Source organism: Nothobranchius furzeri, chromosome 1 (assembly GCF_043380555.1).
Source record: "Nothobranchius furzeri strain GRZ-AD chromosome 1, NfurGRZ-RIMD1, whole genome shotgun sequence".
Lineage (NCBI taxonomy): Eukaryota > Metazoa > Chordata > Actinopteri > Cyprinodontiformes > Nothobranchiidae > Nothobranchius > Nothobranchius furzeri.
In genome coordinates this window covers 43,597,176-43,666,700 of record NC_091741.1, presented here as the reverse complement: position 1 = coordinate 43,666,700, position 69,525 = coordinate 43,597,176, and the positions used below count along the sequence as shown (strand labels likewise).

Here is a 69,525-nt window from a genome sequence, read left to right as displayed (position 1 = left end):
GCTGTAAAGTCACTGACACTAACTAGTCAGTGACTCGATGCAAATTGCTGGGTTCCTTATATAGGAAACTTTTTTCTGATTGGCTTAATGAACTGACCTGTACTGGAATGTTTATCATGTGAAGTGCCTTGAGACGATGCTTGTTGTGATTTGGCGCTATATAAATAAACTTGAATTGAATTTAACTTTTGGCTGTGACGGTATAAAAAAGAAAACAAATCACATTTAGTAAAACGACAAGTGAATGTTGGAAAAACACAGAAATGTGGTTGTGACTAATTACTAATAAACTAAGATGTCCCACATGGTTAGCCCAAAGACAGTTATTCCTCCCAGAAGAGAAACCTACACTCACTTGCATGTAAAGTACAGGTCACACACCCTCCCCCCCAAAAAAACTGACCCATTAAACAGCAATGAGATCATCCAGTATTGATTTTCCATTCTGCATGTTCATTCCACACCACAGAAGTGCAGCAGAGGATCGTCTTCTCTACATCCTCTACTTAACGTGTTTGAATTCAAACAGAATGGATACTCAGAGGGAATCAGTCGGCCGAAGAGGAGGAAGCTCATGACTCAGGAATGCTCGGCTCAGAAGCCTTAAAATGGGAAACTATGCACTTATTCCCAGAGATCATTCCTACAACAGCACACACTCCTCTGTCGTGACCTCTCTGTTGACCCTTTGAACCGCTAACGTACAAATACCTCTTTATTACAGCTACACAGACACGCCTTTAAGATAGAGTATGTGTGAAAAACCCTTCTAGTGTCATGACTAAGATTTCCAATGAACCAGCTGACTGATCAGATTAAATGTACATTTATGCAGGAAAAAGCCGATTGAAGTCTTCACGCTCACTGAAAGCTTCTGGTGGACACTTGTACCAGAGTCACCGCCAGGCCGTCGCCATGACAACTGAAAAACATTGTTCTGTGATGAAGGCCAGAAGACGTGTCTGAGATCACTGTGTTCTGTCCAGTCACCATACATTGCCAGACTGGCATATCCATATAACGGCGTATGCCTGTCTGACAGCACAAGTCTGTCAGACAGGCATACGCCATCAGATCGTCAGACATTTTTTAAGCTGTATGACATTTTAATGGGCCAGTTTACCCGTCAGATCATCATACACTTTGTTTAGAGCAAACCTATCATACGTTTGTTCTAAACAAAGTGTGTGATGATCCGACGGGTCAAATTGCCCATCAGTAGGGATGTGTATTGGTGAAATTTTGGCGATACGATAAGTATCGCGATTCAGGGGAGACGATAAAACATATCACGATATATTGCGATACATTCAGTCAGATGATATTAGCAATTTTTTTAGACCGAATTTATTGTACGAATATTCAATAAACAGTCCAAACTAGGGATGGGTGATGTGACCTAATATCAGTATCACGATATATTGAGAATTTCACCTCGATAACTACAGGTATGCCCAGAAGCAAAAGTTTTCCACTAGATTTAAAAATGGAATTCACAATATCAACTTGCGTATTATTGAGGTTCTTTTTAAAATGTTTTTTCTAATTTTTTATTCTCCCTGTGTTTTATTGATTTTTAGCTGTTAGTTTTGGGAATTTTGTTGTATTTCCTTTTTATCTTTTATCTGTGTTCGACATGATTGTATAACGCCGGTTTAATTAACTAACATTTTTAGTGTACAGCGCCTTGTTTGGTTGTAATGCCTTGTTGAATGCGCTTTATAAATAAAATTGGATTGGATTGGATTGGATAGATGTGGCTGTCACATGTATTACTTGAGTCACATTTTTAGGTGACTCAAGGTGGTACAGCTTCTTAAAGAGATGTGAATGTTACCAACCTACACATTTTTTCATTTCTTTATTATCAAATGTATTAACATGGGAAAAATGATCACGATAAGAGTCAGAAATTTTGATAACGATAAATTTTCGATTTATTGCCCAGCCCTAGTCCAAACTGATACTTAACATTTTTAACGCAAGGTATCTGAACCATAACAGAGGGATTTACATTTCAATGGTGGAAACAAAACACATTGCTCACTGCTGCCAACTAGCGATCTGCGTTTGAATTGCACCAAAAGAAAAGAAAATACACAAATATTTGCATGTAAATTCTTCCAAAAATTTGATACATGGATTTTGAATATCAATATAAAATCACAGGATAAAATATCACAATATGTTACCATATCAATATTTTCGATATACAGCTTTGAATATCGATACAATATCACAGGATAAAATATCATGATACATTGCCATGTCGATATTTTCTTACATCCCTACCCATCAGGATATCATACGTTTGTTCTAAAAGTGTAAGGACAATTTTACCCGTCAGATCACCACACACTTTGTTTAGAAGGTTAGAACAGATATATGACCCTGAATGGCCATTTTAGCCATCAGATTATCATACACGTTGTTTTGAAAGCCTGTATGACACCCTGACTTGTCACTTTGATATATTTTAATGCCTTATTTTATTTATTTTTTTTTTTAATTAGAAGGTGGTCAACTGAAAAATTGTGACACATTCATCAGTTCATTTTGTGGATGGTTATACGTGAACGCGGCTCCTCTTCTATCAAAGCACCGTACATTGTCAGATTGTCATGCACATTTACAGCGTATGCCAGTCTGACAGACCACGTATGTCAGACTGGCATCGTTGTAACCCTACCCTGCACCCTAACTCTTACCTTGACCCCAGTGACGCCATACTAGTGAGCCCCTCTGACTGGGATAGTGCCTTGAAACAACACCGTCTCCAGGGTTACTGTTGTGCTCCCAAAAAAAGATCATCTCAGTAAACCACGGCAGTAATTTCTGTCAGACGTGATTTGTTTTAGATTATCCAGGGTGTCGGTGTCACATCTGCAATGACCTACATTCCTATTGTGAAATTTTGTCTCCAGCAGGATGTTGATGCGAATTGAAATGTTCTAACATTTTTTGTTTATTTTTATTTATTCATATTTTTATTTAACCAGGATAGAAACCCATTGAGGTTAAGAACCTCTTTTACAAGGGTGTGCTGGCCAAGAGGCAGCAAAAATACAGTTACAACATAATGGCAATGATAAAACACTCAATCATTAAAAGCAGTTACAAGTTACTAATGCAGTCTCTGAAGCTTTCAGTTTGGTTTTGAAGGCATTTAGTGAAACCTGCTCAGTCGTTTTCCAGGTTTTCTGCAGCTGGTTCTGAGCAGAAGAAGCAGAGCAGGCGAAGGCTCTCTTTCCTAACTGTGTGTGAGCAAAAGGAACAGAAAGTAGCAACTGATCGTTAGACCTTAAAGAATAGGAATCAACATTTTCTCGTGTGATTAAAGTGCAAATATAAGGAGGTAACAATCCAAACACTGCCTTGTAAATAAAAACATACCAATGATTTTGTCTTCTTGTTGCCAATGATGGCCATTTCACTGGTGATTATAATTCACAGTGATGTGTTATGGCTCTACAGTTTGTGATGAATCTCAAGAGACGCACGGTAAACCGAGTCCAGTTTTTGTAGCACAGTTAAAGAAGCATTCATATATATAAGATCACCATAATCTAGTACAGATAAAAGGTAGTAGTGACAAGCTGCTTTTTTCCTTCAAAAGAAAAACACAACTTATTACGGAAGTAGAAACCCAGCTTTAGTTTTAATTTTTTCACCAGTTTATCTATATGAGATTTAAAGGTAAGGGAGTTAGTTTTCTTGATAGGATGCCTATTTTTATGCATTGCTTAAAAAAATCATCAGAAGCATAGAAATTCTGTTTACATAAATTCTGTTTTCTCAGAGGGGATGAGGAGAAAATGTCAAATCACAAGATGCAGCAAATCACAAACTTCCTTTAATTACTGAAACAGCATGAAAATCAGACAATCCTAGCTCATAACTCAGCTGTCTTACAAAAGCCCCTCAAGCAGCTTCCTGTGGCGTCTGGGTTCAGAAGACACTAATTAAAGCTTCTAATCAGAGATTACTGTTATTCAATCTTCTCTGGCAAATGTCCCATTGATTAGAAAACAACTAGTTCCGTTTTTGGCTTACAGGGGTTCAAAGAAGCTTGGAAGCGAGGTTAGCATTCTCCCAGTACAGAGAGGTTGGGACCCCGGGGCAGAATTCCTCCCAGACGCCCCTGCTTGGATCTCCCAGTCATCTGGCTCAGCATCATCCTGAGCCGAGACCAGGCTGCAGGGGCAGGAGGAGGACCATCATGCCTGAACTTGTGTGAGGTCCTTCATGGTCACTTCACCTCAGATCAAGAAGAAAAGGAGTTTCACTGATATTTTCAGCTGCTGCAGAGTCTCAGGTGATGTCTTGCTGGCGTAATTAAACATTTCCTTATTTCTACACATGCCTTATTTTTAACAGCAAAAGAGAAGTTGCACGAGGTTCCCGCTTGAGCCAAACCACAAGGTTTTATTTACTATTTGCCCTCAGTCCACCTGCCTGTCACAACTTTACAGGGATCACGTGATCAGACACCCCACAAGAAGCAATGTGACCACACAAATCCCCAAAAACACCAACAGAGTGACGGAGAAATCCTCTTCTCTATGCCTTAGGAGCGTTGCTACGTGCTGCCTGGCAAATCTGGACTATAAATTACAAATATTCCATCATCTGAACATCAGAGTGTCACCACCCTGTGAAAACTGTCACAGCCATGAAGCTCAGCTTTTATTTCCTTTGTCTCCACTGTGCAGTGCAGAAACCACAGCATAAAGAGGTCTGGAGCCTGGCAGGTAGGTGTGAGCTCGTGCCATGCAGCAGCCTCACCATTAAAGCAACCCAAGAGCAGTTCTGCAGACACCCGCTAATCATCCATTGATTCAAATCAGGTGTGATGGAGCATGGTGGACCTTGAGGACATGGACCGGACACTACCGTCTTAATTTGGATGAGAATAGTCAAAATGCAAAAGCACGTGTGAGAAAAATGCTAATTTATGTCAATAACCCTTAATAATATCGCAGATTTCTTTCACTTTGAGCTGCTGTTGAAGCATGCTGCACAGTAGTTCCGTGGCATGTTTGTTTTTGTGCGCAGACACAACATTAAGAGGAATTGAGCAGACAAGGAAAGCCCTCAGGAATGCCCCCACTACAACACTGCTGGGGCTGCATAATGCAGACTGGAGAAGGCTACTTACCTCAGCAGGTTGGGGAGAGGGATGGAGCCAGAGCCTGACCCCAGGATTCCTTTCTTTCCACTCAACAGTTTCTCCACCAAGGCGACATTCCCGGTGCGGGCGGCTTCCAGCAGCTCCTGCTCCTTCCCCATCCCGGACGCAAGTTTCTAACGACGGGGCAAGAAAAAATCCAAGAAACGTATACTCCACTGCTTCCGACCCCCGTTCCTCAGCGTCTGGTGCGGGAACGCATCAAAACGGATTCCTCCAGCCGCAGCAGCTGCTGCACGGTGATGCTGCAGAGCAGCTCTGTCTCTCTCTCTCTCTCTCTTCGGTGCCTCGCAGCCGAAGCTCCGTAATTTACTCAGGTGTGAGTCCGCAGATAAGCACTCCTCTCCGGTGTAAAACCTCAGAGCAGACAGCGGGGAAAGCCGGGGCTCCAAAAACGACTTGTTTAAGTCTAAACTGAAGATTTAACTCGTTTTTTTAGGAAAACAACTCAAAATCGTTCTTGGTGCGAACGGAGGCGCGTGACGCGTCTGAAGCGCGTGCGAGTAAACAAACGGGAGATGGAGCTCCGTCTCTCCCACTACGATCACCTTCCTCTCTCCCGCGAGCCCCCCGCACTGGCCGGTGTCGGCGCTCATCAGGGTCAGCTGAGACACAGCTGTTAGGATGCAACTTTCTGTTTCCGGCCAACACTTTCAAAATAAATGTCCTGTCACAACATTATATATATATGTATATATACACACAGTGGGGCAAAACGTATTTAGTCAGCCACCGATTGTGCAAGTACTCCCACTTAAAATGATGACAGAGGTCAGTAATTTTCATCATAGGTACACTTCAACTGTGAGAGACAGAATGTGAAAAAAAATCCATGAATTCACATGGCAGGATTTTTAAAGAATTTATTTGTAAATCAGGGTGGAAAATAAGCATTTGGTCAATAACAAAAATTCAACTCAATACTTTGTAACATAACCTTTGTTGGGAATAACAGAGGTCAAATGATTACTATAGGTCTTTACCAGGTTTGCACACACAGTAGCTGGTATTTTGGTCCATTCCTCCATGCAGATCTTCTCGAGAGCAGTGATGTTTTGGGGCTGTCGCCGAACAACACAGACTTTCAACTCCCTCCACAGATTTTCTATGGGGTTGAGGTCTGGAGACTGGCTAGGCCACTCCAGGACTTTCAAATGCTTCTTACGGAGCCACTCCTTTGTTGCCCGGGCGGTGTGTTTGGGATCATTGTCGTGTTGGAAGACCCAGCCACGTTTCATCTTCAAAGCTCTCACTGATGGAAGAAGGTTTTGGCTCAGAATCTCACGATACATGACCCCATTCATTTTGTCCTTAACACGGATCAGTCGTCCTGTCCCCTTAGCAGAAAAACAGCCCCATAGCATGATGTTCCTACCCCCATGCTTCACAGTAGGTATGGTGTTCTTGGGATGCAACTCAGTATTCTTCTTCCTCCAAACACGACGAGTTGAGTTTATACCAAAAAGTTCTACTTTGGTTTCATCTGACCACATGATATATATATATATATATATATATATGTGTGTGTGTGTGTGTGTGTGTGTGTGTGTGTGTGTGTGTGTGTTTTATTTGTTGTGCTGATTACATCTATCTTGAGTGGCATCCAGTTACATTGCATTCATATACAGTTATAAAATCTTTCTGATTCCAGGTCATGGTTTGTTGGTTTCAAATCAGTTAGTGTTTCATTAATGTCAAAAATATAAATGTATCGCGAACTGGGTCTAGAAAAAGGCTAAAATTGTAAAATAGGTTATCTTTCAAACATCCGCAATCATCACAGGGCATTTGTTATAGCCATTCAAAAAATTAGCAACCTGTGAACTCTAGATTTATGATTAAAATCAACACAGAAGACCAGAAAGACAAGTTCTCGGCTTTTGGTAAATATAATGGTTTAATTGAGTATTATGCAAATCCTTGCCAAATTAATGTAAAACGTGATATTTTTTCCAGTATGACAACTTGTACATAATAAAATCCGAGAGAGAAAAGTAGAGGTCCAACCTGTTTCTTTAGGGATCGTTGTGAGCTTTAATTTTGAAAGGTTACCAGTCTGACTTCCTTCGTAAGTGTCTGGAGTTAAACAAGTGGACTTGGTGCTAAGCTCAGGGTGCTGATGACGGTGCTACACCATCAGCTGGAGGTTATGTCTCTCTGTCGGTCGGTTTTTATAAACTCAGCCTCCATCTGTGTTTGCTCGTATGCATATTCATATCAGAAACTCACTCAATCGCCTTTGCGCATGCGTACGACTCCTCGGCGCTGGTATTGTATTCCCGCTGCTGCAGCTGGACGGGGTTGGAAACAGGTGAGATCTGAAAATATCCCCCCAGTCATGCCAGAGCTGAGTTTCTGTGAATAATGCAGAATGGAGGCGGAAGCTGGGATTTAATGCGCTCTGACAGGGACAACCCCCCCCCCTCCTCCTCCTCCTCCTCCTCCCACACACACACACACACCGTCCCATTTTACAAGCAAGCAGGAACCTGTATGATTTCCCACACACAGCTACCCAATTGGAATTTAGCAGGTTCCTGTCAGATTTCTTGTTTCAACATAGAGCAAATAATTATTGATCAGAACAGAACAGAATTAAAGGAAAGCTACTAAGAATATTTATATTTTTATGCTCCCACGTAATTCACATAAATAAGTCACAATTGTAGCACATTACCAGAAATATTCCTGTGTTTTGAAGGTTAAACCAATTCATCCTGTGATGGTTTATCAGAATGTCAGTGCAGAACGATGGCAAAACACACTGACACAATATTAAGTGTATAAAAAAATTACTTTTATCATTTTAAAATTATGAACCCCAACCTCTTGTGCTGTGTCCAGCAATATTTTTTTATGATTCTATTTTCCAGGATCAACTCTCCTGTGAACACACATTCTAGTCACATTGTTTTAGCGTTAGCATACCCGCTGACATAAATCAGCACCTGCAGTCTCATTAACATCTGAACTCTAAACCAGGGGTGTCAAACCCTTTCAAGAGGGCGGCCACAACTGTCAAAGTAAAAGGCCTCATGAGCCACAAAAAATGTATTTTCTTTCATAGAAAAAATGCAAAAAACTATTTCATAGCTAATTCACTTCCATTCATTCCACTATCCATGTGCTGGGATTCCATATTCCTCCTTTTACACTCCTCACACAGAGCATGTTTTTACGCATGCATTCTGTCATGTGACAGCTCCAACAAAACCATCAAGCTAGTCTATGTCAACAAGCTTTTGTTTGCAGCTGGAGAGTGTAGGGCTTTCCTCGTCTGCGCGGCGGTTTAATGCCCTTTTATGACTCACAGCACTGCCCCAGCTGTAAAATGTCATGACCATTTATGAGCACAAAGGCCAAACGCCGGATCGCTGCAGCTCGTTGGAGCAGAGTGGACGCTCTTATATTTGCTTCCACTTATGTTGCTGCTCATAAATCGAGAAAGGTGGTGTTCAAACGAGTCAAACACCTGTGGAGTAGATCAGCCATTTTTGATCGATGCATTCCATCTCAGATTAGATGACAAAAAAAAAGTTTTACTTTGGACTCTTATTCTGGCTTAATGTTTCTTTTCAACGCCACATTCTGAACATTACAAATAAATTCTCTCTGAAAACATTTTTTTTAAAAGGGAAATATTTAAAACAGCTTTTATTTTTATCAGGATTTCAGCAGCTTTGACAAACCAAATACAACTTAGCTTCTGTATTTTATTCCTTTTCCCAAAAGCGGCATTTTCTCATGAGAACATCTGCAATAAATGTAAGAAAACAAAGTCTTCATAAACATCTTTACTGGTCGTATTTTCTAGTCTTGATGGGAACCAGAACCTGAAATGAATCGGGCCAAGCTGTTACTACCGTAGGCCATTTTTGTTAGTATTCGTTTGTGAGATCAGAGTTGTGAGACCTAAATCTATCCTTTGTGTTGTGCTGATAGAAAAATACGTTGTTTTAAAACTCAGAGTCCTCCTGGCGCTCTCACAGGGATGAAACAGCAGCAGTTGTGGTCGATGCTCATCCATAAAACAAGATAAAGTTCATTTTGTCTCCGTTTCCATAACGACACACTCCGATAGTGGGGCAGCTTTGATGTGCCCGTATCCTCTTCTTTTTTAAGAACGGAGCATTAACGTTTATGTTCTCAGTCGCTCCCTCTCTTCTCCTTCCGTGTTCTCTCACAGTTGTAATTATCGTATTTAGTGCCTCAGATTTGAAAGTGCAGCACGTGATGAGCGTCTATTTACACATAGAAAAATAAGACAACGGTGGAGGGCACGGGCTACTCCTCGTGAGGCTTTTTTGCTTGAAAAATTGCTTGAAAATAACTAAATGTGTTCACATTCCTTCATGATTCACTCACCGAGGATGTGCTTACATGAACGTGTAAGCACTAAACTGGTTTCAGTGCAAACAAAGTCGTTTTTTAATTATTCTCCTAACGATACAACATTCAGGAGCCGATTTGAGACGAGCTGCCGTGTTTTACTTTATAACTACGACAGCAACATCAGTGAGGGAGGGGTTTTCTGTAGAAACCACCAGGAATAAAAACCTCAGCCCTCCTCCGTTCTCAGGCGTTCTTCTGTACTCTTTTGTGTTCATGATAAAACAGGAGTTAAAAACGTTTTCTAGGTCTTTGCGTTGGTTTGACGTCACACTAGTTTGCTCATGAAAGGTTTTCCTTCGCTGCTGTCCGACAGCGTCGGGTCTAGCTGCTGTTGGTTTTGAGGTTCTTGATGCGGTGAAGCAGCGAGTCCTTCTCCATCTGAGCCTCGGCCAGAGCCATTTTGGTTCGGGACAGCTCCACCTTGAGACATTCGTTCTCCTCCATCAGTATCTGGAGGTGACAGAAGAGCCACGAGGAAAGATTAAACATCAGAAACATTCTGGGTATTTAAAGGGACTTTACGGAGTTTTGAATTTTTATGCTTGTGATTGCCCCCTCAGGCCAAAAGCGTAACGGCAGCTTCAATAGTAGGCTCGTGCACGAGGCGCGCATGCTGTACGTGCACACTCCTTAACGAAAATAACAGTTGAGACAGTCCCTTGTGTGTGTGTGTGTGTGTGTGTGTGTGTGTGGCCCGGAGGACAGGAGAACGCGCAGCTAATTAAATAATTTGGTTCTGTACCTTTCTCTTCAGCACAGCCGACAAAGGTTTATGATGGGTCAGTCCTCCTGCATGCTCAGATCATTCCCTTCCCTTGCTTGAAAAATTGTTCCAAAATGAAAGTTGAACCCACATCTTTTTTATCTGTGAATTCAATGCCGTTCGGCGAGTCTCAAATAAAAAATTGGACATCTTACTGTAAAAAATATACCATTAATGTAAAAAAGAAACTCTAAATGAACTATGTTCACACCCAGAATCAAACCCAGGTCTTCTGCACGAGAGTTCGACGTCTTACTAGGTGAGCTAAAGGTCCAGTGACGTCCTTTGTATCTGTAACATTTATATCCTTGATGACAGCTGAAACAACGTTCAAAGAACGGTTCGGAGCGAAAATGGCTATTTTGTTGCTAATTTGCAGGAAATATCTAGAAGAAAGTTCTACAAAAAGTAGCTAAGGGTCCTCAGAAATGTAACTAGGTTTGTCACTAGGCGGCACTGCCTCGCTCTCTGCTGCTAAAGCTACGGATAGCAAATGATACGGGCTATGCCTGAGCGTGAACGCGCATGAAGCAGCCTGCTCGACCCGAGCAGCTCTCTTTTTCTGTGATTTTACAGAAAAACAGGCAATCACAGTAAAAATGCCAGGGCTCATTCTACAGGACCAGGGCATTGCAGGAGAATGTATGAAGAAGACATTTATTATTTCTATACATGTTTTGGCTGTCAAACTTCCATAATGTCCCTTTAAATTGAGGGAAACAGAAGCTCTTGACCAGATATGATTTGTTCTTCTCACCTTTTCCTTGGCTGACGGACCGGAGCTGGTGGGTGGAGTCTGGGTCTGCGTAGCCTTGGATATCCTGCAGACGCTGCTCACGGTCTCGGGGACTGCACTCAGACTGCTGTCAGTCAGCAGATTTGCTTTCTTGGATTTGGCTTCAGCTGCAGCGTCCGCTGGGAGGACAAAGGAGACAACAGAAGAGTAGGACGTTTGGAGTGTTGTAAGGTAGAAGTATGAGACGGATCAAGAGTTAATCACCTCCTACTGAGTAAGACCCGTCGTCTCTTCTGTGAATGATGAGACTGTCCACGTGGAGGGAGATCGGCGAGCGCTCGCTGTCTGCGGGGTCACACGGGCCGTCGTCCTGTGTTGTTGGGATTTGGTTTAAACGTGAGACACAACTCTCCTGATCAATGAAGAAATCCTTTCTCTGTGTCAGTAAACATTTATTATGAGTCTAAAATCCAACCAAGCTGCTGATCAGTTTGGCAGCGTATCAACAAGTCTGTTAGCGCTGAAGTAAAAACAGAAGAGCTGAAACACCGGAGCTTCCTCACCTTTAAATCGATGTGCGTGTCCCTGACACTGATCTCCATGGGCAGGACTTGTGAAGCAGAGTCATCCTCCAGGAAGAGAGCCAGGTTGCGTAGCGTGGACATCACAAAGCTAGCATGGTATCCATGGAGATGCAGTTGCAGGAAGCCGTTGCGCATGGCTAGAGGGGAATGGGCGGCGACACAGGGCCCGCTCTCCAGGCGTGCCCGCACTTCCGGACTGTTGTTGGTTTGGTTGGAGGCGGAGTTGGTGTCACCTCCAGCTGTGAGTGAACAGGTGATAGTAACAAGTAGGGATGAGCGAGTACACCACTATCTGTATCTGTTCAACCATCTAAATTATCTGTATCTGTACTCGGAGTGGGCGTGGCCTAACCCAGAAGTGGGTGTAGTTTAACCGGAGGTGGGTGTGGTTTACATCAATATGTTATTTTAAGAAGAAGAAAATATAATTTCTATAGCGTCTCTCAAGATAAAAATCACGGGGAGCTTCACAAAATCAAAAATTGTAAAAATATAAAAAAGCATTTAGAAAATGTTTAAAAATATATTAAAATGAGCAAAAATAGGCAATTGTGATTAAAAAATGTAAAGAAAGAGAGTGAAAAGGAAAGAGGGAGTGGATCCTGAGAGAGAGAGAGAGAGAGAGAGAGAGAGAGAGAGAGAGAGAGAGAGGGAAAAAAAACAGATGGAGCGGAGGCAGTGACTGACGCAGCACGAGCAGTTTTCAGCTCTGTCTTGTCAAATGCACCACGTACGTTAAGAAAAAAGTAACTTTAAATATCTTTAAAGTAACTTTAAAAAGAAGCAAACTGAAGAAAACATAGGGAGTACTGAAGAAACATGAAGCACAGAGAGATCCGTTACTGTCTGTGTGTGTGTGGATGGACCGGACACGGACTGAGCTGTGAGGTCCCGGCTGCAGAGTTTTGTGTGTAGGGAGGGGCGGGCGCTCTATGTGACTGGCCAATCACAGACCGTGAAGACAGTCAGTTACCCAATGAGGATTTTCCTTCAGCACGATTACAGATATTTACAAGTTTTACTCGTTTCATGCCCATAGTTGTCCAAAATGCTTTATCCGTACTGGATACTCGTCTGAAACGAGTATCTGGCTCATCCCTAGTAACAAGGTCACGTCTGTGGAGATCATCTAGAAGAGCCTTGTTCATACTTGACATTAAAATACACCCAAAAGCTCCTAAAACTAAAACTTAGCTGATTTTTTATTGTTTCCAGACAGAACAAACCCCAAACTGCAACCTGCAGCATTAAAGCAGGTTGATCCTGTCTTTTTGAACCCTTTGGGTTCCTCCAGGTCTCACCGTTGGGTACCAGAGATACTCTGAGCCGCTGCAGACGGTCCCTGTCACGAGCCAGCCGTCTCCCACATCAGTGTGTAATGTTTTCAGTTGGGAAGCTCCCAATAAAATCTCTAGGATGATGTGCTCATCAAGTGTAGCCGTCGACCGATAAGCCATAAAAAGCGAACGCTGAATCTTGTTTCAACTGGCCAAAACGAGATTAAGAGCAGATCCAGAAAATAAGCAGTTTTACTGAAAGTTGCGCAATTAAATGTTTGTCAGGCCCAGCGGTAGCGTGTCTGCCCTGGGACTGGGAGATGGAGGCTCAAATCCCGGTCGGGTCATTCCAAACACTCTAAGGCCCTGTCCACAGGTAGCCGGGGATCTGCCAAAACGTAGATATTTTTCTACGTTTTGGCCTGTCATCCACACGAAAACGGAGTTTTTTCACACGAAAACGGATCTTTTTTAAAAACTCCGGCCAAAGTGAAGATCTGCGTTTTCTCCGTTTTGGGTGTCTGCGTGTGGACAGACAAAACCGGAGTTTTAAGGTCCGCAACGTCACTTTCCACGACAAAAAATGCTGACATCACATGTGCGACCTGTGTTTACACTAGCCGGCATCATGGAAGCCCTCACAGCTGCGTTCTGTCACTACCCGATCCATCAATTGTCCAAGCGCTTTCTGCTTGTTTGTTTTTGCAAGCGGAATTACTGCTCCTTGCGGAAGACCACAGACGAAGGACGAGGTTAAGAACGGGGGAAGTACTGCCGCCTACAGGTCTGGCATGTCCTTAACAACGTATTTATCCGGGTACGTGTGGACAGAGTTTGTTTTTAAAACACGGTGGTGTGGATGCAAGTTTTTGGAGGGGCGGATATTCGTTTTCAAAAAACCACGGCTACGTGTGGACTAGGCCTAAAAATGGGACTCGGTGCCTCCCTGCTTGGCACTCAGCAGTAAGGGGTTGGATTGGAGGGTTAAACCACCAATAGTTCTTGAGCACACCACTCCCCACAGGGATGGGTCAAATGCGGATAACTTCACTAATGTGTGATGATGACTAATGGGACTTTAACTTTAAAACAAAGGGCGTTCAAATGAAAGCAACTGGACTTGTTTGGCTTCTTGATGTGAGGAGCTTTGTCGAGCTTTAAACTGTTTTTAAATGAGCAGAAACTACCTATGAATACCCCTCCTCCCTACCGCCGATGAGTCGTTGATGTTGTTAGGCCCTATTGTGTTTTGTAATGGTTGCTTTTATTCGATGCAGCGGTCTGTTGTCCGTCAGAAGACAATTCTTTTGTGGCCAAAACGGGTCAACACACAGAAATCCTGCAGGTGGGTTGAAATAAAAAGGGTGCGTTTTGACGTCGGGTTTAAAAGAGCTTCGAGTGAGATGTGAACAGAAAAGTGAAGCAAGTTAAAGAGAACTGGGAAAACGAGGAAGGTTTTCCTAAAGAGAGACACGTGACAGAGTAAAGACATTACATTTCCAATTTAACTCGTCATTTTATTTTAACTCTGAGATGCTAAAACCTGACACGTTTGCTAAGAACAGAACAAAAAGAAGAAATGTGGCGATAGAACAACAAATGATGGTTAAAAGTTGAGATTTAGACATTTTAAATCCTCGTTCACACAACATTTAAACCGGCACATCCACTGTACAAGCACAGGCCCATCAAAGACGACATGACAGGTGGTAACCTATCCTTCAGCAAGCCATGAAGAACACAACATTATTATTAGTAGAGTGAGAAGTGCATCACTTCCCCTTGATATGCTCTCTAAAAGATGGCAGGAATGGGTTAAACACCAGCGAGCAGTCTCAGGAGCAGAGGAAACACTGAAAGACGCAGAAACGCGCAACGCTGTCAGCTTTTCTTAGATAAAATAACAGACTCGCTCAGCTCTGCACGGAGTAGACACAGACAAAGAGAAGGGAGGTGAGGGGGAAAGAAAGGAGGACACGAAAGAGGAGAGGACGCCAGAAGCAAAGGACTGAACGGTTGTGATAAGACGTGGAGGAGCGAGGGAAGATGGCCTGAAGACGGAGGAGAGATGAAGGAAAAGGGGATTAGTGGGAAGATGAAGTTGGAGCTGGAGGGAAGTGAAGAGGAAAGGAGAGAAGGAAGAGAGGAGGGATGAGGAGAGATACAAGTAGGAAGCGGGGAGCTGGCGTTTCTCTCATTGCCTGAATCACTGGACTGAAACTGCAGTCTGCTGCAGTGGGTGGGGGGTCGGGGTGAGGGGTGAGGGGTGAGGGGTGGGGGGTGAGGGGTGAGGGGTGAGGGGTGGGGGGGAGATTAAGGGTTAAATCTGTAAAGTTAATTTCAATCCAGCACACACATATTTAAAGGTTTGGGACTTAATGTGGCAAATAATGAGACCACTCACTCAATTACGGTCAGATTTATCCTTCTGTAACTGACTCACACACACGCGCACACATGTGCACACACACACACACACACACCCCCCTCCATACGCTTGCTGCTGGAACAAACGGGCAAACACACTCATGTCATGCTATCAACACACTGCATCTGCAGAGCATGCTGACAAGCAAAATCCCAAGTGTGGGGATGAGACCTGACAGAACACACACACACACACACACACACAGTTGGGAAGAGAAGACATGCATGTTAGGCTACACGTGATGGATTTACACCCAGCGGTTACCTTGGCTGCTCTGAGCAGGTATTGGTACTGAACACACCATACCTGTGGGAGGTGATGGGATTGCTTTGTTAGTGTGTAAATGTGTGCAGACGTACACAGCCCTGCTTTACTGCTCTACCGTGTATGTCCTCTCGCCTCTCGCTTTAAAGCCCGACATTTCATGCAGGATCAAATTTAACTGCAGGATTTCTTTTAGAAATTTTTGGGTTGTTTAAGTCGTTAAAATGCTCCGATCCCGCCGTAGTTTAAAAATGTCCAATTCAACTAAGATTAGTAAACAATGTTAATGAACACATAAAATAAGTAAAACATGCAAAAACTAACAAATCATATTTCACACACACACACACACACACGGAGGATGTTTCGGCAGCGGTTCTCACCGAGGCTGCGGTTGCTCAGGTACTGTCGCAGGCTGACGTTGCCCAGCTGGCTGGGGGTGATCTTACCCACCTCCAGAGCCACGGCCGAGCTCTCACCCACAGACTCCATGCTCACACACACCGAGTGCACCTTTAATACGAGCACAGACACCTGGAGGCAAAGACAATCATCAGCTTCGAGTGGAGGATTTACTATTGGGAAAAAAAAATTCATATTTTTGCTATTTATCATATTTATTTGGACAAATTTCCTTTCAACAAAAACAAAGTTATTCTGCTGCTGATAACTGCTTTTTGCAGTTATCTCACCGTATCTTTGGTGGGCTCGTCAATGCTCTGGGATGCAGCGCTGACGCTGTCGGGGGACACGCCTCCTTCCTGCTCTGGACCAGTAGCAGCCTCCGTGGCGCTCTGCTCACTGACGGTGTCCTTAAACCCCGAGATGGAAACGTCATCTGCAAATAAAACACAAGATACACACATTCAACCCTGTGCTTCTTTGTGGAAATCCAGATTTAATGTCACCCCATCCTTCTTGCGTCGGCAGCAACAGGACGATGCTGCCACCTTCTGGGCAACAGAGAACATTCAGCAGAACATGTGGGGGTGTTAGAGGTTTGTCTTCTCCTTGAGGCTGCGCACATTAGCCCCACCTCTGTCCAAGCTGTAGGTGTCTCCGTCCTCCAGCAGGCTGCTGTCGATGGAGATGTTATCCAGGGACTGCAGGGACGGGCTCTTCTTCATGTTTTTATAGGACACCGAGAAACTGGACTGGGAGCGGTCTCGCATCAAACGACCACTACATCAAAACACACAAGAGTGGGAAAGAAGTGAGGTAGAAAAGAAAAGTAACATGGGACTGAAACTAATCCTTGACCTACTCATTTATAATCATTTACTGATGTACTTTATTTAAAAATAAACAGTTTTGTTAGAGAATAATCTGCCCTCGCAGCTCAGAAAGTCATGAACAAATATCCCGCGACAGTTTAAGGTCAGACTAATCTCCCAACCGTCTCAGAAAAGCTAAGCAAACCATAAATCTACGTGATTTGTACGTAAACAGAAAACACAAGGCTGACAACAGGAAAGCTCCTTGTTAACATTTTAAATCACAAGTAAAAAATAATAAAAGACAAAAAGAACTAAAGGTTAATCTAAAAGACAGAGACCGGGGAGTCATGCACGCATGCAAACGCATGCCTTCGGGAGACTTACAGCCACGAAACTGCAGATTCGTACTTATCCAAACAATCACAAGAACAAGGACGCGATCACCTGTCAACACACTCTTTATGCCGGCTTCACAACAGCAGTGCGGTGTGTGTGTGTGTTTTGCATTAATAACCTGCTGCATCAAGCCTGTGTGTTTGTATTCACAGCTGTTTTAATTCTCTATAAACCCACAGAGTTGGCTAGATCCATAGAAAGACAGAAAGTTTCAGCTGTGCTGATGTTAAACGTGAGACACAGCCGGAGAAAAGCAGGGAAAACACACGTGGCTCTGCGGGTGTGAAGCCAGCCGGAGGACATCTAGTCACAGATCCAGAGTCTTACATGTTAGACATGGAATAAAGGGAGGTGGATCTGCTGGAGTTTGAGCAGCTGAGGAGGTCAGAAACCACAGATAAACTTCCTTTCCTTGTAAAGAGAAAACACACACACACACACCCCTCACATGGGTCAAAGTGGGAGTGAAGAGGCAGAAAAAGGGTTGAGGAGATCAGACGGGACACGGCTTTAGACAGATGGTGAGTGAGAGGGACTGAAGGTTCACCCCGACAAACACGAAGCTCTTGTGTTAAACAGTCAGGTTAGAGTGGTGAGGGACAACAAAACATGTACTTTAATGGTTGTGGAGTCAGAAAAAACATCATTTGGGTTAAAATCATCAAAAGCTGATTATGTTTTTATTGGTACATTAAAACTGCTACTAGCAAAAAAACAAACAAACAAACAAAAAAAGGTAGTCCCAAAGCAGCCATTAGTTTGTTACTCTGAACGAGATGAAACAGATCTGAGACCATGGTTCTCGACCGGAAAGGGTGGCTTGCCAACTCCGGGTCGGGGGAGAGGTCCTACCTCAAGTGGAGGAGTTTAAGTATCTCGGGGTCTTGTTCACGAGTGAGGGTAGGAGGATCGGGAGATCGACAGGCGGATTGGTTCGGCGTCTGCAGTGATGCGGACGCTGAGCCGATCTGTTGCGGTAAAGAGGGAGCTGAGCCAGAAAGCCAGGCTCTCGATTTACCGGTCGATCTACGTCCCAATCCTCACCTATGGTCATGAGCTTTGGGTAATGACCGAAAGAACGAGATCGCGGACACAAGCGGCCAAAATTAGTTTCCTCCGTAGGGTGGCCGGGCTCAGCCTTAGAGATAGGGTGAGGAGCTCGGACATTCGGGAGGGTCTCGGAGTAGAACCGCTGCTCCTCGGATCAAAAGGAGCCAGTTGAGGTGGTTTGGGCATCTGGTCAGGATGCCTCCCTGAGGAGGTGTTTCAGGCATGTCCTGCCGGCAGAAGGCCCCCGGGTCGACCCAGGACACGTTGGAGAGGTTACATCTCCAATCTGGTCCGGGAACACCTTGGGATCCTGCCGGAGGAGCTGGTGGAGGTGACCAGGGAGAGGATGGTCTGGAGCTCCCTAGTTGGGATGCTGCCCCCGCGACCCGGATAAGCGGAGGAAGACGACGACAAGGACGAGATGAAACAGAAACATCCCCTAAAGTTGACGTTTCTCAGCGGCATCTTTAATTAAGTCCGGTTCCACTGGGTGATTTCCTTCTGTAAATATAAATAATGTGTTTTTATTCTTCAGCCACTGAGTTGCAGCTCTGGAACGGAAACCCCAGAAGGATGCCTCCCCACCACACACACACACACACACACACACACACACTCACTTCAACTCCCACAAGCCTCTGATTTCTAATATTTAGCAAATAAATAAAATAATTTCAAATGCAGCCCAGATGAAAGACAGATTCTGCGTGCATCATTAGTCTGCACGAGTACGCCCAGATAAATGTGTCAAAATAAAAGCTTCCTGATGCAAAACCCATCAAACTGAAACAGAGTACGTTAAAGGTTGGTTTATGCTTGACGCGTCCGCGAGGTCCGCACGGCTCCGCGCGGGAAAGTTGCGTCATTTTGCATCATTTTAACAACCACGCCCCTCCACCGCGTCTCCGCACGGCCCAAGATTTCCGCAACACGCACCTCGGAAAATTTCTAACCACGCGGACGGTCGGACGCGGAAAAACATGGCGGACCGGCACGGCAGAGGTTCGTAAATACAGACATTTGTATGATTCGGCTCTCAGAGATCACCGTGATCAACATGTTGTTAATAATTCTTGGAGAGAAATAGCTCGCACTGTCGGAAAAGACGAGGATGCTGTTAAAAATGCTGAAATGTCATGTTGTAAACAGTAATTTCTACTTCTACTGTGGTGTAGTGTTGGATGCATGCCGTAGAGCTCCATGCTGCCCCCTACAGTTTGGGAGAATATTGGCTCACCGCAGAGACGAGCCGCACAAACCATAAACACTGCGAGTTGTGAAGCGCGTTCCATCCGCGAGCTGCATCACCGCGCGGAAAGTGAATGCGTCAAGCATAAGCCAAGCTTAAGACTGAAAGAAAATCATTGTCATCGGTAAAAATGTACCACGATGTTTAAAATACGTTGAATGAAAATCATAATGAAGTTAATTCTAGTTTAGCGTTTGGATAAAAAAGGAGGGATACCTGGAGACGGACTGAGGCATCTTCACTGCTGTGTTCTTGTCATTTAGGTCTTTGCTGCCGAGTGGATCAGAAAGAGGATCACTCACACTGGATTTGGAGTCTAGCCCACCTCCGTCACCTGCTGTCAGGCTTTCCTCGCCCCGCTCATCTGAGCTCGCCCTCACAGAGTTCCTAGCTGGAGTCCTCTCCTCCTCTGTGGCGTCGTGATTAGAGTCAGGGCGTGTGGCAGGGCTGGAGGAGGGGACAAGAGGAGCAGGACCCTGTGTGGCTCCATTCTCTGGACCTTCACAACACAGCAGCTGGTCCACAGTGCTGGGTGGCTTAGCTGCTCTTCCTTCAGAGCCAGAACCGTCATTGCCCTTCTCTGACCCGTCTCCTGCGTCACTCACAGGCTCCAGAGTTCCTCGGCTCTCTGAGGGGGACAGCTCTGATCCTGCAGGAGACCCTGTGCCCTCAGGCTGGGGTACAGGCTTCAGGAGGAGGGACACCTCTGCACTTTTGAGCAGGAGCCCTAAGCAGAAAGTGAAGGGTTGGTGCTCAGCAGGATGCTGGGAGGTGTCCTTGCGTTCCCTCTTGGAGATCATGTCCTCCAGATCCTGCTGTAGGGTTTGCTGCAGAGCTTTGAGGCTGCGCTGGAGGAGCATCAGGAACACAAACTGCCGATGGCTCACCTTAACATGAGTAGACACACGTGAACTATTAAAGCTTTTTGAGCAAAGTATTAAAAAAAAACATCAAAACATACCTGAGCACTTATGTGCTTCTGCACGTGCACCAGCATGTGCACATCTGCATCTTTACTGGATGATGAAGAGGATGAAGAAGACAGGCTGTCCAGTGATGGAGGTTTATAGAGTCCGTTACTGGGTGGTACCGCTGACGACGGCGCGCTGTCCGTGCTGTAATACTCCTTTAATAACCGTTTCCTCTGCAAACGAGCGACTGCCTCCATCGAGGTGCTTCTGGAGAGCCCGGCTCCAGCAGATCCTCTCAGGTTCTCCTGGTGCTGGACAAGTTTCACGGGCTGACAGGCCCACACAGTGAGGGGAAAGGAGTCCACAAAGGGCTGTGGGCGTCCCTTACCCCCACAGGTGCCTTCATAGTCCACCCAAAACTGGGCAAAGTGCAGTGCCCAGAAGTCTGAGGCGGCAGGCATCTTGAGGGCATCTGCGCCCATCGTCGGCACCACCAGTCCCCGGTAGACGTCGTGCATTTTAGTGTCTTGTTCATGAGCGTGCTGCTGGAAGACAGAATGAAGGATGGGCACAGAGGAGGAGGAGCGAGGAAACGAGGAAAAAGATGAAGAGAAGAACGGTTCTGCTTCAAAAGCTTGCAGCAAGGCCTCGAGGTGGGAGCGGGTGCAGTTGGCCGGGTGCCGGGTGTTGGTGGCCGTCATTTCTGAAGTCTGTACGGAGACGGAGCGAGGCAGGTCTGCAGGGCAGCAGGCGTCCTGATCGGTGGGAACCACCAGCTGCAGAGGAACAGAAACCAAACAACGAGCTTGAGGAGAACGTCGACTTTAACATAAAAACCTTTAGAACAGCACCGTGTTTTCTCTAGACGTCCTACTTTCAGCATCAGGCCATCGACCTTGATGTCAACGTGCTCGTCAGGTTTCTGGGAGTCGTTGAGCTTGTAGATCTCCATGAACTGCTCCAGACTCTGACGCAGGTCCAGAGCAAAGAGGTTGATCCAAACCAGGCTGCGAGGGTCCAGAACCAGCTGCAGGGCGTTGAGCTGAGCGTACAGGTTGGGACAAGGAACTGCAGCAGCAGCAGGAGCAGCAGGAGGAGGATTACATTTAAACACAAAGAGTCAGACAACAGATGAACAACGATAAGAGCTTGTGGAGTTTTTCATTTAACAGCTTTTTGTCATGGCTGCCTCATGAACGAGACACAGGTGTAGGTAGAAGCTGCCGTACTGGGGTAGTCTTTTCCATCAGGGAAGTAATATTCTGTGAACTCGACATGGACAGCCGGCATCTCTGCAGGCAGGTACAAGGACTTCTTATTACAGGAGATCATGGTCTTTGGGGTGGAGCGGCGCTGATCAGCTGTTGACACCTGAAATACAAAATAGGCAGAAAGTTACCGGCCCATAAATAAAACAACACAGCCTCAATCGCTAGGGGTTACTGTAGTGACCTGGTAGATACTGAAGTCTGCCATCCTGACAACAACAGAGCTGGACATGAGTTGGGTCTTTGGACTCTGAGGAGGAGGAGGAGGACTGAAGGAAGTGCTGGAGGAGGAGGTGTTTATCTTACCTGAGGAGGAAAAGAAAAAAATGAGAGAGACCAAGTGAAGAAAACACACTTTTCAGCTACCAAAAACAAACCCCTGATCCTAACAGAAGGTGCGCATCACCGCACCCAGCTGTGCGCACACACACACGTGGGGGTACCTGGTTCTAGGCACCAGCAGCACTGAGGTGGAGGCCGTGTGTGTGGGCTCCACTCTAGGAGACCTCCATCTGCCTCCCTAAGCCCTACTTCTCCTCCTGCTCTCTCCTGACCCCCTAGAGGCTCACACACATCGTCCTTAAAGGACACTAGAGGACAGAAAACCCACAGGGGATGACACGCCGTGGGTGCCAGGAGGACAAACAGGCTAAAACCAGGTTAGAATGACTCGGCGTGTGTTTTCCGTGTGTGATCGTTTACCGTGATGTGGGGAGCTGCGTGCAGCTCTCGGGCTGCGCTTGTCTCGAACTGCACTCTTCAGCATCTCCACGTTGGATTTGAACTCATCCAGCAGACTCGTGGCCCAGCTCTCTCTGGCTTTAGTGGCTTCGCTGTAGTGCATCCAGTGGACACAGCTTTCACCTGGAAACATGGGTGCAGATGTGTCCAAATAGCCTTCCGTTGAATCAAAAACAGATTTAGGGAGAAGGAAGCCTTGAACAGAAACCCGTACCTGCTCTGTGGAAAGGGTAGTAGTCCAGAGTGATGGAGCTGAAGGAAAGCTGCATGGCTCCACCAGTTATCCTCTTATTTATAACTGTGCAGACAATGCCCCACTTTAGTAAAAAAATAATAATAAAAGCCTCAAACGAAACAGATTTGTGTATTTATCCTTGTAGTCTGGATCAAAACTGGCATAAAGACAATAAAACATGCAGGTGACGTACAGTGGGGCAAAAAAGTATTTAGTCAGCCACCGATTGTGCAAGTTCTCCCACTTAAAATGATGACAGAGGTCAGTAATTTTCATCATAGGTACACTTCAACTGTGAGAGCCAGAATGTGAAAAAAAAAATCCATGAATTCACATGGCAGGATTTTTAAAGAATTTATTTGTAAATCAGGCTGGAAAATAACTATTTGGTCACTTCAAACAAGGAAAATCTCTGGCTCTCACAGACCTGTAACGTCTTCTTTAAGAAGCTTTTCTGTCCTCCACTCGTTACCTGTATTAATGGAACCTGTTTGAACTCATTATCTGTATAAAAGACACCTGTCCACAGCCTCAAACAGTCAGACTCCAAACTCCACTATGGCCAAGACCAAAGAGCTTTCGAAGGACACCAGGAAAAGAATTGTAGACCTGCACCAGACTGGGAAGAGTGAATCTACAATAGGCAAGCAGCTTGGTGTGAAAAAATCAACTGTGGAAGCAATTATCAGAAAATGGAAGACATACAAGACCACTGATAATCTCCCTCGATCTGGGGCTCCACGCAAGATCTCATCCCGTGGGGTCAAAATGTTCATGAGAACGGTGAGCAAGAATCCCAGAACCACACGGGGGGACCTGGTGAATGACCTGCAGAGCTGGGACCACAGTAACAAAGGTCACCCTCAGTAACACACTACAACGGCAGGGAATCAAATCCTGCAGTGCCAGACGTGTTCCGCTGCTGAAGCCAGTGCATGTCCATGCCCATCTGAAGTTTGCCAGAGAGCACATGGATGATACAGCAGAGGATTGGGAGAATGTCTTGTGGTCAGATGAAACCAAAGTAGAACTTTTTGGTATAAACTCAACTCGTCGTGTTTGGAGGAAGAAGAATACTGAGTTGCATCCCAAGAACACCATACCTACTGTGAAGCATGGGGGTGGGAACATCATGCTTTGGGGCTGTTTTTCTGCTAAGGGGACAGGACGACTGATCCGTGTTAAGGACAGAATGAATGGAGCCATGTATTGTGAGATTCTGAGCCAAAACCTCCTTCCATCGGTGAGAGCTTTGAAGATGAAACGTGGTTGGGTCTTCCAACACGACAATGATTCCAAACACACCGCCCGGGCAACAAAGGAGTGGCTCCGTAAGAAGCATTTGAAAGTCCTGGAGTGGCCTAGCCAGTCTCCAGACCTCAACCCCATAGAAAATCTGTGGAGGGAGTTGAAAGTCTGTGTTGCTCGGCGACAGCCCCAAAACATCACTGCTCTCAAGAAGATCTGCATGGAGGAATGGGCCAAAATACCAGCTACTGTGTGTGCAAACCTGGTAAAGACCTATAGTAATCGTTTGACCTCTGTTATTGCCAACAAAGGTTATGTTACAAAGTATTGAGTTGAATTTTTGTCATTGACCAAATATTTATTTTCCACCCTGATTTACAAATAAATTCTTTAAAAATCCTGCCATGTGAATTCATGGATTTTTTTTCACATTCTGTCTCTCACAGTTGAAGTGTACCTATGATGAAAATTACTGACCTCTGTCATCGTTTTAAGTGGGAGTACTTGCACAATCGGTGGCTGACTAAATACTTTTTGCCCCACTGTACATATGTGTGTGTGTGTGTGTGTGTGTGTGTGCTCTGGTCTGAATTTATACCTTTGTCCTTGGCGTGGATGTCATCACAGATGTGCAGGTCGAGGTGCGTGATCTGGAGGTGGTGGGAAGTCTCGCACACGTCGTAGGCGGCGAACAGTTTGGCTATGGTGGCGCTCTGGTCGGCGGCCGGGGACGCCTGATGGGTTCGAACCTGCTGGGCTGATGGAGGCTGCGATGAGACCTGCAAATACACACAGAGTTGTTCTGACTGATGCTTCAAATGTCTTTATTGGGTTCTTTGGATTTTGACAAATGGATCATGTCAACGTTCAAACAGCTGGCGCTCAAAGCTTCCACCACATGGTGTTCTGGACCAAACTGCAGGAGGAACACCGGCTGACATGTGTGATTTAGTGTAGATGCTGAGTGTCTGTACTGCTTATGTGCCCCAGTGGAGAGAAAATACCAACTATGAGACGGGTAGACTCAGTGTGGTGCCATGAGAGGGACACAGAACAGCAGAAATGTGTCCTTCACCTGATCATCTGTCGCCATGCTCTTCCTCTGCTGTGCAGACTTCTCCATGGCCTCGCTGAGGGACTTTGCGTACTGGACCATAGCTTTCAGTTGGGAGTCGGTCAGCACCCACAGCAGGTCGTCCAGGATCAGAATCAGCTTGGAGGTCACCACGTTACAGTCTTTTATCTGCATCAGGAATCTCATATCAGCATGAAACATGTAGGTGGAGGACGCCTTCATTCTGCATAAGCTGTGTTGAACTATTTTGTACAGATCGACTTTACAGACGTAATAAATAACAGATGCTGCTCAGAGCTGCTGGGCCTGCAGCCTGGGAAGGAACATGTTTTAGTCAGCAGAGGGACCGAGTGACGCTAACCCGTCTCTTAAGAGTGACTCGTATCTTTGACTGGTTGGTGATGAGGCGGATTGGAGCGCTCAGCATCTCATGCTCGGCGCTCTGGATAGCGTCGGCCTCGATGCGGATCATCTGCCAGCTGATTTCTTTAAACATCAAGATCTAGGGCAAACAGAGGAATGAATTCAAACGAGAGTGGGATTGGTAATGCAGATTTAGCTGTAAAACAACAAATACTCACCTCCCCTCTCTGAGGATCCTGGATGCGAGTGAACCGCAGGTCGCTGATGCTCCAGCTGGTGTTGACGCTGTGCACCTGCAGCTGGGAGAGCTCGAAGGACGCGTTGAAGGCTTTGGCGCTGATCTTGATGACGATGGAGTTGATGGATAGCGAGATCCCCTCCACCACTTTCTCAGCAAAGCCATATTCACTGTACACAAGGTACATGATCAAGACAGGTGTGGTGTCAAGTCCAGTCCATCAAATATAAACACCCAGACGCCCACCTTTGTCCTGATGCGGTTGCTATGGGAGACGGACCATTGGGTGGACGAGGCTCATCACACGTGCTCATCTCCATCATCACTTTATCCAGAGACTGAAAGAGGAATCATGCTGAGGAATTAGTTTTATAGATTTCTCTAATCTGCAATCAGACTAAAAGCTTGAGATTCATATCACACAAAAACAAGAAACAAGGATGAAGACCTGAGATTTCCTGTGTGTTTCTACAGATGAGGCGATTAATGACCCAGGTCAATGGAACAATCAGAACCTGCTAGTTCCATCTCAGGAGAATAGCTAGGATTAAGCCGCTGCTATCACGTAAACATCTGGAAACTGTCATCCACGCCTTCATTACCACCAGACTGGACTACTGTAACTCGCTTTATGCAGGCATCAAGCAGGCCTCCATAGCGAAACTACAGAAGGTCCAAAACGCGGCAGCCAGGTTACCGACTGGGACCAGGAGATCTGAACACATCACGCCCGTCTTGGCATCCCTACACTGGCTTCCAGTCTCTTTTAGAATTTTGTTTAAAGTTCTGGTGTTTGTTTTTAAATGTTTAAACGAGTTGGCTCCACGTTATCTGGCGGATCTGATCCATCCTTATGTTCCCGCAAGAAACCTTCGGTCAGCACAACAAGGACTGTTGGTCGTTCCTAAACACGGACTACAATCCCGAGGGGGTCGGGCTTTCTCGGTACTGGGGCAGAGGCTCTGGAATGAGCTACCTACGTGTGTTAAACAGGACACCACGCTCGGCAAGTTCAAGAGCCAGCTGAAAACACACTTTTATTCTTTAGCTTTTATTCAGGAAGAGTCCCGTTAACTGATAGCTTTGCACTTTTTGCTGCTCCGCCTAGATTTTATCTGCATGTTTTTGTTGGTTTTTAAATGGTTTTATATGTTTTTATTCTTTTTTATGCTTATTTCTGCTGTGCAGCGCTTTGTTTGGTCCTTGGGCCGTGTGAAGGTGCTATGTAAATAAAGTTTTAGTTAGTTAGTAATAGTTTCAGGTTTGTACCTCTCTGCTGTGCTGCTGTACGACGCCTCTCCAGAGACGGGCTGTTTAACTCGTGGTTTTGTGCTCCACACACATTTTAATGAACCTACAACCAAGCTCTGAGGATTCTCCAAAACATCCGGGGTTTAGAGACGGAGCATATATGATTGCTGATTCCCAGCAGCTTGAGTGCTGCAGGGAACAGCAGCTATCTGGGGAGCAGCCTGGCAGGCTGCTGTTAACCCAACACCTGCGTCCTGCTCACTGGTACGGCAGCCGTGGCAAAGATTCAGAAACGCTCAAGCAAGATATCAGAGCTATTAAAACATTAGTCTATTACAAATCTGTTTAAGAAGGCATGGGAGATACAGCCTCAGATCAAAATACTGAATCCACTAGAACAGTTAGTGTCCCTGCTCTGCAAAGCTGCATCGTGTGTACGACAAGACGTCCGCTCATGATGGTTAATAGGCTGATGGGTGAGATGATGCTGAAGAAAGATGATGGGTTACAGCAGAACAACGAGGCAGCCATGAAGCTGCAGACTGGAGACAATGTGATGGTAAAGCTGCGTGTAGACAGGAGAATGGTGATGATATCGGAGAGGAATTTATACAAATGTATAAAAGATTTACTTGACAGTAAAGTTGTAAAACTTACAGAAACAGTCTTAGTTCAAGCTGAAATTGTTCCTGATACTTTGGATTTGTCCGTCTCCCACTCACCTGATTCAAGATTAAAAGTGTTTTATGTCTTTGTGTTTTTAGCAACAGCTCTCTTTTCATTTGAAAGTTAGATTTTTAAAGTCAAAATTCGAATCATTTAAAAGATTCACACACTTTTAGATAATCATGCAGCCTTCTCCAGCACATCCCAAAGATTCTCCCTGGGGTTAAGGTCTAGACTCTGAACCACTCTTTCACTATCAGAGCCCGATGAATCCTGGCTTTGTCATCTTGGAATATGCCCGTGCCGTCAGGGAAGATGGAATAACCTGGTCATTCAGGATATTCAGGTAGTCAGCTGACATCATTCTTGGAGCACATCTTGTTGCTGAACCTAGACCTGATCAACAGCAGCAAGCCCAGATCATAACACTGCCCCCACAGGCTTGTACAATAGGCACTAGGCATGATGGGTGCATCACTTCATCTGCCTCTCTTCTCACCCTGATGCACCATCGCTCTGGAACAGGGTCCATCTGGACTCAGACCAGTTTTTAATAATGCGTTGGACAGTTCTTAACCCAGTTTTAGTCACTTCTGCATCTCCTTAGATGTTTTCTCTGCTTGATGCCAACAATCTGACCCTTTTCACACTGACTAACATCTTTTCCACAGTCACCAGATGTGTCTTTCCACATGGTTGTAGGAGGCTATAGGAGGCTCGTACCTATTTGCTTAGTTAAATCCAGGTGTTACATTTTTGGGCCGGACAGTTTATTCATTTTTTTCTTATAATATTAAAAAAAATAAAACTGCAAAAGTATAAACTTACCAAAGAGATTGGGTGAGTCTTCAGTTTTGTCCAGGGTATCTGTTGGTGAACACAGCACATTTTCAGCTTCCTAATGTGTACAAGTACTTATTTGTGTTGTTAATACTAAACTAGCGATCACTGAACTGCACAGTATTAAACCAATGCAGCTAGAAACTAGCTTAAAGGAAAGCTGATGATTTAGATGTATCAAGGCGGGTCGTTCCCTCCATTAATCCTAAACATGAATAGTTTTTATTTTAAGTCAAATAACAAAATAAATGTGTTCAACATAGAGCAACGTGTCATTTGCTATGCAATAGGGCTGCACGATATTAGGAAAACCTGCGATATTCGATAGCAATGATTAATATTGCGATGGCGATATTACTTGCGATAAATAAAAACTTAACTCAGGAACAAAAATAATCAAAAACAAAAATATTTAAAAATCATAAAAATGAGAAAAGCAAAAGATGTGAGGAAAGGGAAAATTAAAATGAACAAGAAAAGGCAATCCGTGGATGCCGGGAAAAGCAGAATCAGCAAAAAGAGCTAACGAAGCTAACTCAGGTGTTCACTAACCATCTAAATGAAGTGCCGTCCGCCTCGGGGGCGGGCATCTAACCTATGAGAACCCACCCGATTGGCCAAATGGGTGAAGAGCTCTTTTTGATTTGTTAAAAACATCATGCTTCCGTTTGATGGACAGAATGCGTTATGTGTAGCAAACATTTGAGCTGACCATTCATTGCGATATTTATCTGTTCTTTGCGATTTGCATGTTGTGCATGCTGATATCGCGATAACAATATATTTGCGATATGTTGTGCAGCCCTACTATGCAACAAATCAAATAAGGCTTACAGTCTGAAGCTTTAATTCAAACACATTTCATTTTCTAATTACTGCAGGAGCCAGCAGGGGGCGCTACAGCCTGTCTTGCACTTGAAGCCATATATTTAATTGTGCTAATTTATCCATCCAGTCACAAATCTTTATTCCAGTGGAACAATCAACAGCTTATAACAGTATTTTAGAATGACGAAGTCACCGTGTTGAGTTTTGCAACAGGAAGAAAGCAAGCGAGAGAGACGGGGATCGAATGTGTGAGGAAGTAAGATTATGATCAGAGTTCTCTTCTTTAAAAAAAAACTGTTTGAAACTGAAAACCAGAAAGCTAAAGAAATCCCGTCTAGCTTTGCTGAGGTGCAGCACAAGAACGGACTGTAAAGGATCAGAAATGCAGCCTGAGGAACAGGAAAGAGAAGAAGGTGCTTTTTCAAGCCTGTAAAATACAACCAGGAATAAAGAGGTTGGCTCAGTTGCTCTTTGGCCAAATTATTAGTTTCAATAATTAAAATACTGAGAATTTTATTTAAAGCTGGAACTAAAGAGGAGAAAGTGAAGCAATGGAAACGGGGAAAGGAGGAGGTGGAAAACGGACTTTGGTCGGAATGAAAGTCCAGTCATGAAGAAGTTAATTATATAGCTCCCTTTGATATTTCCAGGGTGTGTCCGTGAGCTGAGACGGAGCTTTGGGCAACTCTCCGAGGATCTTGTCTGGCTGTAACATTTACAGTTAACTAAAGCCCCATTAAAGAAGGCCACCAGCTAGTAAAGACAAAAATGCCCATAACTAGTGGAGTTGACTGATATTGAGCTAAAGATGATGTGATTGTAGCTGAGAGTTACTTGTGACACATATTCTGGCCCAGATTTACCAAAAAGCTGCGCTTCTCTTGAAAGAGCAATTCAGAGTTTAGCGTCTCCGTCTATTCTCAAAGCCCCAGGGGGAAAAAAAAGGGAAGGAACATTTGAATCCGATTCTGAGGTCCCGGCCTATACGCTCCGCTGCACTGTGCCCATTTATTTGTGACATTATGCTGAATTTAAACATAAAACAACCCAATGTTATTTCATTTCCTGTTGCAGAACAGAGCTGCACTCTTTAGTGTGAACATTTTACTATCAGGTGGTTTTTCCGTCTCGGGGGAGAAAAGGAATGACGAAAAGAGGCTTCTGCTGGAAGTTTACTGCACCTAAGAGTTTACAGGAAAACTATAATTCATCATCTCACCCGGCGACGAGTCAGACTGCTTCGTAAATAAACTGTTAAACCAGGAAGCGTCCCGTTGCTGCCACTAAGAAGTGTCTAAGTTCTAAACTATGATCTAGAACATTTAATCACATAGAGCCCGACTCCGGCGCTGCTCCACTGTGGAGCCTTGACAATGAGAGGAGTCTTCATGTGAGAGAAAGAGTACAGCTGCGTACAAAAAGTTGAAATAAAAATAATCACTTCTGTTTTATTTTGAAGTGAAAATGAGAAGGTGCAGGTCTGGGAATCATTCAACGTCTTATCCCGAATGGAGGAGAGACTTTGTCCTTCATCCGTTAAAACCTTCGGTTAAAGAACGTCTGACCTTTGTCTCTGACCCCTCTATCCTTCAGTCTGTGCTGGACAATCAGGTGCTAAACAAGTGCACATTACTCTGGTCTTTTGCACACCGTGGACATCTTTGCACCAGCATCAGCTCTGTTAGCTTTGTGAAACTGAAGCAGCAGCAAGCAGGAGGAAAAAAGATGCTGGTAGAACTTAAGTTACACAATGTTAGTGAACTTCAACCGTCTGACCGCTTAAAATCCTGCGATATCCACACGAGATCACTCTTATCGTTATAAATTTCACGACAACAGTTGTAACCGGTATTGTTCCAATCGATCAGCCACCGACCACCACCGATGATTTCTGTAAAAGCATGTGACCGGCGTATTCTGATCGCTGCCTCTCAGCGCCGTTCACACCAGGTGATCACCTGGAGCTCAGACGGCAGCCTGCGGAGATCCTGTGTGCAGTGCAGCGTTTCCCTCTCTTCTTTCATACTGAGCAGGCGCACAACGACAAACGTGTCTGCAGACGTGCACATTTTAACGCCTCTCATCCGAGAGGCTCCTTCAGTTCTAACACTTGAGTTGTGAGGAGGAAGATTAGAAGATGTGAGTAGAAAACAAAGCCAGGAGCACTCAAATTTACAGTAAATCCGTGATCTGTATTGGTGATGGGCAACCAAAGACATGATTGCAGCATCCCTATAACCAATATCAACTTGAGATCATCTGAGTTTACACTGAACGATGGCAGAATGGGTCAAACGAAAGACAACAATGGTCCCTGTCTTTATAAAGCACATCGTTTTAATCCCCTCTCCTAAAGTTAAACTAATCTCCACTGATTCTCTTATGAAGCAATGGTGACCCTCACCCTGATGGTAGCCTTGTTGCAGAACACACGGTTGATGGCCAGCCAGGTGGGCAGGTCCAGCACACTCTGGAGAACCTCCTCGTCCAGCTCCAGGTTGGTGAGCTGGCCCTCCCCCTTCAGCGTGCTCAGGTTGATCTTGTCTGGCGACAGGTTCTTAGCAAACCTACAGAACAAGGAGGCGGAGTTAAGCTTCGACCCAGAAGATATTTATGGAGAAGCAACAGTCCTCGCCCGACATTCTTCTGGTGTTTGACACCAATTGCAACACACACACACACACACTTTAGAAGACAAAAACTAGAATTTCTAAAATGTATCCTCCTTGCCAATCTGCTTCTGTTGGACCAAACACAAATAACTGACATCAAGTCACGAATGGAGTGATGGAGAGAATCACAAAAACACTTCCTCAGCTCACAAACGAATGATTTTAACACGAAGAAAAGGGAAGGAAGGAGCAGGCGCAGGTGTCGCTCTTGACAGAGCTGCTGTTTATGAAAACATTTAAGTACGGAAACTTTTACTTTAGTACAGCCAGGATTAATACATAACCGTACAACCGTATTTGCATTTTGACCCAAATGAAGCGACCTAAACACAAACGTAAAGTCCACGACCTCACCATGAAAAAATCAGCAGTCTGACCATTAGTTAATGGTTAGCAGAGTGACCAGACACTACACGGTTTACTGACCCATGTCCAAGGGTACAAATCACATTTCACCGTCTTCACAAGCACAACTGCAAATGCTCCTGATCTTGGTCTGAATTGTATTTAAACCTTGGGCTTGGTGGCTGCGCAGTGGTGCAGTGGTTAGAGCTGTTGCCTTGCAGCAAGAAGGTCCTGGGTTCGCTTCCCGGCCTGGAATCTTTCTGCATGGAGTTTGCGTGTTCTCCCTGTGCATGCGTGGGTTCTCTCCGGGTGCTCCGGCTTCCTCCCACAGTCCAAAAACATGACTGTCAGGTTGATTGGTCTGTCTACATTGTCCTTGGGGGTGTGTGTGTGTGTGAGTGTGTGTGTGTGTGCGATTGTTTGTCCTGTGTGTCTCTGTGTTGCCCTGCGATGGACTGGCTCTCTGTCCAGGGTGTACCCCGCCTGATTCCCCGTTGACCGCTGGAGATACCCCCGCGACCCTGCGTGGACAAAGTGGGTTCAGAAAATGGATGGACGGACCTTGGGCTTGGTCATTAGAACAATAAATAATGGTGTTTACCACTCTGGAGCTATCTGAGCACCTAGGAGTGATTCAATTAGCTGTATCAAAACAATTCATGTAGCTTCAGTGGAACTGTGATGAAACTGGTCATGAAACAGAAACTAACTTTAACTGCAAGTCACTTTATTATCATTTAGAAGCAATGTGAGTTCAAGCATTCAAACTAATGAGAAAAAGTCCCTGAGCAGCACAATTAAATGTATCTTTTTCAAATAAAGACAAAAATGGAAGAGTTTAGGTATCTCAGGGTCTTGTGAAGGATGGAGGGAGCGGGAGATCGACGTGTGGATCAGGGCAGCGTCCGTAGTGATGCCGATGCTGGACTGGTTGGTTTTGGTGAAGAGGAGCAAAGCTCGATCTTCATCCCAACCCTCTCCTGAGGTCATGAGCTTTGGGTCGAGACAGGAAGAAGATTAGCCCGCCAACACAACAGACCAAAATAAGTTTCCTCTTTGGGTGGTGTGGCTCAGCTGAGATAAAGTGAGAAAGGTCGCCTCAGGACACGCTGGAGGAGATTTGATCTCCGGGCTGGCCGTGTTGGGGTCCCACTGGTGGAGCGGAGGACGGTTCGGGCCTCTGCTGCAGCTGCTACCCACACATAAACAAACAAATGGACAAACTTTCATCATCAGCTTCTGCTACTGAAGAAGCGTGAAGGCTGTCCATCGAGCACCACTTAGCGATATAAAAAAAAAACATTTTAAATTATTCAGTCAGTCAAATTTGTGTTTCCACCTTTCAGCACCATCTCCTTGCTGTGTTGGATTCTTCTCCAATTCAGCATCAGAGTAAATTATTCAGCAGCAGAGGCGTAAACAGATCCTCGACACAGAAAAGCAAGACGAAACGCACTCACTAATAAACAAAGCACACATAATAAATGTAGATCAGCGAACACGCGGGCATAAATGATGTCAGAAACACACGGTCGGTCCGTGCAGCAGCGTCTCGACCTGGGAAACATCCAGTCCTGCAGCTGATCCGGTATCATCTAGGCTGCTAGGTTAGCTCACGCTCTTGCTCCTCAGCTTCTTCACTGCGTAAATAAGAATGCCACGAAACGGCAGCTCTACTAAACTCGATGCTAAATTACACAGGTCGATCTTCATCATGGCTGCTGGAGCAACTGCGGGTAAAGGGTATCGGGTTCACACATTGTCATATTTCCCCTTTCTTCTCTTTGGTGGGGTCCAGTCATTGTTCTGGGCTGAACTCCACCAGACCAAATCCAGATTCATGATGAGGTCACAGATCTCTTCCTGCCTCTCATATTAAATATTAACACTTCAACAGCAGCATCCATGCCTGTGCTCCCAGAGCTGAAGGGCTTATACACAGAATAGCCTTATGATTTTACATCAGGACTGACACAACTGATGTCTCCAGGGAGATTTCTGGAATTCCTGGAATGACAGCTCGATAATTGTGGGCAGCAGAAGCAGAGCTGTGGGTGCAGAAGAACGCTGGTTTGCAAAACTGCAGGATTTTGCAAACATAAACAAACGGCGACATTAGATTTCATCACCGTTAAAAGAAAAAAGGTCAAATATAAACGTGAGTCCTGGCTGTCAATAAAGCATTATTCTTATATTCTTTAGTACTTTTGCTGAAGAAATTGGAAGAATTTCCAGAATTTTTACAAGCCTAGCAAATTACCAGCAAACTATTCAGAGCAGAAAAAGGCTCATCACGTGTGTCGGTGAGTTTCCTGAATGGAAACAGTTACCCGGTGCTCCCTGATGATGCATTTAAGGTGCCATAAGTTTAGCCAGAGTGACGAAGGCGACAGCTGCGTTGTTTTACAGGCGAAGGCAACGTAAAGCAAGAAATAAAAGTAGGCACAAAGAAATGAATCATTTCACAAGGGAATCGTTTTTAATGTACCAATACATGAGGAATCCCACGACTGCGTGATGTTTTCACTTCAGGGAAAAACGGGCAACGTGGCTCTGAATCCTGCACAGATGCATTTTGCATCGACAGAAGCAGCTGAACAAAGAGCCTCGCACGATCCCTCGCTGGGGCCGTTGTTCCTCTACGGGAAGAAGATTCTTCTGGCCAGAGCGCATCGCCACGATCTTTTTCATTAAAGTGTGTAAAATCACAGAATTCCCACGTTAAAATGAATCAAACGCAGAATGAAATCGATCGACTAAAGTTTGTTTTGGGAGGCAGAAAGCCCAAATCGTAGATCAGCTGCATCGTTTGAAAGCAGCTAAAGCCTGAATATGAGATTCAGGTTTCAATGAAGCATGAGATGATTAAGTCTGGAGGAACCTGGGCCAAATGTGACACACACACACACACACACACACAGGCTCCAAAAGCGTCGCCTACACACAAGTGCTTCACAGCTCTGTACTGATTAAACACCCACAGCAGGCTCTCTCGGTCATGACTCATGGCGTAATGGCTTTCCCACCAGCAGAGTGAACAGAGGAGTCCATCACTGCTTTTGCATCATCACACAACCATTACAGGACCACTGGAGTCATGATGACAAACGCTGACCAGATCCATTTGTCATAGTTGGAAAAGAACCAAACCTCCAGTCAGAAAACCAGAAACACATCTGGCTTACTGCTGAACTTGAAGAGAGAGAGAAGAGTCCTCTGGGGAAAAAACCCATAGAGCTTCTTGTCACGATGTTTTGGGTTTCGTATCAATTCTACAAGCTCTGAGTCACAAACTCTTTCCGTAGAAAGATCAATGATACGAGTTCAGCCTCAACATCGTGTTTTGTTAGTCTTTAAACGTCTCTGCATTTCTAAAGCCATGCTACTTCCTGCTCACGCCCTTAGACTGCTGCACACTCCCGTAAATGTGGGGCTTAGAATCGCTGATGAACTGAATTATAACTCTGGAATAAAAATGTATCATTCACTCATTTTAAATGCATCTGCTGTGGTCTCTAGTATGAACGAATGCCTTGTGAGTAGTTTTCTGTGAGAATAAAAGCTCTGGCGCACCTGTTTCTTAGCCTGGCCTGCCAGACTCGTCCTCACACGCAGAGAGGTACATGGGGGCGGGACTAGGCAGCTGAAAAATAGCCAATCAGAAAAAAGACGGAAATGCCGACTGTACCGCCTGACGCTGTAGTTTTTTATATGTACTAAAAAAAAGGCGTTTGGCAACATCTTTTTTTTTAAGAAGAAGAAATGCTTTTAGCGCTTCTACTTGTTGTGGTTTTAAAGACATTCAAGTCATTTAGAACAGAGGTGTAGCATCATGAAATGTCCTGTTTTTGACCTAAAGGTCATGATCTGCTGCGTCTGCTCGAGCAGAGACATAAAGTCTCTGACAGCCTAATCTACATGAGATAGTGGCCAAGGTCTTTCATGCACTCTGCTCATCTAAACTGCTTCACCTGTGGACAGCTCAAGACGAAGACGAAGAACTCTCTTTTGATTAATACATAATCAACAACTTTGTTATTACCAATAATAATGTGAGCCCAATGTTCAACCAGTCTATGAAATAACAATGTTATTACTTGATATTATAATCCTGTGATCAGTAGTATTTTACAAGTAATTATAATCCTGGACATTTGCACTAGACACTGATGTCACAGAGTAATGCTAAAGTCACACGACACATTTCCTTTTGTCTGACCCAATCAGAACCTTCGTTTCTGGCGCGAGGCGTGGTTTTCTGTGGTGTCTGTATAAACCCCCTTTTGCATGTCAAATTCTGATTCGCCAGTAAACCAAAATATGACAATTATAAAAAATATTCAACGCCTACTTTTCTTTAGTTCAAGCATTCTAGAGAAGTCTCAGACAGGCCATCCGGACTTCCTCTTCAGCCATAAAGAACCTCGACAAGCTGGATAAAATCTGTTGCAAGTTACACCTGACCGCAACGGTTCCTTCAGAATAAAAGCTGAACCTCACGACCCCTTCAGGGTCTCGCTGAACGCCAATGATAACCTGTCGTGACCTGGAAGCATTCCAAGGCTAGTTTGGTCGGCACCGCTGCTTTTCTACCGGCTTCGGTTCCAAGGAGGGTCCAAGAGGACCTCGACATTCTGGATCTAATCGGAGGCTTCCCCTGGGGTACGTAGACCGACAGATGGCGTCTCATGTGTGTTATAATTCTCCTACTAAAGTTTAGAGCGAAACATTCACTCCCACTCTGAACTAACTGCTTCTCCGAATCCTAAGGTTCTGATAGCAACATTCCACACACACACCATCATTCACCTCACGTCTCATTCCACCTTAGTTCCATCAGTACACAGAGTGTTAAAGTTAGTCTTGTTTAAATTGTGTAGAAATAAATTTCTTGACTATTATAAACCTGACTCTCTCTCTTTCCTTGGACTTAATACGAAGTGTCGCTTAATCCCTGCAATAAAAAGTTCTGATCTTCTGGTTAAAATATTCAAAGATCCATCAGATTGATATTTCATATTTCTATGGAATCTCACATTTTATGGTTCCAAAAGGTGAAATAGAAAGTGAGAGTGACATTTCTCAACAGGCAAGTGAGAATGGACTGAGATAACCAAGGAAAACAAACATGGGAGACTGCAACAATGCAAGGAAAGAAAGGAGGAGAAACTAAAGAGGGAAAGAAAATATTCTGACTCACTGCTGGAAAACATGAATTTAAGCTCCATTTCAGTAGCGGTTCTTGACCTTTAACCTCACCATTCAAGCTGGAGACGGTCGCCACTAGAAAGCATGGGAGCCCGTCTAGCTGATGTTCTCCGTCTCCACGCGCGTACGTGTCTGCAACACAATCTGGCTTAGAGCCAGAGCTGCATCAATACTCAAACCTGCGTCTCTATCAGCGACGAGAACACACTCTGTCTTAACTCCCCCCTAGGGGCTGCCTCAACTTGACCTTCTGTGAAACATTACACAGATCCACCTGGAGGCAAACACACGTAACTACTCAGAATGTCCTAATAAAAAATGATCTGCTTATCTAATAAAGGTCTCAGTTGGATTCACGCATCAGTGCATGTGCGTATAATCCTGGTCCCAGACCATAGTAAACAGATATGTCCTCTGCTACAGCCGACATGTTGACACCCACAACATCACCTGTAGCTGTGTAAGCACACCTACAGTTATAGAAACAGGACCTAACAGCAGTAGGTTGTCCAGGCTGATGCTGATGAAGCAGATCAATGCTGCTCCAAGTATCCAATCACCTTCCTGAAAGCGTATTCACACAGTGGAGTAAATGAGCTGATGCTGCTTTGCTATTCTGACACCAGCGCTGTGACATTATCACACAAAACTAAGCACGATTGGCCGGCTGTTCGACCGGTCAGCTTCCACTCACTGACGGACCAATCAGGATAGCGGAAAGCTCAGATGACAAGAAGAAAGCTGGGTGATATCACAACTCTTCAAGTCATTTCCCGTCAGCGGTAATGTTAATGCTGCTGAGGGGTGAGCACAGCCATGTGCAAAAACACTTGTTACTATCAACACACCATTGATGTGGACTAGGATGGTGAAGGACATGATACACTGGCTGTGTGTTGCTGATAAGGCTAATTTTGCTTCTGACTTTCAGCAAGTAACAGGACAAAGTCACAAAAAAAGAGGAAAGTGTGACTTTTCTTCTCAGCAACACAAGTCAGACTAGACAAAACTCCTTTGAGACTTGTTTCATTAATGACCTGCTGCAATTAGATTGTAATACACTGAAATAGTTAAAGGTCTGATTGAATCATTTTTAAAATGTTTGTTGTTTGCTTTAAAGGGACTTTATGGAGTTTTGAATTTTTATGCTCGTGATTGCCCCCTCAGGCCAAAAGCGTAACGGCAGCTTTAATAGTAGGCTCGTGCACGAGGTGCACATGCTGTACGTGCACATTCCTTAACGAAAATAACAGCTGAGACAGTCCCTTGTGTGTGTGTGTGTGTGTGTGTGTGTGTGTGTGTGTGTGTGTGTGTGTGTGTGTGTGTGTGTGTGTGTGTGTGTGTGTGTGTGTGTGTCTGTGTGTGTGTGTGTGTGTGTGTGTGTGTGTGTGTCCTGGAGGACAGAGCACAGGAGAACGCGCAGCTAATTAAATCAATAATTTGGTTCTGTACCTTTCTCTTCAGCACAGCCGACAAAGGTTTAAGATGGGTCAGTCCTCCTGCATGCTCAGATCATTCCATTCCCTTGCTTGAAAAATTGTTCCACAATGAAAGTTGAACCCACATTTTTTTAATCTGTGAATTCAATGCCATTCGGCGAGTCTCAAATAAAAATTTGGGCATCTTACTGTAAAAAAAATATATCATTAATGTAAAAAAGAAACTCTAAATAAACTATGTTCACACCCAGAATCAAACCCAGGTCTTCTGCACGAGAGTTCGACGTCTTACTAGGTGAGCTAAAGCGCCAGTGACATCTTTTGTATCTGTAACATTTATATCCTTGATGACAGCTGAAACAACGTTCAAAGAACGGTTCGGAGCAAAAATGGCTATTTTGTTGCTAATTTGCAGGAAATATCTAGAAAAAAGTTCCACAGAAAGTAGCTAAGGGTCCTCAGAAATGTAGCTAGCTTTGCCACTAGGCGTTAGGAACAGCGACAAAGTGGCACTACCTCGCTCTCTGCTGCTAAAGCTACGGATAGCAAATGCTACGGGCGATGCCTGAGCGTGAACGCGCATGAAGCAGCCTGCTCGACCCGAGCATCTCTCTTTTTCTGTGATTTTACAGAAAAACAGGCAATCACAGTAAAAATGCCAGGGCTCATTCTACAGGACCAGGGCATTGCAGGAGAATGTATGAAGAAGACATTTATTATTTCTATACATGTTTTGGCCGTCAAACTTCCATAATGCCCCTTTAAGGTCCCTCCACAAACAAAACAAGGAAGCATCGAGAGTTCCCTGAGACACGGTGGAAAAGAATGAATAATTCATGCAACTGCGAGGAGCTAAATGTTGCTCATAACAGCGTGCTGCTACAGCTAAAAATAACAAAACCGAGCCTCATGGCAGTGCCAATCATTTGACCCAGAACAAACATTTCTATGAATTTTTTCTTTCTAAAATGCTAATAGATGTAATCTGAATTAGCTTTTTTAAATTGTTTTACCTTGTTTACTGAAGACATTCGGACTGTGCGCATGTACACAAATAAAAGGAAAACGCCAGTAAATGGCCTGCATTTGTATTGCACCTTCTAGGGTCCTACAACCCCCCAAGGTGCTTTACAACAAATTGTAAGTCGCTTTGGATAAAAGCGTCTGCCAAATAAATAAACATAAGCATAAACATAAACAACAAATTAATTCACCCACACATACTGGTGATGATGAGCTACAATGTAGCCACATCTTCCCTGGGGTGCACTGACAGAAGTGAGGTTGTCAAACACAGGCCTCACCAGTCCCTCCGACAACCACCAGCAGGCAAAGAGGGAGAAGCGCCTTGTCCAAGGGCACAACGACCGTGGCAGACAGAGCGGGCCTCGAACCTGCAACCCTCCAGCTTTGAGGCAGGCACTTCTCTGCCACCTTCAGCAGTTAGCAAAGTATTGTCAGTCATTGCCTTGTTTGGGTTCTCTTTTTAATAACTTCATACAATTTTGTGGCCATCTTGAATTTTTGTCCTTTTTGAAACGATTTGAAACCACTTTGACAGTTTTGCTGTCGTGAGGCACAGTTATCAGGTTGATTTTCATCCTTGGTTCAAAAGCAAGTTTTTTTTTTTTTTTTTACAAATCATGTGCATTATTCTTCTGACACTGATTAAATTTACTGTCATTTTACAGTCCTAAATTCAAATTCATCTTTCTGTTTAGATGTATTTCTAATAAATACAAACTTACAATATTTTCCTGGTGATGTCAGGCAACTAGTTCACGTTTAATGTTTGTCCATGATAATGGTGTTATGTTACAAAGACTACTTACACCTGTGCAAACACCCTCTTATCAGTATATTATGCTTGTTACATGAGTTTAAAAGGTTGTGCAATAGGGAAACGTTTACTACCACTGAATTGATAAAAATCGTCCCTAAAGAAACTCTGAGATTGATGCAATCTGACCATCTGACTCAACAACTCAACTGGTTGAACCTGCTTTAGTATCCAAAGATTACCAGTTTACCTACTAACATTAGCGTTAGCTAGTTCAAACACAGCAGTGCTTTAGACGTTAGCGCTCAGAGCACAACACTCCTCCACTCATGTCAAGCTAAATTTCTTGTTAAAATGTAACCGATTTGATAAAAGTTGAGTCATTCTGTCTGCCCAAACAGCCGTGTCCCTCTGCTGCCCGTCCAGTTAGATACGAACCTGGAGAGATGCTTCAGGATCTGCTTCTTGATGAGCCCAGCCATGGCTGAACTAATCCGATATCCGAGCCGCCGCCGCCGGGTGTGCGCTGAGCTGTCTGGCTAGCCTAACAGCTAGCTTGTTCCCATTCGAGCTAAAAACAAGCGGCTCAAATTATTATCCCGGTCTTCATTTTAGCGGCGTTCCCGCTTTATTCTCTAAGAAAAAAGGGGGCCGAGGACGGAGAAATGGCATTTCAGACGTCTGACAGACAGCCGGCTGAAGGACAAAGCATACCGCGTCAGGCCGCTTCGATCAGATGGACTGATGAAGCTCCAGAAACAGAGAGAACCTCCGCAATATCATACACACCGTACACCTGGAACAACGCGAGGAGCACGGTCGTTTGACAACGTCTGCTGCCTGTCACGGCGTGTGGGCGGAGCTTTGCGCTGCGTTAAAGTTCAGCTAGGAAAAAACGTTTTCAAAGTTTGGCTTTAGGTTGCACCTTTTTTTTTTTACATAATGTAAGTGTAAAACACGCGTTTTAATCAAAATGAGGAAATGGAAAAGTGAAGGTCAGAAAAAAAGAGGGGTTCATGTAAAAACAACTAGAAATGCACATATTCTAGTTCTGAAGGTTGATACTGACAATAGAAGTCTTCCACGCGGATTTGATTGGTCATCATTTCTACAGGGAATTTGCCTCAGTGCTGCATTCATGGAATGAGGAAAATGTCGAATTTTTCAATGCTGCTTGTCAGTGACGTGTCCACAGACAGGAAAAAAGAACTCTGACTTTCAGATATATTGTAAAAAAATTTGTCAAATATGCATACAAATCTGTGTGTGTGTGTGTGTGTGTGTGTGTGTGTGTGTGTGTGTGTGTGTGTGTGTGTGTGTGTGTGTGTGTGTGTGTGTGTGTGTGTGTGTGTGTGTGTGTGTGTGTGTGTTTACAAAGCACATAAAGCAGATAACCAGTATATTTGAAAGTTTTGTTGGTAATAAATAGAGGGAATCAGCAAGAGTTAGACACAGATCCTACAGAGGAGCCCCATCTCCCAGCTGATCCTCTGCTCAGTTTTGTCTGTTATTTCTTGACACAACTACAGTTAATCCAAGGGGTTTAGGAGCATTTTATGTGAATGATTCATAGGCGAGTGTTAGGTAGTTTAGCAACTAAAAGTGATCTTCTGAAAGTTATGCAAGGACAGAAAATCGGTTCTATTGAAAAATTTCATTGATCAAAACCAAGTAACAAAAGTAAAACCAAAATAAAAGTCTGACTTAATGAACACAAAATAGAAGAAATTTAGGGGTAACTAAAGCTTTTGCACAATTCCAACAATTTATGTTAAAATGTCTCTGAATGACTCTATAATGGACTGATGATTTGTAGAGGACCTGTTGATCTAATAAAGCAGGCAGTATAATGCTACATTTGTAAAGACTACAACGGAAAGACAATTACTCAAGAAAACCTAAAAGAAACAAAAATATTCTCAGGAGACAAAATGACTCTTAGCAGCAACACGGGCTCCCTCTAGCAATAAAGAGCGTTGCTACAACTATAAATGTGTTTGTTAAAGGCTCAAAACAGCTCCAAACAACTGTGGTCCAATAAATAATCTTAACTAATGTTAACTTAAACAAATGACAAAATGCCATATTTAGAATAAAATTTGCAAGATAAAAAATTCTGTAAAAATGAAAATAAAAATCAGACAAAAGAGTTTAAAATGATGCAGACCTTTAACACCAATACATTTTCCCGTTTTGTAGAAAGTTTGATCCCTCTGACAGACTTCAGTCAGTGCACCTTGGATGTGGCGTGAGATCAAATTCAACGCTCTTTTAGCGACATCTAGCGGCCGGCAGAGGGATTTTTGTATCAATGATGAACAATTAAAAAAAAAGATTATAAACAAATAAACATAAACTAAAATAATGCAGCGATACTATTGATAATAATAATGAAAAATAATAAACACTAGGCCCAAAACCACTAGCGCAACTTAAATAATAAATAATAAAAGGGCGTAAGGTAATGTGATTCCTGAATTTTCCCAAGTCTGTCGGGCCATTTAACTGTGCAGTGTTGGGATCTGTAACTTTGCTGTGCACACTGGTAATAATAGGCTGTGACAGCCTGCAGACTCCGGCTGCCACGTAGGAAAGGAGGAGCAAGCAACAGGAAAAGATCCTCCCTGCTCTGCTGCAAGTTTCCATCCCATCACAGCAAGTATGAACTTCTGCGGCTAAAACACGTGCGTAACGGGCGGTTTTATTGTCAGATGCACACAAATGAGTGGATTTTAAACAAAACTGGTTGGAAGTGGTGCGTTTGTTTTAGTTCTATTCTTCCTTTTAATATAGGAACGATGGCTGTCGAAGCGCTTTCAGTGTATGATGGTTGTCAAAGCTGCAGAATAATGATTGCAAATATAAAACTTCCAAAAAACTGCAAATTTATTGCAAAACATTGATTGTTTCCTGGTTTGTGTCACTAAAGATACCCACGCAGCGTGTAATTGGACTAGGACGGCCCCATCCGCCCTGCCTCAACGCAAAAGGGAAAAAAAGCTCCGTGGAGAGACACGCCGCGCTCGCTGATACGCTGCTGGTCCGGTCAGAGGGGCTGAACTGGAAACCGTCTCCATCCACGACTGCACATCTAACTCACACGCACACATACCGAGCTTCCACCAATATGACGAAAATCCGACAGAAGAGCAACGAGAAGAGCGCTGCGCCCAGCCAGGAGGACGTACCGAAGAAAAGCCCCAAAGGTGGCACCAACGGGGTGAGCGGGGGCCCCGGGCCACAGGGCCCCCGCTCCGGTGGCTGTCTCGGTCTTCTTGCCACCACCGTGTTTTATGTGGCTTTAGTAGGGGCTGCGGGCTTCGCAGCGTTTCATTTCCAGCAAGCCCTGGATGAGATCCATCAGATAAAGACGACGTACGAGCAGGGCGCGCGACAGGACGGGGAGCTGAGCACCAAAATGGAGAGTGTCGTTCAACAGGTAGGTGGATAGAAAAAGTTTTTTCTTCCATTAAAAGTTTTCAAACTTTGCTAAGTAAGAACATAATCAGGATCGGAACCTGCCAGGCTGACGTTCTTTGCTCATGCGAACCTCATGTTTACCTCCTTTTCATGAAACCAGCATGTGGTTCAACCGTTCATGTTCTTCTGCTGCTGCAAGCACCACGTTCTTTTTGTTCATTCAGATGAATGTGAACTCATCAAACAAGTTTGGATTCGCTCTGATTTAATAAGGTTTAACGGGTTAGGTCAGCAATGGTAGATTTAATTATCTTTTTCACTCCTTTCAGCATGCAGCAGATGTAGTTTCTGGTCAGCTGGGGTGGATGGTTTCAGGTTGGACGAGAAGATCTGTTGAGTCCATGCAGATGAATTGAAAGATAACAGCTTGTTTCCATGTTTGGTACAGGTGGAGTCTCTGAGGAGTTATGTGGATGGTTTGGAGTCTTCTCTGGGCATCACACGGGTGGAGCTGGAGGCCGCTGTGAGCCGGATGAAGAGAGGTGAGGTGGAGACGAGGAGGGTGGAGGAGGCGCTTCAGAAACTCCAGAATGATCTTCTCAGGGACCTCTCCGAAGGCATCAAGGAGGTGAAGGAAGCTCGAGAGAGAGATTTCTCCTCTCTGGAGAGGACCGTGGAGGAGCGCTTGGCTGAGGTGAGCCAGTCCGTCTCAGCCAGCGTGGCGGAGTTCGCCGAAGCCCAGGGTGAAGCACAGAGTCAGCTCGCTGACCTCAAGGCCCGTCTGGGTGGCGTTGAAGATCCCACTCTCCTGAAGCAGGAGCTGTCTGCCATCGTTGATGCTGTAACAGAAATCAAAGCCGCAAAGCAGGCCGCTGACACGACTGTTGACACCCTCAGACAGCAGATAGGAGCCGTGAGAGAAGAGCTCCAGACTCGCAACCAGGAAGTTGTCTCGCTGTCTCAGGAAGTCCAGTCTGTGAGGTCTGTGGTGCAGGAGACTACTGGACGTCTGAAGCAGTCGCTGTCCGCCACAGAAGCTGGATTTCAGGCTCTGAGGGACCAAACTGTGACTCTGCAGGACGGCATGGAGCAGATCACTGAGGCTGTTCGCTCCGTGGAGGAGAGAGCAACCGCAGCAGCTCAGAGCAAATCAGAGGAATTTGAGACCAGAGTGAAAGCGTCGGAGGAAAGCAGAGATTCACTGTCTGCGTCGTTGTCAGACATCAGCAGCAAAGTTGAGTCTCTGTTGGCTAAATATGATGCTCATGACAGCAGCTTGGCTGCACAGGGGGAGACGGTGGAGAGAGTCACAGCTGAGCTGAAGCAGGAGCTGGGGGTGATGAAAAGCAGCATGGAGGAGCTCCGGTCCATGGGAGGAGGCCACGTTGAAGCAAAGGACTCCAGCTCTCAGGTGGAGGAGTTGGAGATGAGGCTCAGTGCTCTGGAGGACAGCAGCGCAGTGAGACCCGAGGAGCTGGAAAACCTAAAAACAGCCGTTGATGAGCTGAAGAGCAAAGCAGCTGAGCTAGGTGGCCACGATCAGGCCATTGCTGCCCTGCAGGAGGCGCTGCAGGAGACCAAACAGACATTAGCTGGTTTATCTGGAGGTAAACAAGAGGAAGGAGTCAGCAGCACAGAGGAGCTGCAATCCAAAGTGGCTGCTCTGAGCAAGATCATGGAAAAGGAGTTCAACTTGGATCAGCAGGTGGAGGAGCTGGAGAAGAGACTCGCTGCTCTGGAGGACAGGATGTAGATGGAAGGGAGCAGGAATCAGCCTGGGAGAAGGTCAGTGATCTGCTGAAAACCACACAAACACCTCCGGTCCCATCGAGAGGCCAGAAGGACGCAAGCCTTTAGTGATGCAGCCGAACGGCGAGAACCAGCGGGGGTGATGAATCAAAACAGAGGACCACGCCCCAGTTTCCCCTTTTTTATCCCAACATGACGACTGATGTCGTGAAGCTCCACGGAACAAGCTGTGAGCGACGGTGCTGGACCGCTGATCTGTGAACTCATTCATTCTGCACTGCAGTTTCATGTTCTGATGTTTTCTTTTGTTAAACTTCAAAAAAAAAAGTTTTTGTTCTTTAGAAAAAAAAATGAAAATCCCAAATGCAGAAACAAGCACTCCTTTGTTTACTCACCAAATGTTTAGTTGTTGTAGAATAAAAAGATTTTGTTGACTCAGAAGTTCTGAATGATTTATTTGTGGGGGTTGAACTTCACAATGAAATGAGATAAATAAGGGTGGACTTCATAAAAAGCATAATTGAACTAATAAATCTGCCACATACAGCTCACAAGCAGAAACAACCCGCGGGCGTGAAAGAACAAAACTGCTCGATCATTGAGCCGTTCTCATTTTCACAGTTATTTTCTTTTAAAGCTCGTCATTTTTCTGTGTGAGACAGTTGCTGGGAGGCCTTTAGAGACTTAAAGTATGTCACAAATGTAAAGACGACGAAAAAAGCTCAAGAAAACGGAATTTCCAGGTTTTGTTAAAGTTGTAATTGTGAGGATCCATAAACAGGGTATCTACAGGTTTAAGGGAGCCAAATTTAAGACTTTTTAAGACCTTTTTTAAGGCCACTTGGACCAAATGTAAGCTATTTTTTGAAATTAAATTTAAGCTATGATTTCCAGCTATTGCCTAGAACCGGTGCTAACCACGTCGCAAACGTGGGATTAGCCATCCAGTTACCATTAAACTTGCACCTCCCCGTGACACAAGCTCCCACTAGCTTAACCAGCTAATGTGCTCATCTAAAAATAACCCCTTTTCACAACCAACTGAATGTGTACGGTTCCGCTTATGCAAATATCATACAGAAAAAATGCTGAACACTAGAAATTCATGAAAATTTTAGAGAAATAAAAGAATCTTGTTTATTGGGTCTTTGGTAATTTAAGACCTTTGGAAACTACTTAAGGATTATTTGTCATTTTAAAGGATTTTTAAGGCCTTAAATTTGGAAAAGCAAATTTAAGACTTTTTAAGGACCTGCAGATACCCTGATAAAGCAGCAAAGGTTCGTGTTTTTGATCCTTTTTAATAAAAACATTTTTGCAGCAGTGATGACAGGTGGTCTGATGAAACAGCTCAGCATAAAACACATTTAACCCTCTCACGTTGGCTTGTGTGCTTCTAAAATATCGGATAAATCGGACATTTCGCTGACGTGTTTCGCTGTAGAAATCAAATCTCCCTCAACTGCAGTGAGGTTTGCTAAAGTCTGCCGAAGCTCGGCGATCTCCTCCTCCCTCTTGGTGAGATCTTCTGCCAGTCGCCCGATCCGGAGAGTCAGGTCTGACAGCTGAGGCTCAAACTCCCCAAAGTCTCTTTTAATAGACGCCACCTTTGGTTTGAGATCAGCAGCAAACGTGACCGTCCTTATGAGGCGGGCCCGGCCGCTCTCCAGCTCCAACAAGCGATCCGAGGCCCGCTCAGTGGCGGCGACGAGCTCGGGGACGCGTCTGCGGAGCTGATCTATGGCCTGAGCGTTGCGTTCGGACGCAGAGCGGAGGTTGGACACGCGGTCGATGCTGCTGGCCAGAACGTCCCCGATGCGTTTCACCATGCTGCGCTCCACCTGGGAGGTCTTCTCCTCCAGCTGGCCTACCTGGGTCAGCAGAGAGTCCAGCTCAGACCGCAGGCCGTCCATCCTGCGCACGTCTGTCCTCACTGACGACACCTAGAAGATTTAAAAATGATACAAACATGTCCTCTAATGGTTTGCAATAAAAAAACAACGTATTCATGTTATTTCAGGGGGTTTCTTTTTGTTTGTTGACAAACCAAGAATTACAAGAGAGCAAATAAAACATGAATTTATACATTTAATTTAGCAGCAGTTGCTTCCAAAAACTCTTGAAAATGAGAGAAAAGTTCCAAATCTCAACTGTTTCATGTTTTCTGACAAAAAAATAAGTTAGCCATGGCAGTCGGTGCTGGTATAAACCACACGTTTCCCTTAAAATAGGATTTTTCTAATAGGCAGAAATGCAAAAATAATCAAACCTTGTTAGCAAAATCCTTTGTGATGGCCGACGTGCGCTCTTCGATTTGCTCCACGGCGTCTCCTAGTGAAATCAAGCTTCTGTCAAGCTGCGCTCGCTTCTCGCTCAAACCGGAGGCCCACTCCTTCAGCTGGTTGACATCCCGCTCCAAACCTTCCATCTGAGGCTGCAGAGCTCCCCGCTCAGCCTCCAGACCCTCCAGCATCAGCTGGACGCGCTCACACTGAAACGCACATTAGACAATATGAACCATGAGAAGCTAATAGCAGTAAAATAAACTAATTCCTCTGTAAGTAAGAGAAAATGGGAGAAGGTGTTTAAGTTGTGATTTTATTCAAACAGATCAGTGATGTGTTCTACAGAAGTGAAAACCCAAATCAGACAAAAATGATTCTCAACTCTTCCATAAACCCCTGATTAAACTTGGTGATGCCGCTGTAATGCAGCATGGTTACACACTTTGTGAAGAAATACAACAAAACTTTTAACAATTGCGTTAACTTTAAACTAAGACATGAAAACTGTTGGATAACCTGGAAATGTGTTTGTTAAATGCATTCATAACCATTCATTTATCAGTGCAAATTTCATGTAACAATTGAATTTCCCCACTGTAGGATCAATACATTTTATTCCATTATATTCAAGATAACTCATTCAACAAAAAATACTGTAGGAGTGCAAGGTCGTACTTAGAGTGCCTTTATTTCATACTTGTTAAGAGTTTTAACCCTGAATTGAGGTAAAAGTAAAGAAAAATGAAATACTGATGAAAAAAAAAAACAGCCACTCTTTTCCTCAAGCTGACTCAAAACAATGATGTCATTCAGTAAAGTCATCAATCGGTTCCTCCTGGTCATCTTCCTGCCACTGCTCCTCCTCTTCATCTTTCCATTCCTCTTCCCCCAAAGCGCCAGAGTCCAGTGGGGTTTCAATCTGACTCTCCCTCAGCACCATGGTGAGTTCACGGACTGCCTCCTTGACCACGGACAGCTCATTCTTCATCTTCAGGATGCTATTTTGGGCCTGCAGGGTGTCCAGATCTTGTCTGATCTCAAGGATCTCACTCAGTGCTTTTAGCATACTGTCTTCAGTCCCAAAAACCTGCAGCGTCACTTCCTCCAGCCTCCTCTCTGCCCCGCTCAGATCACCACTGAGTTTCAGGATGGAGCGCACAGCCTCCTCGACCTGAGGAAGGTGCTCTTCACAGGCCTGTGCCCGTGGAATGTGCTCCTGGACCTGAGAGCTAAGTGCAGCCTCTCTCTTGGCCAGGATACCAATCTGCTCCTCCAGCTTGTGGATCTGCTTGGTGTTCCAGTCCAGCTGATCCTGTGCTCGCTTAGCGTCGTCCTCCTCAGTGCGTTCCAGAGCTCGGGCGTTCCTTTTGGTGCTGTCCTCTAGCTCTTCCAGCCTCTCCGCCAGGATCCGACTCCTCCGCTCGGCCTCGTTCACCTTCTCTGTGGCGCCGACGTGAGCCTCCCGTGATTCAGCCTTGAGGGCAGCCAGGTCAGAGGTGATGGCAGTCAGCCGCTCCTGCCACGTCTCCGTCACGTTGAGGAAATGAGCGTTGACCGCTTGCAGGTCACGGGAGGCGGAGTTGTCATCGGTCTGTCCAACCATGATGGCAGCATGGAGGGTGGCAATATCCTGCTGGAGTCTTGTTGCCGTGGAGACAGAGGAAAGCGCCTGCTGGAGGTCATCATCAGATGCAGCAAGCTGCAGCCACAACACAAAACAGGAGTGCCATTTCTGTGGAGCTCAATGATCTCCTTCATAATCTATTCGTGCATAACTTTATGCAATAATTACAATTTACTATAAACTCAGTTTTAAAGTTATAAATGGGAATGAAAGCGTTTCACTTATGAATTATATGTTTACTTTATGTATTTCATAGATTTTCATTATTTCAAATCCCTTAAAATAATGCTGTAATTAGCAGATGTTGAAACCAGCCTTTGTGCTGCCAAACGTCTCAAAAAGGGTAAAACTTTTTTTTTTAGAAAACTCCATTAAAATAAAATGCACGTGGTCATAATATTCCACCAATTTCCCTTTTTCTAAATAAAATTAATTTAAAGAAGCTGCATTTGTAGTTACTACAAAATGTATTTCGTGTAAAACCTCAGTACTTTGATGAAATGACCCTTTAAGTTTGGCTCGGACTCACCTTTTTGGAGACTTTCAGCATTTCCTCCTCCATCTCCACCAGGCTGGAGGTTTTCCCGTGTAGGGATTTGTACTTTTCCTCTATCTGGGAAAACCTCTCGTTCTGCAGCAGCACCAACCTGAAACCCAAGAAAACGTTTGTAGGAAAAAAAAATAATAAAGAAAATGAGGCTGATATTGAAACCGTTAGCTTACCAGCTAAGAACTCCGCAAGTTATAAGCGACAATAAACAGATTAAACTTTTAACGTCGGGACCCGAGGAGGTTTTATTGACTGTGAAATTGTCTTCCGTCTTCGCCTTTTGCGCCACATTTTTGCCGTTTGCAGACGACGTTTCAGAGAGTTCATCGTTTGGTTTTTGAGTCTTTTTGCGCTGTTTAACATCAGTGGACATTTTGGCTAAATTATTACCGTTGCTAGTATGTTTGGGTTCTGCGCAAATCCTAACGGGATTAGCTGAGAAAACGCAACAGGATATTAGCTATATTGTCATAATACAATAAAAACTGGTCTCAGAAATACGTTCATAATGATTTAAGTAACAAAAGAGTGCGATTAACGACTTTATTTTGCTAATATTACCGCTACAAATCTACTCCTGTTCGCTGAGGAATTGCTGCATTCAAGCGCCTTTAGAGAAAGTGGTAAATAAAAGAACTGCGGTCTTAACAGCACCAACACTAGTATTCTGAAAGGAATAACATAGGTCTTGGTCAGAAGTATAAAGCAAGTACAAATTGAATTTGACAAATATTCTAGACTGAATTAAAGACCAAACACTTTCCAACTTGAGCAAGAACGCCCAGAATAAAGTATGAACAGATGTTACGTTTAAAAGTCCCACCATGTAGGACAGGCCATAAACGCAGCAGCAAGCCACGTAGGCGCCAGGATTTTGTACCTTGTTTGTATTGTAAGGTGCAAAACTTTAATTTTAATTTTGTTTGGCCTAAAATAATTTAGTCTCACAAACGTCTCCAGTAACCATTGTGACAATTATCTACTTTATGCAGTGTTACTGTGTTTATTGGACAATATCCAAGTCATCATGGTGTTGATGTTTTCTATCTGCACCTCACTGTATTGTATTGATGAATTAAAACAGACAAAAATTTAGGAATACGCCATTTATTTAACATCTTTGCAAAATTATTTTCATATGGATTTGAGTCAAACATTAATTATCAGTATTTTTTAAACAAATGGTAATTCAAAGCCATCTACAACATAGTGTATAGTCACAGATAACCAACCAGACAGTCATAGAAAAAGTGTATTATTCCTCTATCTTATGAATGTTTGGAGGATACACTAGAGAAGGCCATGCAAATTACACAAACTGATATTCTTCCATGTAACAACAACTATATCCAACAAAAAAAACACAATTTGACAAAACATTAAACAAACATGAACTTACTAATAACTAAGAGCCAAACATTGAAGCACATCCAAGCTAAACCTATTGAGTCCATCAAAACATACGCAACAAGATTACACCATATTGCAATTAGGGTAACCTATGAAAGATCTTTGGACTAAGGCAAATAGTAAGGAGTGTACAACTCTTGTCTTCTTTTAGGGGTTTCCATGTAAAATCAGCACGGTCAGGAATACTTGATCCTGCGTAGAGAACTAGCTATAAAGTCAACTGCCTGTTTAGGAGATCTAACCAGTCAGAGAAAGGAGGGCAAACAGGGAAGTATTTTAGGCACCTGGAATTTAGCAGGATAACTTTTGGGTCGTCGGGTTGATGAGATCTGTGTGTGTGTGTGTGTGTGTGTGTGTGTGTTGGGGGTTCTCAACCCTGTGGTGATCAAGGTGAAACATTTCCTTCCAACAATATTAACACAATTCCTAATGGTAAGTGCCAGTAATGGTAGATTGAGGAAAAATATGAAGTATTTAAACAGAAATCATCCACATTCTCCAGCATTCAACAAGTTTGCCTTTAGATTTTAAAATGGCCACTTTTATTTGCTGATTTACCTCTAGCTAATTAATGGAATACAACATTACTAATAGTACCTTATTTTTATCATCATGACTCAGAAAAAACACACAGTGCAGTGAAGCTGCAGATAAATCCCTCAACTTCATTGTTTATAAAATTGTGGAAAAAAACTAATTATCTTTGGTGCCACAAGTGAGATGAGAAGTTTAAAAACCAAAAAAGTTTCTTTTGCAAAGACGTAATTCATGAAAATTTCATCAGTCTGTATGTTTTATCTTCACTTGTTTTCCTATTCTGCACATTTAAATGACTCAACTTCAGCAAGCTGTCCGTTCCCAACTCTCCCAAAGACAAAACTAAAAAAATAAGCAGCAATTCAAAGACAATACACAGTTCTGAGCAAATGAAGCCATAAAGTATTGGTTTATGTAACTTATCAAATAAAGGAAAATGTACTTGGTCCTTCATGGTCCGCATTAAGCCTCAGTCCAGTTTGTGGAGGAGCAAACCTAAGTGCACTTTAAGAGGGCAGACACTTTCAAACATGAGCGGGTGGTCAGAATTACACGATTCTCTAGTAGTGAGGAACCAGAATTAAACATAAACCCCTCCATCACACCACTAAGCTACACAGGGGGCTACACACAGCATTTCCAATAACACATGCCCACAAACCTTAAAGCATATTAGGAGATATAATGTAAATTAAATGCTCTTCAAGTCTGTAAGGTTCACACAAGTGTCCATTCCAATAGGGAAATAACTCCATTTGTTTTTTTTAAAGTTAGACATTTTTGGATGAATGTGCTTCAACAAAATAAAAGCTTGTTTTGTGATGAATCTGCAGACTTGTGAGTGTTGATGGATCTCCATCCTTCTGTCTCCCCTCAGCAGAAAGCACTTTCACATCAACACACTCAGGAGTTGTAGTGATCCTGAAGGAAAAGTAAAGACAAAGGTGAAGAAGCTCGTATTAAACGTGTAGAACTCTGTGGTTTTGTCTCAACATGTCCTCTGTTCCACCGACCTGGATCGTATTAACTACGCCGCTCGCCATGACGGACAGTTTTCCTGCGACTGAGCGCACTCCCAGTTTGAGCTGCGACATGTCAGGAGCGCTGGGCAGAACGTTACTCAGACGGTACGAACTTCCTGCAGACATCAGAGAGGCAGTCAGCAAAAACTGGGACTCAAGGGAGAAAACAGTCGACCACTGCTGCCAACAGACCACTTCATGTCCAATCACTCAGCAGATCTCCTCTAACGTCACCGTTTCTAAATGTTTACTTGTCAGACGAGGTCAGCGTGTCTAATGTAAGAAAAATCATTAATAGCACCAGCGGCGGTGGCAGTGGAGATAAATGCCCGTCCTGGAATCATAAGGTTGCAGGCTTGATTTCTGCTCAGGTCATCACAGTCATAGTTTCCTTGGGCAAGGCACTTCACCCTCCTTGCCTGCTGGTGGTCGGCAGCTAGACTGGGGGTGCCACTGTGTAGCAGCCTCGCCTCTGTCAGCTCTCCCCAGAGCAGCTGTGGCTCATCACTACCAGTGCGTGCGTGTGGCGCCTTGAGGGGTTGGTACTATCCGAACACAAACCCTTTAAAAACACTGTTTGATGGACTATTGGTAAATGCAATAACCAATTAAGAGGAAGTTGATATGTTATCAATTAAAGCCCAATAAATGAATAACTGTAGGTAAACAACAGGATCTAAAGTGAAATGTGAAACACTGATGTACCGGTCTGCTTCTTTGGATCATCAAAAAGATCTGCTGAACTGATGGAGGAACTTCCTGCAAAACTCTCCAGGCGGGTTTTGGTCTCGTACTGCAGAGAAACAAATGGTAAATGATGTTAAAGACGCGTTCAAAGGTGCAAAGAAAGAGAAACTAATTGTACGAGTTCGAAATTATTTGTGAATCTATTTCTGAAACACTCTTTCCCACCCCCTCTAACACACACACACACACACACACACACACACACACACACACACACACACACACACACACACACACACACACACCTATGTTGTGATTCTGTACCTCAGAGTTGTCTTGTCTTCCAAAGTACATATCAGAGGAGATGGCTTTGACCTCTCCAAACTTTTTTCGAGCTTCTCCTGAATCTGAGACTGGCGTTGGTTCAGCTTTTCGTCTGGATACGGGCCTGATGACAGAACATCACCATCAACCAGGAGGCAGCAACAAAAATGACACAAACACTGCGTGCATACTTGTCTTTATATGTTTAAGTGGACAGATTTTGACCTTTAACCTGTGACATGTGGACATTTCCATTTGAACCCCAATGCTTTTAGAGGTATGGTGTACATGAACTTTCAGTTTAGGTTGGGAATAGAACAGAATTGGTCAGAGTATGGGTTAGGCATAGTGGAGTAGGGTTGTCACGGTGTGAAAGTTTAACCTCACGGTTATTGTGACCAAAATTACCACGGTTGTCGGTATTATCGTGGTATTTTTTTAAACGCGTTACATTTTCAGACACCTAAATAAGACCTGTATATCAGGAAAATATTGTCCTCAGTTTGTGTCTAAATTTTGCCTAAAATGTGTTATTTTGTAATTATGTTGTTTATTTGTTTACATTTTTCTCCTTTAGTCTTTAAAATACAATATTTGCCCATAATGTCTTATTTTTTGTCTGTTTGATGTCATCATTTAAAAATATTAGATCAGATGATACTCAGTACTCAAGTAGCCTTCTAATCAGATACTTTTTTACCCTTACTTGAGTAATAAACCCTATATCAGGAAAATATTGTCCTCGGTTTGTGTCCTTCCAGTGAGCTTTGCAGATGTGGGAAAATGTCATCAGGCAGTAATCATTGTTAAATTCATAATGATTCTCAGAGAGAGACCAACTCTTATCTGCCCCTGGGAGCCCCGTAATGCATAGCGTCATTTCAACATGGGGGTGTCCGCGACACGGTTTATATGCAGGTAGCGGCGCTGCGGCTGCTTTATATAGCGACTCGTTGCATTCTCCCTCAACCCAAATCCTCGGATCACGCATTTTAGCTAAAACGCTAACGTTAGCTTGCCTTGCGTTGACTGTAGAGTTGTGGGTGATGGTCACGCAGATGTGTCATGAGATTTGAAGCGTTGCTGCCTTTCACAGACACTTTTTCTGCACGTGCTGCAAACAGGATAGCCGTCTTCTATCAGCTGTCCCTCGGCATTCTTCAAATATCCAAAAAATGCCCGTACTTCCCACTTTGTCACTTTATTCACTTACTCAGTGAATTTGGCATATTTTACTGTTGTATCCATCTTCTTGCTGCTTTACTACTTCCTTATTGCCTATTTATTCAATGTTCGTATGTCCAACGTCATGCTGCTCTGCTGTTATTTTTTTTTATTGCCCCTCGGGGATAAATAAAGCTTTTCTGATTCTGATTTGTCTTCTTTGAGGGATAATAAATGTCCTGAGCGCTGCCGTCTCCTCCTTTGGCCATTATTTCAGCTTTAGCTTCAAGAAAGTTTTGGTTGTAAACAACAAAGTGCGCATGTGCCGCCGGCAACTTCAGCAGATGATACGGTGGCTGGTAAGGGTCACCGCGCCTACACCGCAGCCACGGTAATCCACCAAGATAATATAGTTTTTAAAAACAAGAGGGTTATTATTATTGTCAACTTTTTTACCGGGGTTTACCTCTACACCGGTTACCGTGACAACCCTATTGTGGAGTCACTAAAATGTCAACAACACAAGGATACATATACAAAGGTGTGTGTGTGTGTGTGTGTGTGTGTGTGTGTGTGTGTGTGTGTGTGTGTGTGTGTGTGTGTGTGTGTGTGTGTGTGTGTGTGTGTGTGTGTGTGTGTGAAATAGCAGCAAGTATTGCCTGTCACCCAAAAAATACACACACAAAAAAATAAATAAAACTATCCTACACAATTTCTTTGTGACAACAGGAAGTGAAGCTTTCCAAACAAATATTACAAAAACAAACAATCTCAAACCGGTCATCGAGTGAAGAAATGGCGGAGGATAAGTAGAAGTCCGGCTCTGGTTTCTTGCCATCTCTGATCCAGCCTCCTCCATCACCTCCGCCACCTCCACCACCGTCTCCCCACCGTAAAGAGAAATTATCGGTCTGATCCTCAAACCGTGACAGGAGCCTAAAGAACAACAGTTGTTAAAAATAAAAATACTGAAATGTGAAGTCAAGTAAAAACGCTTTGAGAATTTTTAGTCAGCACAGAAAACTGGAACTGGGTATAATTTATGACAATATTCAGACCAATAAGAAACAGCAGCAAACCAATACTTAATAAGTGAGATTTAATACATTACTTAACGGCAGCTGGACTGTGATCACATCCTGAAAACATCTGAGACTTTTACTTTCACTACACTAGAATTAAACTTAAGCCTTTAAAACTAGTCATTGTTACTGGTACTACTACCAGCATGAACATCAAACCTGACTTTGAAGATTCACTAACCATATAGGCAAATAAAAATGTTGTGATTCATATTTAAAGATCAAATGAATAAAACAACTAACAACAGCTTAATAAAACTTGCATTTAATCATTTTTGTCTGACCTAGGGCTGAAGGACCCTTCATCCTCCTCCTCTTCAGGAAATCTCCGTGCTTTTGTAGTTTTGGCTCCGAGTGGACTTTCCTGCTGAATGATGTGCATATCTGAGGTCACCGAGTGAGAAACTCCCCTACAGAGAAGTCACAAAGAGAAAACCCAGAGGAATGGAGAATTAACCCTAAAACAACACCCTTTTGTTTATTTTAGAATTCGACTCCTCGCCTCCATACCCTCGGATCCCCAGACCCATGCCCAGTCGCTCAGCCTGCTCCTTCTTCTTCCCCTCAAGTCCTTTCAGCTTCTGCTCCTCCACTTTTCTCTGCTGCTCCAGATCCTTGTAGGCGAGTCGCATTGATGGAGCCCTGAAGCAGAAGACCCCAGAACAGTCAGAACTAACAATGAAAGCACAGAAATAGGTGATCTAATACTTGATACCCCGACTAAAGATGATTTCTGCAGTTTGTGATTATAAAGATCGGCATGTTTGCAGAAGAGTAAACAGAGTTCTCTCACAAAGACTCCTCAGGTGTCGCGTTTGTTCTGGCTGCTGTCGAGCGCTCTTCTTTCTCTCGGAGTTTGTCAGCAGCCTGAGCTTTCTTCTCCAGCTCTGAGAAGTTTTTACTGCTCACTTTCTGAGCACCCAGACCGCCCTTCTTTGAAGCTAGCTACAGAACACATATTAAAACAATTAGTCTAATCTAAGATCACAAATGAGAAACTTTAAATCCACATGACAGGACACAGAGTAAACATCCAAACGTGTTCTTTTACCGTTTTCTTAGCAGCTGCTGGTTTCTTCTTGAGAAGGGAGGAAGGCTCTGGGGTAAAAATGGAAGAGTACATTTTAAATCCTTCACAGTAATTAAAAAAATAATTTAAACGTGCCAAAAATAAAAAGGTAGTCTTTATCGTAAGGAATGTAAACCGACCTGGGTTGTTTGCTTTAGGAGAAACACTCAGCATTTCCACACTGGGACACTCCTCCACGTTACCTGAGAATAAAGTTCATCTGCTGAGTATTTTAGATCAGATAAAGATTTATAACTTGTTTAGTGTTGACATTATTCATCAGCGACATACAGTACCATTTCTGTCTTCATTTGCTTCCTGGGTCGACGGTTTTTCTGCTGCAGAGGAACTGAGACTCATTTTGGCCATATTCAAGTTTTCTGGAACAGTCTGAGGAATAAAAAAAAACATTAAATTGATTATTAATGTAGGCTGAGATTCATTGTTTGATATTGTTCGTGTCTGGTGAATGTCTCTGGCGGAGTGATACACCCGAGAGAGGGTGCTGTTCGGTCAGTGGAGAGTTGGCGGGGCGGGGGGGGGGAACGGTTAATAAAGTTATGGCTGCAGCTTTGATGAAGACGTTTCCCCGTGTCGTTTCTTCGATCTCTCTCTCTCTACCCATGACCCTCGAGCGGAGTAGCATTCAGCTCACCCAGAGTGTTACATTAAGATAAAATTAAAAAGATATATATATATATATATATATATATATATATATATATAAATGTCCCACTGGAAAAAATAAACCCCACTCACAATTTCATGTCAGCTCTAAAATAAACCCGTAAAATAACCAGTCAACAGCAGCACGTTCCCAGCTTCTAGTTTATGGCAGGGGTGCTGAGTCCTGCAAGGTCTGTATCCAGAATGTTTTAGTTTTTTCCCTGCTCCAACACTCCTGAGTCAGTGGTTGAATCACCATTTCGGCAGGTCTTAAAGCTCTGCAGAAACCTGCAAAACACCTGCTGACTAAAACCAGGTGAGTTGAAGCAAGGAAACAACTAAAACATGCTGGATAGCAGACACCAAGGGACCAGGACACCCCACTTCTGTTGTAGAGGTTTTTCTGCTTCATCGCACCTGAAGTTAATCAGCAGGTGATTCACACGCTTCCTCAGAGCCTGGAGACCTGGGGAGTTTCTCAATGTCAAAGAACCTTGCCTTGATGTCTTGGCTCCGCCCCGGTTGCCTAGGAGATACCTCATCAGGAACCGCCAAGACGTGTTCCAGTGTTCATGTTCTACCGAGGCGTGTGTTCTCCGTTCATTAGCCGTTTAGCTAGCTGAGCAAGGATACACGGGAGGTGTCTTGTAGCCAAGCCTTGGTCAAAAATTACCCAGAATACAGCACTGTTTTCAAAAGGATGCCAGATCAGAAGCCGGTAGCTACTTTGGGAGTTTAAAAGTAATTCAACTAATTTAAAATGTTTATTTAGATCCAAAGAAGTTAGCTATGGTTGGTTAGTTGCTTAGTAGTTGCAGCCATAGTGGCTAGCGGGTAGTCATGCACTTCCATATTTTATTTAACAAATAAACACAATTTAAAAAGTAAAAGTCTCGTTATATATTTATATATTCATATTGAGACAAATACTAATAAAATATAACATTACCTCGGGGGTCACGTGACGTTACATGACCGCCGTGGAAGCCGCGGTCATGTGATGCAAGTCTGTTTCATGTAACCATTTTCTTTGACAAAGGAAGGACAGTGTCCTCATAAGCAAGGCGTCTGGCCTCACAAGACATCATGCAAGGCCAGGTGCCTTGACATTGAAAAACACCCCTGCTGAACAGGTGATTTGAGCCCCGAGCAGAGAAACAAGTAAAACATGTTGGATAGGGGATCTCAAAAGACCTCAACTAAATGGATCTTTTCGAAAAATAAAAATTACAAGTCCTGCTTGTCCTTTATTTATTTTAATGCTTTGGGGCTGCGATTGAGCTAAAGGTGCTTGGGAAACGAACAGCACCATGGATGTGTGCAGTACAACATTTAAAGGCACACTAGGCAGTTTTGCTTGCTTTTAGCACCCCCTAGTGTCCATTATTAAATCTGTGGTCAAACCAAAAAAAGAAACCCGTCTCCTGTGTGTGTGTCTTTTCAACACCTTAACACTGAGACCGTGCATATTTGCGCAAAATCAGGCTCCAGGCCCCCCTGGCTTACTCAATTGTCCTCCTTTTGTTTTGCTGATGAGCCACTAAGCAAGGGTGGAGGTTGGTTCTGCAAGGGCAACATGATTTGCATTTGTAAGACAGGGTAAACCTGGGGGGAGGATTTTTGTATCTGAATGTGTATAAAGGCACATCTCAGGCATCTGGAAACGCTTAATCAAGAACTGTGCTGACAGTTTCACTCCAGGACGACACAAGACCATAGATGAACAGCTGTTCCCTACAAAAGTTTGTTGTCATTCACGCAGTATATTGCAACAAAGCCGGACAAATTTGGGATCAAGTTCTGGGTGGCCAAGTTCCGTTATCCGCTTTCACCGCTCCGTTTCAATCAGGCTGTACAGCAGGATTTCCCCTCGTAGCGATATTTTCCCTAACTCTGATTGCTTCATGCCATAGATCGTTGGAAAGCTGCTTTTATGTACTTTTAGGAACCGTTGGAATTATTTGAATCTGATCAGCCATTCAAAAGTTATAAAACGGAGCATTTTGGATGACAAACTCAGCACGTCTCTGAATCTGTGTTGTGATTCGTTGCGCTCAAGACAGGGAATCCCGGTGGCTACCGTAATGTACTGTATATGCACGAAAAGCCCCATTTTTAATCTTTTCAGCACTTTTAGAATTTTAATGATATCTTGAATAGTTCAGGAATTATGGTAATGAGAAGTGCGCATGTCCAATCCCGTCTGCGGCCACAGGTTGGTAATAAGAATATTGTGGCATTAACAGAGGGGTGCCGGTGGTCAGGGCTAGGGGGCCCCCTAACACACGGGGGCCCCAGGCGGCCGCCTACCTATGCCTAATGGTAAAACCGCCTCTGGTTTCTGCATGGTAAAAAAAAAATTCTATTCATTACATTGATTGGCACACTGAAACTCAGAAACTAGCTTCCCTCAAAACAATCTTCCCACAACTGGCAAATGCAAATGTGGCAATGTGTAATGGTACATTTCAGTTAATGGGCCATCAGCGCAACAAAAGATGAGCTCTGCAGGAGCTCAGGCTTGCAGGAGGAATAAATTTTCCAGTAAATCCAGTGTTAATCTAACAGTTGAAATGTCACCCCAGCCTTCATTAGTGTCTACAGGAGCAGTTCATCACTAAATCAAACAAATTATTTGTGTTCACGATCTAAAACATGCATGAGGGTACGTCAGCTCAAGGAGGCAGCCTGCCAGTCTGAAGAAGGTCTGCAGTTGTAAATGCAGTATTCTGGCCACAATTCATGTAATGGGTCATTTTAGCACATTCTGGCTCAAAAAAAACCATTTAAAAATATGAAAAAGCAGCCTAGTATGGTTTTCAGAGAATTTGTAGCAAGTTGCAAGTGGAATTTTCCAGCCACAGGGGGCGATGGGGCTGGGCGGCCTTTCGTTAACGCTGTAAAGGGTCATTTTAGCACAAAATGACTCAAGAAAATGATTTAAAAATATGAAACATTTGCATAGTGTCCCTTTAAAAAAATCTAGATAAAAATGTCCCAATAGTTGCTCCTGCAGAAGTTTCATTTCTAATATGTAAATCATTAAAACTAGCATGTGAGGATGTGCCGTACTGTCCTGTACCTGAGAATGTAGACTGAAGAAATCCACCTGCTTATCCTCTGGTGATGTTGGAGAAAGAGGAGCCTGACTGTCGAGCCACAGCTGTAATAAACCACAACATTTGGGCTGATTTAAGCGTCTGATTAGAAAGAGCTCAACACAGGAAGCCAAAGTGTGTTTGGTCTAATCTCTAAGCAACATATCTGATGTTACCTCAGTGCCATGGCTTCTGGTAGCTTGTGTTGCTGAAGACCTTATCTTCTCCCTGTACAGCTGGGCAGCCCGGCTGTTGTATTTGGCATTAGCTGCATTGGCGTTGCACCCGTGTTGACTGAAAAATGCAATCTTCCACAGAAAATAGAAAAGACAAGAGTTTGTTTAAATATATTGGTGAGCTGTAGCGTAACGGTGGCTGCATCTACCACTTGCTCTGCAATACTCACGGCACTGGCATTGCCTCCAACCTGCATGCATCTAAGCTGAAACCACGACCAATTAAAATCCAGCTCGGTGGACCTGCACAGTCAGACAGCAAAAGCATTTTAAGTTATCATTCAAGGAAAAGGATTATCCAGCCCATGCTAGCCCAATATGAAAAACTAAATGCACCCCTTGTTCATCTTAGATTAATCACATTATGTACAAAGCCGAGTCCTGTTTCACTAGCCACACCTAGTTCAGATTACTGCCAGACCTGCAAAACTAAGAAATCACTAAAACAGAACCTGCCTGACAATAGGAAGCAGGTTAAAGGTGTACGTCGCTGACCCAAGTGTTTCCCATCTTACTGTGACTAATGAAGGTGATTCACGGCAGTTTAAGAATTTTCACATTCAGAGTGCATGTGCAATTCATTGTCACTGATCGTTTTTAAAAAGAACAAGTATTAGTGTTCTTGGTTAACAAGACATTTATAAGAAATGAAAAAGCAATGCATCATGCCCCATTTTAAAGATGCTGTTCACTCGTTTAATGAGTACATTTGCACACCGGTGCACCATCTCCAGGAACTAGCAGTGGCCCACATCACAACTGAGCTTCAGACATTTGATATTTGGACATCTCGCCTCAGATTGGATAACAGCAACCACTGACTTGTAACACGGATGTTTTATCTTCACAAATGATAACATAAGGCTGGGAGAGCTTCTGCCATGTGGTGAAATTGCTAATGCTAACCATTAGCTTCTACAAGCCGAGGCGTTCTCTGCTGTTTCCTGGCTACTAAACCAACAACAGCCTTCCCCGTCACAAGTCCAGATGGGTGAGTCCATAAATGTTCAGTGACAGTCGTGGTTACATGCACACTGACCAACATCTAAGTCGATCCAGGTCCATTTTATTGTAATAAGCAGGGAGTCTTTATAGTAGGTGGCGACATGCCCCTTTTCATGTCAGCATTCTTCCGGTTAGCTTATTGACCCTTTTCATGTGACATCACGCCACTCATGTGACCGCCCGCTTCGCCATGATGGATGGCAAAAAGACCGTTTACACCCGTAGAAACTCCAGTGAAGCTAGTCAAAACAAGCCAGTTTGTAGCTTTTGATCGCTTTTATTTAGTTGATTTGACAGTAAAATGGTTTTAGCTTGCTGCGTGGTTGGCTGCACTAACAGACAAGGATGTAAACTCAACTCGTTTTGTTTTTTTAATAACTTTGATGGAGACTGAGGACGGAGATGAACTGCAGCGATCAATCAAGCGGACTAGCAGGCCTCAGATTTGCAGCGAACATGTTTTTACCGGGTAAGATTAACGTTCATTTATTTCACGAGGAAGACAGGGACAGGGATAAATGTGATGTGTTTATACTAGTTACTGATAATCCTGATGGATCGGTATTTCACCACAGAGGCTGTGCTCCGTCCACTGTAGTGTAAAGCGTGACAATTATTAACAATATTAAAGCTCCGATGTATGATTACGTGTGTTAAAATTACATTATTTATTTATATGAGCGTCGGTGTTCAGAGATCTTCTCAATCCGGTGTGAGAGCAGCAGCTGAACCCGGTAACACCTCCAGCAACAGAAGCTGGTAGGGATCCGGACTTTTTAAAAATCCAGAAGGGTGAATTTAGGCAAAGTCAGCAACATGTTTACATCGGTGAGCAGCTGCAGAGAGAACGTAAGCTAACGTTGGTAAGCTAGTTAGCATTCTGCTCTCTATGAGCCCCCAGTAGATGCGCTACTTCTTCTGATAACTGAACTGGGCATGAACTAGTTGAAGGAATGCTGGAGGAGTTTTGTTTTTGTTTTGATCGCAAAAACAATTTCAGGCTCTACTTTTCCCTTTGTTTAGTACTCGTGTCGCTCACTGTTTACATGCTTTTGCCGTCCACCATGATGGACCCACGTGATTAGGTGATGTCGGTGCAAAGGGTCAATAAGGACACCAGCAGGAAACAGAGGCTGGCGGGAGTGAAGCAAGATTTGCACAATGGCTGAAGGAATGCACAACAACAACACAGCAACACAGCTTATTTGGCACGTATATTGTCCTGTATTATAGTGTTACGCGTGTTGCTTTGTGATGATGGTCTTCTCAGAAGACCGCTTCCACGATCTCGTCACTACCGGAACACGAGCGTCCTACCGGATTAGTTCTGCTTACCGGTTTACATGCAGAACGTAATTGGATTGCTACCGCATTATCGGAGTGCTTCAGCTCGATTACAACCACCTCGCCTTCAGCCAGACTAACACACAAGTCTTTTTAGAGCAATACTTTGGTTTTCTAAAGCGCATGTAATCGCACAGAGTGTGGCGCAGACCTGTCACAGTTTTCAAATCCTAGAGTTTCAATGTCTATTTTCTATCAGAAGCTAATAGGGGTTGCATGACTTAATTTTTTTTAAAGTCGACAGTCAAGTAATGAAAATTGAGTCGACTTCGTAGGTTCGCTGGAGTTTTTGACAATTAAAATTGCGCCCACATTTTCTAAGTTAACACATCTCTTTTAACAATGGTAGTTTCTGCTTCAGCCCTCTCCCCCCTCCCCCTGCGCAGCAGCCGCAAACTCACTGATGCGCCTGCAGCCTCTCCTGCTGCTCTAAACATTAAAATAATTATTTAATTTTCTGTTCCTCACTTCTGATGACCTTCAATGGTGTTTGTTTGTTGCAACCACCAGGTACAAAAACAAACTTGTTTTTATTTTACTATTTTTCTGTCCTGTCTGTTTATTATCTTCCTGCATCTCCTCTCAATCCTAAAGAAAAACTGCTACCTGGGTTCATATATATTCACCTTATGAGTTACCTTTGAACTGCAGTTCTAAAAGATCTACCGACCGCAAAAACAGCGGAGTGCTCGCCGGCCGACTACAACGGGACCGTTTTTGCTGCGGAGTTCGTGCCGGAGCGGAGATAGTGGGATTTTGGGGGTGGGTCACCAGAGGACAAAACAGATGAAGAGTCTCGCTCCGCAGCAGCGAAACGCATCAGGCACAAATAACAGACAGAAAACATTAAAGGAAATGAGCCGACATGAAGGATTGCGTGTTTAATTTGTTTTTGAGGTGGTGACACCTGATTTGGCGGTGCTCAGGACGCAGATGTCTGGAGATCAACGATCAGAGCTTTGCATGTGCAAACTGGTTAAGATTAGGATGGGGGTGAGGGGAAGGTAAAATTGCAAGAGGGTAAAGGTCACAGTTTGGTTAAATGTCCGTTTTACCCCCGGTGTCAGTACCGACGCTCTGGCACAGCGCGTCGCCTCCGCCTCCCAACGCGCAGGGGCTCATCACCAGCTGTCTTTTCCGAGGACTGCATCTTGTCAGTCATTATCACGTGACAACAACGATGATGGTAATATAAAATAATTTAGTGCTTAGCGATGCCTCAAAACACCTCCACAGTGATGTGAGGGACTCGTTTACAAGTATCACAAATGCTGCATTGCAGTTTTTTTGTCACTTTTTCACATGGTGTCAAGTTGGTTTATCACTTTTATTTGAGATCTTTTTTAATGGCCATTTGAAATTGTTTCTAAATTTCGGCTGCACATTTCTAAATCTACCCAGATGTTCAGTTGAAATGAAGTAAAACAGTTCCTCTTTGTTACTTATAACTAAAAGCATTTGAGCTCTTTCGCAGCTCACCTGATGAAGGACAGGTGTACCCCCAAAGACCTGTGGGTGCCAGAGCAGTCTATGCAGAGGAACACACCATATGTGATGCTGGCCCAGCTGGGGTTTTTGGCCGCGCAGTCAAAGCAAACCTAAAGGTCCAAAGAGACAAAGACAACATGCAGGAATAAAACCTTATCTGGTTTTATAATTTTAATCAATAAAAAACGTGGAAGGCAACCTTGTGCACCAGGTGAAGCATCAGCTGTGAGTCTGAAGTACACGCTGGATGACAGCTGCTTCAAACAGCTGTTAACGAACTAGTACCACAGAGAGCTGTAAAAGACTACATGCGGTCTCCACTGACGTTTTTAATTATTAAGATTAGAATAAAAGCCTTAAAAATATGCCTAAACAAACATGGCTGTTGCAATTTGTCATAATAAACTACCAGACGTTGTTTTCCCCCCTCAAACCTAGCCGTGGCGTCGTTCAGACGCTTAGCAGAGACAATTCCCACAAGCCAGACTTATTATCGACATTCCAAAGCAAGAATGTTAGCTGAATTTTTAGCTGAAAGTCAGGCCAAAAGCTGCGTTTCTCGAAGTGCGACGTGTCAAATGTTTGCTTCAGCTGACTTCCTCGTCAGACACGTCCGCCGTCTGTCGTTATTAAAACTCACCTTATTGGAGGGAATGGAGCGCAGCCGCTTGAAAATGGCAGAAATGTCTTGTTTACTGGGTTCTGCCATTGTTCTGCCTGTCTGGAGGAACCTGTCTGTAGGAACAGCACAAAGTAGCTATATGTTTGCTCCAATAACAATCCAATGCGACACGTCAGTAGGACAACGTCTCAGACTTCACTCTGATTGGCTGGAAACGGCCCGTGGTTGTGTTGTTGTTCAAAGGGTTTCTGGGTAATGTAGTTTACCTTGAAAGAAGTCGCTGCAGGGCAGAAAATCGTTTTCTGAACACAACTTCTGATTAATAACATAAAATATAACTTAAATGAACATTTATCCATATTTATAATAAATTTCTCATATTTCTATATATTGTCCTTTTTCTTTCCTTCATCAAAAAGGTAGGGAAGGGTTTATAAGGGTTCTCATGAGAAACATTTCATCTTAAAAAGTGAAGGTCTTAACTCCTATTGTATTTCAGCAAATACAGCGAGTTTGAGTCATGTAAATCTGCATATAAAACAATTTATAGGTAAAAATTTGACCAAAAAAAGGCTAATTCTGTTTTTTACAGGAAAAACTGTAATTACTCCATTAAATCAAACTTTGGCTGAAAGACAAAGACCCAAAACTCTTTACTCAAATGTGTGTTTGCACATGTGTGGACAATGACTTCAAAACCCCAATGAATAAAATATACAGATATAAAATGTACACCAGTAGCTTAGAGTCCATATGTGATTAGCCTAAGTAGAAAATGCTCTATCATCCATAAGAATCTATTCCAAGACAGGGTATGCAGGAGCTAGGACGTACAATTAGACATATTTACCTCAATACCAATTGGATGAACACAAGATGGGCCGCTGCAACCAAAACATGTATAATCTACCCCAGCAGACTATTCATCTCATTCTGAACTTTCATTAAACTTGAGCTCTATTCTGTATGGAAGCCCATTCCCACCACTATAATAACTAGAAAAATTGCATTTATTGCACAAATGCTGTTTGAATGCTGGATAGCTGAAACTGTAAGCTGAAGCTGCTGAACAGCTGAACTGAAGCTGCTGAACAGCTTAACTGAAGCTGAAACAAAGCAAAACTGTCAAAATGAGCTGAATGTCTTGAAAGATGTAGAAGCAAAAAGCACCAACAAGCAAATAAAGCACAAAAAGTAAGTGAAGAATAGAGAAAAATAATGCTAAATGGAAAAAACTAAAATCTGTGAACATTGTATAAAAATCTGGACAGCTTAAATGTCTAAACACCTGTTATTTCAGTTTGCCAAGTTTATCAGTTTAATCTTTACATTTAGCTGAACTGTGAAATTAGCAGTATATGCTACATTTGGTAACTGATTGCTGAAGTTGTTGAGTAGCTGAAGTAAGCTGAAACTAAGCTAAACTGTCCAATGAGCTGAATGTAGTGAAAGATGTGAAAGCAAAAAGCACAAAGAAGCAAAAAAAAGCACAAAAAGTAAGTGAAGAATCAAGAAAACTAATCCTAAATAGCAGAAAACTCAAATCTGTGAACACTGTTTAAAAAAATTGGACAGCTAAAATGTCTAAACACCTGTTATTTCAGTAGGACTAGTTTAACAGTTTAATTTTTACATTTAGCTGAACTGTGAAATTAGCATCATATGCTGAATTCAGAAACTAATTGCTGAAGCTGAAACTAAGCAAAACTGTTAAAATGAGCTGAATGTTTCGAAAGATTTAGAATCAAAAAGCACCAAAATGTAAATAAAGCACAAAAAGTGAAGAACGGAGAAAACAATCCTAAACCTCAGAAAACTGAAATCTGAACATTATTTAAAAATCTGGACAGCAAAAAGGTCTAAACACTTGTTGTTTGAGTAGGACTAGTTTAACAGTTTAATTTTTATATTTAGTTGAACTGTGAAATGAGTAGCATAAGCCGAATTCAGAAACGGATTGCTGAAGTTGTTGAATAGCTGAAGTAAGCTGAAACTAAGCTAAACTGTCAAATGAGCTGCATGTAGTGAAAGATGTGAAAGCAAAAAGCACAAAGAAGCAATAAAAGCACAAAAAGTAAGTGAAGAATCAAGAAAACTAATCCTAAATAGCAGAAAACTCAAATCTGTGAACACTGTTTAAAAAAATTGGACAGCTAAAATGTCTAAACACTTGTTATTTCAGTAGGACTAGTTTAACAATTTAATTTTTACATTTAGCTGAACTGTGAAATTGGCATCATATGCTGAATTCAGAAACTAATTGCTGAAGCTGAAACTAAGCAAAACGGTTAAAATGAGCTGAATGTTTTGAAAGATTTAGAAGCAAAAAGCACCAAAATGTAAATAAAGCACAAAAAGTGAAGAACGGAGAAAACAATCCTAAACAGCCGAAAACTGAAATCTGAACATTATTTAAAAATCTGGACAGCAAAAATGTCTAAACACTTTTTGTTTGAGTAGGCCTAGTTTAACAGTTTAGTTTTTATATTTAGTTGAACTGTGAAATGAAATGAATTCAGCTTATGCTGTAGCATAAGCTGAATTCAGAAACGGATTGCTGAAGCTGCTGAATAGCTGAAGGGAAGCTGAAACTAAGCTAAACTGTCAAAATGAGCTTAATGTATTTAAAGATTTAGAAGCAAAAATCACCAAGTGTAATAAAGCTCAGAATATAGGTGAAGAATGGATAAAAAAATGTTAAACAGCAGAATCTTTTAACATTTATTAAAAACTCGAAATTTGAAATGTTAAACAGCTGGCATTTGAATGAGAATAGTTTAACGGGTATACATTTTTACAATTGGCTGAACTGTGAATTTAGAAATATTTGCTGATATCTGAAACTGATAGATTAACATATGTTCAGATTTGATATGGGATGGATGAATGGTTGGATGAATGAAATAATGGATGGATTGTTGGATGGATGTTAGATGGTTGGATGGATGGATGGATGGAGGGATTGGATGGATGGATGGATGGATTTATATGTAGATGGATGGATTCCTTAGCCCAAGCCGATCGATTTGATGTCTCACATGCGTAGGTGTGTAATTCCATTTAGCCAGAAGATGATTGACCTCTCTCAACCAATCAGGGAGCTGGGAGGGAGTGGGGCACTTTCCCACCTTCTGACGGTCAATCAAATTGAACTTATTTCTAGTTTTAAGTACAAACAGTACAAACAGTTCAAAAACAGGAGTCTGTTAATGGCTCAATATTCTGCTTTTTATATTCATTCCTATGGGACTTGGTTAAAGTGATTTGTAGTTCCTTGTGTTGCCATGGTAACAGATGACAGGAGTCTGCATTAATAAAGCTATGTACAATAACACATGACTCATTTAAACTTTGAATAACATTTCTATATTAAAGTATGTTGATACAGTTGTGTCTAAAATGTTGTTAAATGTTGTTGTTAAGCACGTTGCCATGGTAACGCAGAACACAATATCAAGTTAATACAAGACTCCTGGGACCAAGCAGGTTGA

General features: G+C 43.5%; 5 protein-coding genes across 16 annotated transcripts in view; 1 reads left to right on the top strand and 4 right to left on the bottom strand.

Moving 5' to 3' along the window:
• Positions 1-5,484, bottom strand: part of anks1b (ankyrin repeat and sterile alpha motif domain containing 1B) — a 305,040-nt gene extending 299,556 nt beyond the window's left edge. For all 3 annotated transcript variants that reach the window (XM_054739750.2, XM_070548583.1, XM_070548587.1), the window contains exon 1: positions 5,159-5,484. In XM_054739750.2, the coding sequence (XP_054595725.2) occupies positions 5,159-5,289 (131 nt within the window). In that variant the 5' untranslated portion in view covers positions 5,290-5,484. The remainder of the gene's footprint in view (positions 1-5,158) is intronic.
• A 4,191-nt stretch (positions 5,485-9,675) lies between these two features.
• Positions 9,676-41,306, bottom strand: bltp3b (bridge-like lipid transfer protein family member 3B). 6 transcript variants are annotated; one of them, XM_070548536.1, is made up of 25 exons: positions 41,091-41,306; positions 31,613-31,775; positions 28,369-28,407; positions 25,870-25,961; positions 25,604-25,793; positions 25,384-25,524; positions 25,023-25,190; positions 24,546-24,726; positions 22,679-22,762; positions 22,426-22,587; positions 22,167-22,313; positions 21,908-22,029; positions 21,685-21,826; positions 21,330-21,523; positions 20,506-21,231; positions 19,761-20,431; positions 17,573-17,656; positions 16,669-16,814; positions 16,325-16,470; positions 16,016-16,166; positions 15,633-15,674; positions 11,643-11,902; positions 11,344-11,449; positions 11,101-11,258; positions 9,676-10,030 (listed from the first exon to the last, which is right to left on the bottom strand). In XM_070548536.1, exons 1-25 carry the CDS (start codon positions 41,132-41,134, stop codon positions 9,902-9,904), a joined length of 4,488 nt encoding a protein of 1,495 aa, XP_070404637.1. In that variant the 5' UTR covers positions 41,135-41,306; the 3' UTR covers positions 9,676-9,901. The 6 variants fall into 6 exon arrangements, with proteins under 6 accessions (XP_070404637.1, XP_070404646.1, XP_070404652.1 ...); XM_070548545.1 differs by having other exon boundaries at positions 17,573-17,620; XM_070548551.1 differs by lacking the exon at positions 15,633-15,674.
• A 1,918-nt stretch (positions 41,307-43,224) lies between these two features.
• ckap4 (cytoskeleton associated protein 4) lies at positions 43,225-46,262 on the top strand. 3 transcript variants are annotated; one of them, XM_015960156.3, is made up of 3 exons: positions 43,225-43,311; positions 43,582-44,091; positions 44,521-46,262. In XM_015960156.3, the coding sequence occupies exons 2-3, from the start codon at positions 43,780-43,782 to the stop codon at positions 45,823-45,825; spliced, it is 1,617 nt and encodes a 538-aa protein (XP_015815642.3). In that variant the 5' UTR covers positions 43,225-43,311; positions 43,582-43,779; the 3' UTR covers positions 45,826-46,262. The 3 variants fall into 3 exon arrangements, with proteins under 3 accessions (XP_015815642.3, XP_054595731.2, XP_054595730.2); XM_054739756.2 differs by having other exon boundaries at positions 43,233-43,336; XM_054739755.2 differs by having other exon boundaries at positions 43,261-43,407.
• ikbip (IKBKB interacting protein) lies at positions 46,256-50,918 on the bottom strand. Of its 2 annotated transcripts, XM_015960177.3 has the most exons (4): positions 50,454-50,918; positions 50,260-50,377; positions 48,091-48,312; positions 46,256-47,764 (listed from the first exon to the last, which is right to left on the bottom strand). In XM_015960177.3, the coding sequence occupies exons 1-4, from the start codon at positions 50,651-50,653 to the stop codon at positions 47,198-47,200; spliced, it is 1,107 nt and encodes a 368-aa protein (XP_015815663.3). In that variant the 5' UTR covers positions 50,654-50,918; the 3' UTR covers positions 46,256-47,197. The 2 variants fall into 2 exon arrangements, with proteins under 2 accessions (XP_015815663.3, XP_015815655.3); XM_015960169.3 differs by lacking the exons at positions 46,256-47,764; positions 48,091-48,312 and adding an exon at positions 48,406-49,805 and having other exon boundaries at positions 50,454-50,916.
• A 1,998-nt stretch (positions 50,919-52,916) lies between these two features.
• Positions 52,917-66,226, bottom strand: arfgap3 (ADP-ribosylation factor GTPase activating protein 3). 2 transcript variants are annotated; one of them, XM_070548630.1, is made up of 16 exons: positions 66,053-66,226; positions 65,404-65,522; positions 61,746-61,818; positions 61,516-61,647; positions 61,324-61,404; positions 57,872-57,965; positions 57,724-57,778; positions 57,558-57,609; positions 57,300-57,451; positions 57,017-57,148; positions 56,791-56,916; positions 56,202-56,360; positions 54,261-54,384; positions 53,955-54,042; positions 53,241-53,365; positions 52,917-53,148 (listed from the first exon to the last, which is right to left on the bottom strand). In XM_070548630.1, the coding sequence occupies exons 1-16, from the start codon at positions 66,119-66,121 to the stop codon at positions 53,131-53,133; spliced, it is 1,599 nt and encodes a 532-aa protein (XP_070404731.1). In that variant the 5' UTR covers positions 66,122-66,226; the 3' UTR covers positions 52,917-53,130. The 2 variants fall into 2 exon arrangements, with proteins under 2 accessions (XP_070404731.1, XP_015815675.3); XM_015960189.3 differs by having other exon boundaries at positions 57,558-57,604; positions 57,716-57,778; positions 66,053-66,225.
• Positions 66,227-69,525: the final 3,299 nt, after the last annotated feature.

Excerpts from the sequence above, each read along its gene's own strand:
- bltp3b (XM_070548536.1), bottom strand. The coding sequence starts at position 41,134 with ATGGCTGGGCTCATCAAGAAGCAGATCCTGAAGCATCTCTCCAG. Across the intron at positions 25,525-25,603 it reads AGGATCCTCAGAGAGGGGAG|ATCTTGATGTTTAAAGAAAT; the intron begins GTGAGTATTTGT and ends TGTTTGCCCTAG. Across the intron at positions 21,232-21,329 it reads TCGATGGCCTGATGCTGAAA|CTGGTGGTTCCCACCGATCA; the intron begins GTAGGACGTCTA and ends GTTCCTCTGCAG.
- ckap4 (XM_015960156.3), top strand. The coding sequence starts at position 43,780 with ATGACGAAAATCCGACAGAAGAGCAACGAGAAGAGCGCTGCGCCCAGC. Across the intron at positions 44,092-44,520 it reads TGGAGAGTGTCGTTCAACAG|GTGGAGTCTCTGAGGAGTTA; the intron begins GTAGGTGGATAG and ends TGTTTGGTACAG.
- ikbip (XM_015960169.3), bottom strand. The coding sequence starts at position 50,653 with ATGTCCACTGATGTTAAACAGCGCAAAAAGACTCAAAAACCAAACGAT. Across the intron at positions 50,378-50,453 it reads ACTTGCGGAGTTCTTAGCTG|GTTGGTGCTGCTGCAGAACG; the intron begins GTAAGCTAACGG and ends CTTGGGTTTCAG. Across the intron at positions 49,806-50,259 it reads TGCTGAAAGTCTCCAAAAAG|CTTGCTGCATCTGATGATGA; the intron begins GTGAGTCCGAGC and ends TTGTGGCTGCAG.
- arfgap3 (XM_015960189.3), bottom strand. The coding sequence starts at position 66,121 with ATGGCAGAACCCAGTAAACAAGACATTTCTGCCATTTTCAAGCGGCTG. Across the intron at positions 65,523-66,052 it reads GCTCCATTCCCTCCAATAAG|GTTTGCTTTGACTGCGCGGC; the intron begins GTGAGTTTTAAT and ends TTGGACCTTTAG. Across the intron at positions 53,366-53,954 it reads TGATCCAAAGAAGCAGACCG|GAAGTTCGTACCGTCTGAGT; the intron begins GTACATCAGTGT and ends TGATGTCTGCAG.